Source organism: Trichoplax adhaerens, genomic scaffold (assembly GCF_000150275.1).
Source record: "Trichoplax adhaerens TRIADscaffold_2 genomic scaffold, whole genome shotgun sequence".
NCBI classification, from domain to species: domain Eukaryota; kingdom Metazoa; phylum Placozoa; class Uniplacotomia; order Trichoplacea; family Trichoplacidae; genus Trichoplax; species Trichoplax adhaerens.
The window spans coordinates 3663464-3735552 of NW_002060944.1; the positions used below are offsets into that span (position 1 = coordinate 3663464).

The window sequence follows — 72089 nt, forward strand, 5'->3', positions numbered from 1 at the left end:
AGGACAACTTGCAGATCATGAGTCTGAAGGTGAAGTCAATAGAAAAACTGAAGATGAACCTAGTCAAGAGCAAGAAGAAACAAATAATGACGAGCACAACGTTGATGGTGCGAAAGCAACCGAGGAAGGCCAACTACCAGGTCATGAATCTGAAGGCGAAGCTGATCAAAAGACAGAAGATGAATCTCATCAACATCAAGAAGAAATTAATCCTGATGACGATGGTAATACAGCTACGGAAGAAGGGCAACCCATAGATCATGAATCTGAAGGCGAGGCTGATCAAAAGGCAGAAGATGAATCCAATCAAGAGCAAGAAGAAACAAATAATGATGATCACAACATTGATGGTGAGAAAGCAACTGAAGAAGGCCAACGTTCAGGTCATGAATCTGAAAGCGAAGCCAATCAAAAGATAGGAGATGAATCTCATCAAGATCAAGAAGAAATTAACCATGATGACAATGGTAAGGCAACGATCGAAGAAGGGCAACCCATAGATTATGCATCGGAAGGCGAGGCTGACCGAAAGGCAGAAGATGAATCTAATGAAGAGGAAGAAGAAATTAAAGATGATCAAAATGTCGATGGCGAAAAAGCAACGGAAGAAGGTCAAGTTTCAGGTCATGAATCCGAAGGTGAAATCGATCAAAAGACAGGAGATGAACCTGAAAATGATAAAGATGACAAAGGTGAACAAGAAATCGATGATAGCAAACACTTGGATGAAGAGCAAGAGAAAATAAATACTGAAGAAGACCATGGCATCAACGGAGAGAAAGTGATCGAAGAAGGGCAACTTTCAGGTCGTGAATCTGAACATGAAGAGGATCAAAAGACAGAGGATGAGCCTACCAACATTCACGATGATGACGAGAACAGACAAGAAACTGAGGGTAGCCAACATGCAGATCAAGAGCAAGACATAAATAATGACGATCAGATCGATAACGAAGCAGAAAGTAATGTTGTCATCTCTGAACAAGATCGTATTCGTGATGATGAGCAGCAAGAAATAATCCATGATGAGCCCGATGATGCCAATGACAACAGGACAAATGAGGAAATTGCTGATGATGAACATGATCAGCAGCCACAGATGGTCGCTCATGATGAGCATGGCAACGCTTACTTAGTAGACCATGATCAAGACGATCAATTAATAGCAAATGATGAACATGGTGGTATTGAAAATTCTGATCCATCAAACAGAGGACTTGTTTCTGATGAACACGGCAATGCGTATGCAATAAATCAAGAGGGAGATGGCCACGATGTCGTTTATGATGAACATGGCAATCCATACGCCGCAGAGTCGAACCAAGATACTCAACATGTTGCCTATGACGAGCACAATAACGCATACGTAGTAGATCCTCAGAGTGAACAAGTTGCTTACGATGAACATGGAAATGCATATAACGTAGATCCCTATCAAGATGGCCAGCAGATCAATTACGACGAGCATGGAAATGCTTATGCCGTCGATCCTCATCAAGATGGTCAGCAGATCGCTTACGACGAGCATGGAAACGCCTATACCGTAGATACGAATCAAGATGGCCAACAGATCACTTATGACGAGCATGGGAACGCTTATACCGTAGATCCCCATCAAGAGGCTCAACAGATTCATTACGACGAGCATGGAAACGCTTATACCGTAGATCCTCATCAAAATGGTCAACAGGTTACTTATGATGAGCATGGAAACGCTTATGCCGTAGATCCCCATCAAAATGATCAGCAAATTACTTACGATGAACATGGAAACGCTTATGCCGTAGATCCCCATCAAAATGGTCAACAGGTTACTTATGATGAGCATGGAAACGCTTATGCCGTAGATCCCCATCAAAATGATCAGCAGATTACTTATGATGAGCATGGAAACGCTTATGCCGTAAATCCCCATCAAAATGATCAGCAGATTACTTATGATGAGCATGGAAACGCTTATGCCGTAGATCCCCAACAAAATGATCAGCAGATTACTTATGACGAGCATGGAAACGCTTTTAGTACAGATCCAGGTCACAACGGTCAGCAAATTACTTATGATGAGCATGGAAACGCTTATACGGCGGCAAATCCCTACCAAGATGGTCAGCAGATCACTTATGACGAGCATGGGAACGCTTATACCGTAAATCCCTACCAAGACAGTCAGCAGATTACCTATGACGAGCATGGAAATGCTTATACGACCATAGATCCTCATCAAGAAGATCAACAGATCACTCATGATGAACACGGAAATGCTTTTACTGCAGATGCTCATCAAGATGATAGTCAGGTTATCTACGATGAGCATGGTAATGCTTATGCAACATCTGACGCACAAGGTAATGGATTTGGACAACCATCGAATGAAGAAAATCAACACATAACTTATGATGAGCACGGCAATGCTTATGCTATCAATCCTAATCAAGCTATTGAACCTGCAGGTTACGATGAGCATGGCAATCCATATGTTGTCGATAATAATAGTCAAGATTATCAGCAACAAATAATGCATGATGGAAACAGTAACGTATCTGAATTAGGTGGCAATCAAGATACTCAGCAGGTAACTTATGATCAACATGGCAATACCAATGCTATCGATCCTAATCAAGTAAATCAGCAATTAGATTATGGTAAGCATGGTAACGCCTATGCGACAAACCCTAATCAAGTTAATCAAGAAATAAGATATGATGAACCTAATCATAATAGTCAAAATATTCTTTACGATCAGAACGGAAATGGTTTTACCACTAGTCATAATTCAGCTTATAATACCCAAAATATCGCCAATCAGCAACGCCAATAGCCTAGATTCAGCCATCAAGCTATGTTACTAACGTCAATTCTCAGTAATAGTTTGGAAAAATTAAGCGACCACATTATTGATCACTAATCATTATCCAATCTAATTTGCAAACTGCCAGCAATAATGGAAATACATACTCCTATACGAGCACTAGCCATGATCATCAGCTTCTACTAAACAGTCCTAATGCTAAAGTTAATTCCTGATCCATCTGCTATTTTCAACCAATCTAGAACGCTATACTTTAATTAGACTCCCAACCTATTGTAAATAAACAGTTTCTAGCAATCTACGAATTTTATAAGACGGACATAATAGATCAAGATGCAGTTGTTTAGAATTCTCTGCCAAAGTAAATAATTCAATGGGATAGCTAAAAAGCTGGCACCGAGTTGGACTTTAGCAAATGGATGATATAGAATTTGATGCACACGAAGAATGTTTGACTAAGATCACAAGACAAAAGGAAACTGTCAGGCATATTGAATTTTGTAGATAATTTGGCTGATATTCCAAGATAACATTAACATTTTTAATGGCTTCTAATAATTAATCACAAATTTAGCAGTATAGATTAGACTATAATATGATGTATTACATCTCTATCAAGCCATTTAAATAATTAATAAGGCAAACATCTACTCCACAGTCCCCAAGTGGCGCTAGATGGAAGATGTAAAAACTAAATTGCATGAAGCATAAAATATACATGTCTAGCGAAACAAAGGTTGTTTTTTGTATTCCTATTGAATATCTCAATTACATACCGTAAATGATCATTCTGATTCTAAGCGTTGTTTATAATTATTAGATTAATGTCACTACTGCAGCTACAGTTATAGTCTTTTATGCTAACAATTTTGTTCATATATATTATATATGATCATGACATGCAAGGTTTTCTACATGAATATAGTTTATCTTTCAATGTATTTTCTTTTTTTTTTATACTTCTATCCATATGGATAACACACGGTCTCGTGTGGCTAATTCTCCAAATTCTATGTTTATCTAATATTTAGACCTAAACTAATATACTTTGGAAAGACGTACCTACAATTTACAGAAAAATTTTAAAACATATTTTTTGATACGTTCTAATACAAGCTGTTACGAGAACTTTATGCAGTAAGTGTAGATATCTGAACACAGTAAATTTGTATTTGCTATCTACTATTGTTTAGCTATTTGAACAGTGCGAATGTAGCCTATATTCGTGGCTAATAGCAATATGTTGCAAAAAAGCATTGCTGTAAAGTATATTCTTTATGACTGATTGAATCGAATAGCAGCTATTTTATCTAAGGCCTTCTAGCTTAGAAAGTCATAATCTTATTAGTAAATTGTATATTATTACGTCATAGGTTAATATTGGCTGAAAGCTAAGCCAAAATCTGCGCAATCATATTTGTAATCTTTGCAATGACGAAATTACTTCTTCGCAATGGAGTGATTTAACATAAAATATGTTTAATCGGTAAAATTTTGGATAGGTTATTAAAATTACTGTATATGATTTTGCTATACAGATTATAAATAAATATACATATGCAAAATTTTTATGTACGGCAATGTTTTATAACTCTTGTAAAGAAATTAACAGAACCAAGTAGTTTTGTTGATTAGCCGCTTCTATGAAATCTAGTCTTTGTAAAGGGTTAACATGTTGCTGTATAAAGATATTTATTGACCACATCACATTAAATTCTCGCACTTTGAAACCTTAGAACTTATCGCCAACGTCATTACTAAACAGGTACTGTACACTATGTTTAGTAAAATTACTTATGCTTAGATCATAATCAGCGACTACTCAACTAAGAATTCTCCCTCAAATGTCATATTAGATTGCATGTTGGAATATCTGACTATACGCGTATACCTTATTAAATTTCTAAATTTTTAGATATCTTGGCTGTTATTGACAATCAGCATACTCCTATTGATAGCCCAATACTGATAGCGTTTTTAGGAATCCAATGAAGGCAACAAGTATAAAATGTTAATAGGCACTTTATTACTCCATTTACTCGCATACCAACTGTTGTAAATTCTAAGTTTACGTTAAAATATCAATCATTTGTTACAGTAACAGCAATAATAGCGATTCCTAGAAATAATTTGAGCTAATTTCGTACTCGGACCTACCAGTAAAATATCTAACAATAAATAAACTTAACAAGCTGCACACCGTAACATTTGTAGCATCTAAAAGCTGCAGAATGCGGCAAGCAGTAAATGTAAATAAAACCTACGAGACTGAAAGTTACTAAAATTTTGAATATTATCTAAAATATCATATGACATGGTATACAATACAATCACATCCTGAAATCTCTCCGTACAAATCTTTTTACCATCATCGTATCAGAACGCAGTATTCTAGACTTAATTTAATACTCGTGCTATTCGCGCATTTATATGAATAGGTAGCATGAAATTTACAATAATTCTAAAAAATGTTACTAAACTTACAATTATTCGTTAGATGTGTCAACAGTACGTTTCTTAAAGTTTATTATCAGTGCTATAGGATTAGCATTTTTGCCTAGTACAAATAATTACATCTACTCTGTATACATGTGCATATCATGTATCACAAAATTAAAGTAAACCAAGTCACTTAACTTACATCAACTAATAAAACAGCTGATACTTCTAGTATAGATAGGTTTGTAGTTTAAAGAATATAAAATATATTACTTATTTAGCTTCTCATGGCATGAAATACCGTAAACTATACGTGATTGTATAATTACTTACAATTGAATACGCCACAAGTATTAAAAGATTGATACATTACTTAATTATATCTCAGCAAAGGATGCAGCATTGTTCTGTCTCATCATTATTATATATTTTATAAAAATTTTGATATCAGAAAACAAATTTCTGCTATCTTCAAGACACATTCTGAGAAATGTATGTATGTTTATAAATTTAAAACAATTCACTACGGCATAAATTCAGATATTCCGTAATACAGGCAGATCGTTTGTAAATTCACTCATATGTTATGATTTCAATGGATCAAATTCTGATATACCTGGAGTAGCTGTGGTATTATTAGCAATTGTAGGTTTTAGTACAGAACTTGCTGGAGTAGTAGCCATACTAGCTCGTTTGTAAATTGCAGCAGGGTTTGCATTAACACCAAACGGAAGCGCACTCATCATATGTAATGGGGCAGGAATATCTGAGGCAGCGGGAAGACTTGTTATTTGACGCCTTTTTACAATCCTAGAGTCAAGATCATCCAGTGCCGTGGTATTTCTCCTGGTATCATCATATGAAATATACTGCTGCCTTGCCGTTGATGCTTTGGGGCGTGGCCTAACCGATATAGAATTTTGGGCGGTCACTGGCGGCTTTTTCGATGGTATTGGTGGTGGATTTCGTAAGGGCAAGGGATGCAGTTCTTTAGACGTCGCAATACTGCCAGGCTCATAAATTTTAACGCTAATCCTTTCTTTATGACTATCGCGCTGTCTCCGTGAATGAGCGGCTTCACTTGCCATTTCAGCAATATTAATGCTGTCAACATCTTGTCTATCTGCAAGGGCGCTACTTCCATACCGAAGTTCCATAAAATTAGGAACCGATCTATTATAATTCTTTTGCAAAGATGATGGACTATCAATTACTACATATTCATCAAATTCAGCTATTAAATTTTCATTATCGGTCGTATTAGGAGGAGGCCTTAAGGCACCGGAAGTAGCAACTTGATCAGCTTGATTATTATCATCGAGGTCTATAAGCTTGTCTACGGAAGTAGTTGATTTCATCGTTTCCCTGGATGCATTAATATCAGTAGTACCCTATAATATATTAGCATTTTATAAAAATGTTACGATAGAAAATCCAATATTTCATTAAATTGCCCAATTAGGGCAGACAATGGTATAATGAACAAACGAAATCAATTAACATACAAATTTATATTCAGGAATAGGGTCTACATCAGAACTTAATAATTCAATTACGGGTCTCGCACCGCGGCTGTCAAGTTTTTTCAGGTTTCGATCCCTAGGGGCAGATGTCTCAATTGGCTGCGGAATAACAGATGAAGTTTTAGATTCAAAAAACTCACATCATCGAGTATTGTATCGAAATCTAAAACTGTAATGGCTATGTCATACTGAAGTTCTGCTAAATTTCTTTATGAAAGCTGTCGAAAATGTTCCCGCTGCTTTGATAACATTTTGCGAGGATGCCTAAAAAGCAAACAATATCTTTAATCCACCATAATACTCTATAATCTAGTCCATCTAATAACAAACGACTACCTTAATCGCTGCCATTGTAAGATTTAACTGTAAGAAAATAAAAATTGAATGATCATTTACGAATATGCTAATTTAGATTACTTTCAAAAATTTTGCCATACCTTAGTGGAGCTTTTAACGTATGTATCAAAGAAGTCATCAATAACCGTTCTTGATTCATTATTATAAATTTCCAATCTTTCCGCTATAAACTGTAGAAGAATAGACTCCTTAAGTACATTGCAGCACAGAGATAGAAGTTACCAATTTGCAAGCCTCATAATATAATCAAATTTAAAGTCGTTAACTTGTTGAAATTGTTGTAACTGTGTCACTTTATCCATGAATGGCTTCAAGCTTTGATTTAATCCATGTAAAAAACTGCGATGTAGGAAAGATATCAGAGTTATGACATTGGCAGCCGGAATCAACTATAGCTATCAAAATCTCTGTCGAACACACAAATAAATTACTTACAATTCGCGATTAAATTCATAAATATTCTTCTCTTCCTACGTAAATAGAAAGGGTAGTCACCAATTTATTGTACTCATATGAATACTCTATAATTTCTCTTCTAAAAGAAAATTTACACACTATTACTAACATCTATCATAATAGCATCTTTATAAGACCCAAGTAGTAATGCGAAGACATCGAGAAATGCTCTAGGAATTGTATCTTCTACCATAGCGTCACTTCGTTTCAAAATACTTTTTAAATGATGTACCTAAAATAGAATAATGACTCAATATATTCATTTAATATTTTATAAAAATGAGTAAGTATGGAGTCGCAATAACTAACCAATTCTTGCGGAAGAGCATTTAAATCTTTGTCCGGTAATTCCAATTTATTTTCATCTACATTTAAGATTACAACTTCGCTCAAAGGCCTCCTTCTTACATCCTAAAACGGATATTAATTCATACCGTCAAGGCTAAGAAAAAGGTTTAAATCTCGCTTCCTTCACTTTAAACTGGAAAGATTTACCTCCATTAATGACGAGTGAACACCAATCAGAAAAGGCATAGGAGCGCTAAAATACAAATTATTTCGGTATTAAAAAGTTTGTATTGTAATTAACATATACATAGATAAATTTAAGTGTTAAACATACATGCATCGCATATGCCGTACATCACTTACCAACAGTAATCAATTAAATGCGGTGGAAGTACAGGAATGAAGATATGTTGCCTAAAAATATCACGAACGATCTTAGTTTAAGGAAAATTTTTCCTTCAATACTATGTGTATACACATTATAAACAAGACCATTTACCAGTACATTGGATAAAGAAGATTTGCAGCACTGTATACACAAGCAGTAAGCTACAGTAAATATAAAATAGTTAATTCGTATACACAGACCGGATGTCACCAAGTGATCAACTAAAATTATCCAACATAGATGTAAATGCTATGAGTTGACTAGCTAACCAATTTTAATCGGGAAGACGTAATAAGAATTCTTCTTTCATGAAGCAAGCTAAAGTATAAATTACCATGGTTAATTTCGTAAGACACCGTATTTTAGAAGAAGCTGATAAAATCGAAAATTATCTAACCACGCAAATAAATGCAGTATGTTCGCAGGTTGTACAGCACAAACGAAATCTGTCAAATTACGCTGTATAAAATATAGCAACATTTAATTATGTGAATAAGAATATTTACTCACTTAAGTTCAATGAATATGCAATAAATTGTTTACATACGTGTCTAGGTATAGAATGTAAGGCATACGGATCAGGGATTTCTAGAGCGAGTTTCTACAATAATATAAGAAAAAGTAATATCTCATTTCATATATAAGAATAAATAGATTAGCTTTTGTTACAGCTTAATTCCGACTGTCACAACTGCACCATTAAACTATTCTACAATCCAAATATGGTGCCGGTACATCCATACGCACTTCTATTACATTTTAATTTTATGTACTTCACATAATTGTATTCTCTATTACAAAGGATTACCATACTTTAAAAATTATGGTTTATTGTTAACAATATTAGACAGGTCATGAAATTGTAGCAATTGCTGAACCATTGTAGTGCTTTTGGGTATGACAATTAGTGCTAGCTGCATTTAAATTAGTAACAGTGAATAGAATAATAACACATCGCCCAAATATATGGTTTATAGTACATAAGATTATGTTTATGTAACGTGAGATTCTACTTGGTGCAGTAAAGGGGTACCACGAGCAAAGTTACAACTGGTATTTTCTTTTACTGTAATGATCACACAGTTATTAGCAATAATAAGACTACTTCAACGAGACGAACAGTAAGGAGATTTCCTAATAATGTACTGGCTAATGCATTTCATTACTGAGATGATTGCGCTAACATGAACAACAATGGATTGCATTATTACCGGAAATAACAATATAAATTTTTTATACGATAAGGACAAATACGCATACTGTACAGTTAAATATTTATTCATACCGGACTGGACCCATCGTTTGGCGCAAATGTGATATTTCTTATCGATGTAGCAGGTACTGGAGTTTCGTATATAATGTTTATAAAATCTAGAGCAAGTTGCACCTGCAAAAAAAATCACATCAAGCTTAGATTGGTAAAATATCACAGATAAATATAAAATACGATTTATTAATTATAACATTATGTCTTTTATCATGTTTATACTTGTCCTTTCCAGTAATAATCGCCAATAAAATTTAATATCTTGTAAAAGTTGTCAAACCATGGCAAGTAGCTAACATACATACAGTAATATAAATGAGGTTATAACGATCGGTGAATTACATGAGATAAATTCTTTATAATTTCTGTTCAGTAAGGGTATACCTAATAATGCATAAGCACACATCAGCATTAGAAGGAAAACGGCAAAAACCGAAACGGTATTTTCCTTCACCATCGGTCAAAGTGAAAGTAAAATGTTGGACATGTCCCGCATTTCTAAAGAGTAATAGCATAAAGTTAATGGCATCCTTGATAATAGTTTATATAGTAAATTTAGATACCGATATGGTTTATCTGATTTCTAAGAACATCACATTACGATATCGTTAATCTGATATATGAATATTATTATGGATAAAAATGACTATCAGAAATTGTACAGTACAGTATGTATTAATTGGTCTTAAGTTGACATATTACACGCACACTCACACAGTATGTAGTACTGCAAACTGAATACTGTAACACCCAATCAAAGTACATGAGATACTGATAAATTGCTGCAAAGCTTCGCAGCTGAAACCGATAATACACTATTTTTCCTGTTTAAGAAATAACAAACCGTTCAGTTTTACATGGGAAGCAAAACGGTGGTACAGAGCGTAATATTTCCTACAATGTAAGTAGAGATTTTAATCAGTTAGAAAATACTACATAATTCACGGTAATTATAGCAATATTACATGGAAACTAGAGTAGAGACTATAAGATTTCATGCCTCACGTATAGCACGTGCAGTGACTGTGTTTATCTCGCTATCGAAAATTATCGCAATTTCTTGGCAGCAGCGCTCGTGATCAATTGGAACCGACTAAACGCTATGTTTGTTTTTCTAGATTTTTAGGTAGTTAAAATTCAAAAGACTAAATAATATAGCTGGACTATTGAGCAAAGGATTGAAACCTGAGAATGGAAATCTAAACCTTAAAATGAAATATATAAAGTATTGGTACAGAGACAAGTAAAATTTAATGACTTTAGATTAACGTAAAGAATTGTTAATGACAGAAATTACAGTACTGTAAACCGCTGGATGTTTTAAGTCTAGTTAATCGCGATCAATTTAGACTTGTCACTTTATTTGGATATAAATTTACCTGATCGTCATAATTTGGTGGATAGGTAAGGACAACTTGATGATTTTTTTCTAAAAATATAATAATATAATTAATTAATGAATGAAATGCATAGCAGGGGGACTATACTAAACGATCACTGTACCGTGTCATAAGACATCGTTTACTGTTATTTTGCAGGTAAACATGGATAAGCTTGATTTATCCATACGTAATGAATAGTTTGTTATTAATAGTATTTGAGGATAACTGTGATAATAGCAATAAAATATTTTCGATTCTTCTTTATTATTGTTGCGTCGTTTTAAATTACTAATTCTATCGATTAAGCTATTTAACGTCTATCATTCGATTGGCATTGCATTGGGATTGCATACCATATGTACTTTTTTAGGTTTACTAATTTATAATTTAAATAAGCAACGCTAGTAGAAATCGATGAAGCATAAATACAACTATTACTATTCCTACGCGATCATTACTAAATGAATAAACTAAAGACATAGATCTCCATTTTTTGTTGTTGATATCGCTGAAGCAATCTCTTTACTTTCGATCATTACTGTAAAAAAATTGTAGTTTTCGATTGAAAGTGCTGTCGTCTCTGACGAACTTTGTCTACGATGAGCTCTTCCAAAAGTTTCTCACCTACCTGAAGTGGGTTTTACTTACACTATATTTGTAATTACGTTTTACTAAGCTATCCTTTACTGTAATTTAGATCTGGCAATTACTCTCTAGTTTGACTGTGTGATCCGTTATTGTATGAAAGAGTTACGTGTCCAGTCGTTACAAGGAGGCAAAGAACTCTACAACAACTCTACAAGGTGTAATGTACTTTGTATACGTTATTTACTACATCTATACCGCATTACACTAGATACTTTTAGCATGACTTACTATCGTCACTTTGATTCCTGGCAACTTCCAAGAAACACTCAAAGATTCGTTTAGGATTCCTCCTAGATAACAATTGCACAATCCAATTGAACCTTATCCAGTCTCTACCTTACCAACACTGAAATTGATTTGAAGAAACCTTACCGAAGCCGACAATCCATTTAGAAGCTATTTTTGATTAGCCTATAATCTACTTTACTGTCAGTAAAGAATTGGATCCAACAAGTGTATCTTGCAGCATCAGATGTTCGAATTGTGATTCTATGACAAATAGCTTCTAAAAAGAAGTCTACAATGTTAGAGGAATCGTTGCCGAAACTCCTTTTCTCGGCGCAGTCAAAATGGAAGCAATGTTAGAGTCGAGTCGACAGCACCCTAGTTAGAAATCTTTGTGTGCTGCAGTACTATCCGATACAGACTACTACGGTGCCAGAGGTCAAAGATTGCTGCTGGAAATATGGACGGAATGCTAGACACTCCCTTAACACAATATTAGCATAGTACACCTACAGTCCATGGCAGTACACACTGTACTGTAGACACTACACAGTACTGTACAGTACTGTACAGTATGAAATGACAGCACAGTGTACAGTATATGGACTCCTGTACTGTACATACGGTGCTACGCCTGCGCTATAGAAATGGCTTCTTCTAATGGAGTAGTGCCAGATAGTTTGGAAGTGATTAGCAACATAACTTGCAGTATAACTTTCACGACACAGTAACAAATAACTGCAAAATGAGTTAAGAATAGACGAGAATAGACAAAAACCAAAGAGTGACTTTAAGAATACGACTTTTATGAGGCGAAGATATTTAAGAGATACACGTGTACTGTTTACTCACCAATTATAGGGGTGCTGTCGTAACCTACTTTGGATGAAAATGATTAGAATAAGTTCTATTTGTAGTCGCAGTTGTAGTTAGAACTTTTACTACATAGTAAAAAATAACTGGAAATGATAGTTAAGAATACACCAACATTTACAAAACCAACAGTTGCTGCCACTTTAAAAATACGATTGTATTCAGATTAAAATATTTAATAGTCCATTTGCAGCTAGGCGGATTTGTTATGGAGATGAATTACCTCGATACCTCGCCAATCTACTTTCCTTTAAATTGGCAGTAAGTGATCGCAGGTGATGACTTATCCTTGTCTTTTATGCCTGAATGTAATCCTAATTTATATTCGATGAACCAAGAGTCATCATGATATTGAGTAGGTATATGCCTTTAGCGCACTATAAAAATCATGATTTTGATCTTCATTGACACCTACATTTATCCCTTTGCTATTATAGTAAATACCAAGCCATGAATGCACGCTTGTTTAAAAGGGACGGCATAGCAGTAGCTCCCTGCCTCTTTCGAACAAAGTTTTGCATTTTTTTTTTTAAATCAAACTAGCTAGCCAAATTCAGAATTTTCAATTATCTAATTGATATTGTAGAGTACGTTATACTGTATATTCGATCTACCGTGCAATCGATAGTAACAGATACAGAATTCACATTATAGGAAGAGCCAAAGCAGACGATTAAAAGTAATGATATACAGTACACCGTACTTTTTGCAGTGCTTAGTGATTATGACTAATCCACTTTTGCATTCAAATTATTGTAGAAACACTGACAGCAATACTGTAACAGAGTGATCAGTAGTACACTGACCTAGCATTTCAAAGCTAATTTTCACTAATAAATGGAAGTTAGAAAGAATATCTCAAGGTTAAGCCAAAGTCATTTATAACATTCCTACAGTATACAGCCATCTATACGCGTATTACTGTACTACGAAACCAAGCAAGTCTCGATTGCTGTTACTGTTAAAGGCAAACATTTTAAATTTTAATAACTAACAAAGATTCTTATTATACAATCAGAAAACACATGAGTAATGTAACTATTTTATAAGACTTGCAATAGTGAAATATCTGCAAGGAAACGAGAATAACATTACAGTATAAAATACTACAATTGTCGAATATGACAGTGCCTAGCATTATGGCTGGTATACACTGGAATACGGTATTCAGATTACAACATGCATACAAATCTATCGATTCTTAAAGATATATTGAACAAAATAGAATAAACGGATCAGCTGATCCCAAAATATAACATAACATTTGTATTAATTACATGGAGAAATTGTTTCATTGTCACTCATACTAACTATAGTCTTAAAGAAATGTATGAGTCTCGGAGTAGGAATAAATAAATACATGCTGAGTGTGCACGATAATGGATATTGCATTTCATTATAAAGAATATACTATAAAATATACTGCACTTAGTGCACTATTATATCGAAGCAAAATTGAACGAATTACGTCAATTTTTAAAGCTCGAAAGTATATTATAAATTTTGTAAGATCTATTTAATCGAACATATTTAATAGATTCACTTCACTAACTTCAGTAACATCAGATGTATCAATATAACAATGAATAAATATCTATTAATCTACAGTATTAAATTATGTAGTCATCTATTGGACTTTGGCAGTAACATGATATCTATTTTTTGATCGCAGCCTAAAACTTGTCTAGGTAACAATCCTTAGTATTCGTATATGGTAAACAGTTACGAAATTTTCAATCAGTTTAAGGCGCAATTGCCCACAATGTGATGGGCTTTGACAGGAAATGTAGCTGCTTACGAATAAGTAAATCGATTAAAAAACGCCATCAAGAATGAACCGGTGCTCTCGTTAGTATTACCGCGATCTTTATGTAATTTATAGTTTCGATTGGCCAACTGTTCTATTCGGCCAATGTCAGCATCTATTAAACTACTATTATCGTCGTTTGATACTTTATTCTCTTCTGTAGCCTCATCACAAGCCAAAGCTGTAGTAACGATGTTTCTGTTACTACCAGTATTGTTATCCTCATCGCCAACCGTGCTGCTGCTGCTGCAGCTATCATCTGCGGATTGCCGAATGGCTGTATCACATATTTTTTCATTGCTTATTGTAGCATTCTCCACCTGTACATTATCGGCTTCTAGTGCACCTGGGAGTTGATCTTTCTTACCACGGTCACAATCGGCTTTCTTTGATTTTTTTGCTGTGCTACCACTTGAACTGTTATGCCCAACATAGTTACTTTCAAGGCTTAGATGCTTTCTTTTTGATCTGGTGTTATTACTGCGTAAATTTTTATTTTTAGCAATAGATTGCAGCTGCTCCTGGTGGACTGGGTCATTTGAAATATTCTGTAGAAATAAGACAAATTCGAATTTGCTCACATTCAATCGATTATTATCGCGAAAGTATGATAAATCTTGGCCTTTATGCCATAATTTCTTATAAGGATAGGCGATAAATGTATCGCTGCGTATAGGGAATAAGCGTGATTCATGCTGTAAGATAAAAGTTATCATTCGTTTCATGTCATGGCGAACATCTCTTCTAGCCCAAAATTTCTTTTCCTCCTCAACGGTAGAGTTCTTATCTCGCTTGGCGAATAGTTTAATTTTATAAAGGACATTGCCGATCGTTATCAAGTGCATTTCCGACTGAGGTAATGTACTTTCTTCCATGATTGATATACGTTGCTATTTTACTGGATCAATTTTGGATTTTGCTGTTTGACTTTTACATGACCACCTCAGAAATAGGCTAAATACAAAGAAGAGAAATCGTTCTTATACAGTCTATTAATATCAATATCCTGCTTTAAGCTAATTATCAAGAACGTAAACTGTTGTCCATTGTCAAGTCTGCACACAGCACAACATTGTCAACCAAGAGTCTCCACGTCAATACAAGTGCAAAATAACAAAATATTTCCAATTTTACTGCAGTGTGCATACCTCCATAGAACTGTCCATTAACTCTTTGCTACAGCTAGCGATACTCAATAAGGACTGCCGCTACTTTTAATACCGCCAAAGCACCAAAATTGCTGTTTACTAGCTTTGATTCAATTTCGAATTAGGCGCAGTTTCCATAAATAGCCAGCACTAGAGGTAAAGTAAGGAGGGAGAGACGTTTAAATATGCACACAATAACTTGGCTACAGTACGGTGACAGTAAAGTTTTTAAGCTACTAGCCTGTACTGTACTGTACAGTACAAGTTAGTATAATTGAATGAATACTGTGTACTATAATGTACTGTACTGTATTGAGTGTGATTATTTTCGATGGCACCCTGAAAACATATAATTGTATAAGCTAAATCAGGCCCAAACTGGATAATTTCTATATTTGGTTGTAGCCTAATTTCTACGGGTATATGTAAATACTGTACAGGAATTTTAACGGAATACAACTTTAATTTTGGAACGAAGGGGAGACATCGAAAATAATCACATTGGTACATGCTGAGACTACAGTTAGAGGCTGATATACAGTACAGTACTGTACAGTATTCTACGTAGTCTGTTCCAGTACTGGAAGAGACAGCGTCTACAGTATATTTTTTGGAAATTTAGGTACTGTAATGTACAGTACAGTGTACTGTACTGCAGAAGAAGCCTACAATGTTATCATCATGTACTGTACAGTACTGTACAGTACTGTACGGAACTTTCCAAAGTCCCCATATGGAACTCACACTCTACCATACTGTCCTGTGGACTGTACCATAAACGCCGTTTTAGGCTACGGTACTGTACTTGACGGTCTATACAGTGCCTATATAATTGGACAATTTGCTTACTTCTCAGGGATTCAAGATTTACGTGCACGGTTCATCTACTTTTTTTAATGTTTTCCAGGCTGTGTCCAAAAAAAAGAAAGTAAAACGCGTCAGAAAAAAAAAGCACGCGTTGATTGATTGCCTGCTATTCCAACGGCGAAAAATTACAAATTGACTAACATTTCAAGGTAATAGTGCTGTACAGTTCATATTTGAAGTTGAGTTTTTTAGTCTATCGCAACTCCCAATGGAGAACCTGTCATTTTTTCCTCCAAACGATTGTCATGATGTGCGTTAAGAACTTCTTGCTCTTTTCTTCCATTTAGAAGTTGGCGTTTATCATTCATTCGGTCTATTTTAGGCACAACAACAACAGGACTTTCCGACGCTGCTGTACCTCTTCCTCCATTAATACAATACTAAATCCTGAGAATCATCGCCAATAGTTAAAAAGTACTATCAATTTACGCTACGAATAGCTTAAAAATGATCGCTTTCATAGACGATATTACGCGATATGCTATATTAACCATACGTATTTTTCTACTGTATCACCACGGTAAAACACGCACGCATCACTAATTTACCTATTTCTTACTATTTCCATGAATATTTCCAACTTCACGTAATGGCGGTTGAACAGATCATCTACCGCTATGAACGATTGATGTTAGTTATCCCTATCTATAGCAGAGTAATAAGAGAGGCAAGCATAGGCCGCCTGTAAACGATTAACGCTAAAACGGGCATTGGAAGATACCATTCCATAGTGATACAGTAAACGGCAGTGACCTTCTTGTTATACAGTACCACTATACGGTAGATAGCAACTATTGATTACCATGCCGTAGTATTATTACACTACTGATTCAATAACACTAATTCCATCCATATACAGTACACTACTCCATTGTGATGATAGAAACTGCACCTCGTGTTGAAGTTTTAGCTGACAATTAATTAATTATATCAAAGGCGTATGTATAAGCCAAGTAGGAAGCAGGGAGTGCGTCACTACGGATTGGGACAACTATCATGAAAATGCTTTTTAAGATAAATGATCATTAAATTGCAAGTTTGCTACGTTGGTGTAGAATACTTGCGGTAGTTGTACTGGACATTTATACCGTAAAAGTATATAGTCATTCGGTCAATAGGGCTTTAGCACTTTCTAAAGGAAAAAGTTGTGCAGGGAGTAATTCTGCACTTTACTGGTCAGAATACGAGAAATGAAGACTGAGAGGTGCCGTTCGAGTTATTGACTACTGCGCAACCGGAAAAGGCCATTTCAGTGAATGATTCAAGGTTTAGAATGTCTTAATTACACTGCTCAATGTCGATTGAAATACAGTCAAGACTGAGGAGGCACGGTATCTTCCTCCTCAGTTCGTTATAGAATACAGTATTGAGCGTTATGACAGATGAGTACGCGTGGCAAGGATTTCTTAGCCAGTACGGTAATAACCCGCGTACATCTGAAATAACATGTAATTCAAATATCTTTTAGCTATTTAAGTAATTTTACATTGCCAAAAGTTGTTTCTGTAGGCTGTAATATAGGCCGCAAGACGTATAGAAAATATATATATATATATATACTGTACATGATTCAGCCATTGATTAGTTTTGCCTACCTATACAATTTGCTAAAGATGCAGTGCAACTACAACACTACAGTACAGAGTATATGGCACATATGTAGTATTTCCAGATACTGTTCTATTATTACATCATAACTTCGCTAGACTTTGTAGTACAAACGGGATTTTCTTATTTCAGCCGTTTTATTTATTTATTGAAAGTCAGTATCAGTAATTACTACGATCAAGGGCTACTAAGAAACGATCTTTTTCTAGTATACCAGGTATTATATCATTTCATAGGCGGCGCAATTTGCTATTCTCTACTCCACTAAATTGTTTTGTTTCTAGTCCATTTTTTTGTGCCCTTCAGCAATGTGTTGCACTGACGGACAGACATCCTTTTTATGTTGCTACTGCATCACAGTATGCAATACTCGACTATACAGTGTACAGTACTTTATGTACAGATGGGAGTACTGTACAGTAGATGACCTTGTAACAGTATCACTCCTACTCCGTCATTTGCAGCAGAGACCACAGGGGTCGGTAGGAATTGACTGTAGAATTGTATAGTGCGATATAGTATGTTGACAACTTTGAACATACAAACAGTATCATCGTTTTCTTTCAATCCAGCATCCCTGCTGTTTCTGTAGTACTCGATTAATTTCTGCTGTGTGCAGTTGGCAGTATGGCTCTTGTTGATAATACTACATGTTGAACTTTTTGCCACTCTCTTCTGTTTCTACCACCACGGACTATTGTATCAGTGACTGTATTCCATTAACTGCGCTTTATAAAATACACCATTCGACCTAAACGCTTAGTTGACCTCGAAACCCATCAACCGGACAATGACACTACCATTTGCATTGAAGATAAGCGTGCCGTGCTCAGTCAGTAAATTATTAACTTTGAGATGAAATGATAAAATGCGATATCTCCGATGGATAATTGAAGACGTATCACTTTCATGCTTATAACACATACAATAATAATGTACTGTAATCGTGTGTAGTAAGCGCAATAATGATGGAAAACGCGATACGTCGCAAATCGTCTTTTCGACATGAACACCAATTACTCTACAGTACAGTATGGGAAATTAAAAAAACGTTCGTGCAGTAGGTTATAAGAAACGATCCCCTAGTAATGCTGTGACTTGATAAGTAAATCAACCCTTCGATACAGCGTGTACAATTATTGTGTAGTAATTGTATGTTATATGTTAGTAGTAGAGAATAGTTGGCAGACCTCATTGCGTAGTAGTGACTATACCGAATCATTTTTTTGCAAAGTATGCGACATGCAAATTTCAACCTTGAAAAGCTGCGCATATCAACCGCGTGAAAATGCAGTACTTTCCTATATGAACGCATTACATCTTTAATAATGATTTAGATTTAATCGTTATGTATGCATTTGAGTGAACTTTACTAGTACTAGCTCCGTTATTAGCGTTTCGAGTCATAATTCAATCTTATACGGTCTAAATTGCACAGTACCTATAAAAATAATAATTATAGTTTAATTGGTAATATTTATCTAGTTGATTTTTCTTTTCCGCTTAGATAAAAACTAACTATAATAATTGTTGAAGCTGCCGTGATTATAACATATGGTGCACATGGTTAGTACAACCGACTTATTTACAATCATTTAGACTTTAACTTTCTCTTTCAAAGAGTGCATGAAACATAGATCAAATGAAAATTGCTTACCCTAACTTTGGTTTTCTTTTATGACTTCACGTTAGGCCTCTGGGGGAGATCCGAGAGCGTTGTTAAACGCCTTAAGTTCAATGTTAGGAACTTCCGGATGTATAAAGAGTGCTCAAGAAGTTGTCAGAATAATAAGGTAATCTCAATTGCTTCGATTTAATAACAATAATTCAGAAATGCAATCCAAGAAGTAAATCAGTTAATTGGATTAGTTCACTAAATCTACCACTAGATATACGTTTCCAGTAAGACTGTATAACGGTAATTATAATTATCGACGTAAGCAGTGTTAAATTGATCCACACTTTGACTTGGAAAGTATATACTAACTTGGAGATAACTATTCTAGTTTAATGAAAGATGCTACACAGACGATGAGTCAATGTGTATACTTGGATATTCTTAGAGCGACGTCAGACCATCGGAAAACATTAGAAAAGTCGGTATCGTAGCAATTAATATCCATTTGATACTGAATTTGTAATCAAATAATGTGTTCCAAGGTTTAAACGAGCCTAATACTTAATACATACTAATGTCAATGTATTTTATGTATAGATTTGTTACAGCAGGTGGATGGGAAGTTTTAAATAAGTGGTTAAATGAGGCTAAAGAATCCAACGATACGTGTTTACTTTCGAAAATTTTATCAGTAAGAGAGTATACCACGTTATATTACTTTATAGTCGAATGTAATGACTACAGAGTATGCACAGTGTAATCTCTGTAAAATTTCTATTATCCCTCCTTTAGGTTCTAAAATATTTACCTGTATCTGTAAATATTCTAAAGCAGGTAAAATATACTAAAACTGTTATTATTTATTATCTGAATCATAGACATTTTATGCTTTACTACGAAGCAATATTTACTGTGTTGATATTTCTTTCAGGGTAATGCTGGGAAGACTGTAAAAAGCTTAATTAAACATACTCCAGGTATATAACACTGCCAGTATAAGAAATTGTTACTGTAAGAATATTATTATGTAACAACCTATCTCAATATTATATGTATATGTACAATTATGATAATTTAAATAGAGGTAAAAGATGTAGCAACTGATATTTTGGAACAATGGAAAGAAGTAGTCCGCAAAGAGACAGGTGGTAAGTCGGCGATATTGTATCTCTGAAAATATAATACACAAGTCATAGTTTGCGGTAAGATGATAAACTTCTAATGTTTAAATCTAGTTCAAGATACCGTTTCATCTATGAAAAGAAAAAAAGAGAAATTAGAAGATGATAATGAACTTGCTAAGAAAGCCCGTAATGTTACGAAAGTACCCAATAGCAATAGTGTAAAACTAGAATCACCCAACGACTCTACGATAAATAACAATCAAATTAGAAAGCAACCGTGAGTGCTACAACACTAGCAGTTTCATTGACTTAGATGTAATTATTTACCAAAATTTCGTTATCTACAGTGTTAAAGTACCAATATCAAATAAAGCGAAGATAATGACAGCCAACATTCCTCCTACTAAGCCAAAGTCTACTGCCGCAACTCTTGCAACCACGATTACTGATAGTAGTTCCTTCATGGACGCTTTATCTGTCTCCGTTAGTAAAAAGCGTGCAAAGAAAGCTCAGTTATCTACTATCAAAAGCGGCCAACTACCTTCACAAACTGCTACATCCCCTGTAGACAAAACGTAAGTAATCAAGTCAACTTAATCTTCAGTAATACAACTATAATTTTAAGTATATTATCATTTTTTCTTGCTCTCAGATTTCCTTCCCAGTCAGTTTCACCCGATCATGAAGTTAATTTTCCAACTATTAGCGAACCGACCATTCAGCCTATTCAATCAGAAGCCACAGTAGAGAAAACTGTTGATCCAGTGGATCAACTTTCTAACAATATGAAACCGGTTAAAATTGGAAAGAAAAAAAAAAGGGTTACTTGGGCTTCTGAGCCAAATTTAACGAGGTTTCGTTATTTCGAACTAGATGAAAGTGAACGAGTCAATGTTCGTTCTCATAGCTTTCACGATGCGCAATACATGGAGATGATGAGAGAAAGACAAACACTTCAGAATGCGAAATTTCAAGTGGTAGATAACATGAAGGAAACAATTGCTTGGAGTAAGCCAGCTTTAATTGAATTTGCCTCAGGTAGAGGGGGACAAATAACCGACCGACGTGTTCACAGTGATGAATGCGTAGCGCAGGTATACATGCATTGCACGCTATTGTGAGCCTTTTAAATAACTAATAGTTGGAATAAAACATTTGTTTATCTAGGAAAAGAGAGAACAGACAGTATTAGCGGAGATTTTTTTCTCTAAGGATAGAGTATCTGATAATCCTGCAGAACCGGATTTGGAAGATCTACCTTCTACTACTTCATCGAAAGATCCAACAGTAATTCCTTTAATTCCTGTTCCTGATCCTGATCTGGATCTGTCTGAAGCTGGTTCGTCACTTGCATCAACAGATGCTGGTAGGTATTCACTCCCTCCTGAAATAGCAGACCTTATTACCTCAGCTGCGTCATCGCTAAGGACACATGGAAGCTCAGATACCGGTGCTGCAAAAGCCGTGCAACTAGCCGCTAAAATGATGCATACCGGAGGTTATCAGGATGAACAATATGCGCCTGAATTAGGTGATCGTGTAACTCCACAATATGAGGATGAAGAGTTAAATCATGAGTTTGAAGAGGACCCACACTACTATAATTATCCGCACGATCACCCAGATCAACCTCCGGATCGATTTGTCGGCCATGGTCCACCAATGCGAGGTAAACGATTCCCTGGTGCAAGAGGTGGCCCAAGAATGCACCATTGGCGTGGAGGCCCTCCAGGTCCTGAAGGTCCCCCAGTGAGAGGGATGAATCCTCCCCGAGGGCCTCGTATGCCAGCAGATCACTTAGATAGGCCTCCATTTGAAGATGAATATGGTTCTTATCCAAACGAGGAATTTGCATCCATTGGGCCGGCTCCAGTACCAAGCCATCGAGGTAGAGGTGGACACCACCCACGGGGTCGAGGGCGCCGAGGAGGACGAGGAGGCCGAGGCGGAGGAGATGCAGGAGGTACGAAAACTGCTCCGTATTACTTACGTTAGCGTGCAGTAACATTCCAACTATAGTTTTTAGCGAGTTCGATAATGATTTTAATTCTTCTAACAGAAAATAGGGTTTGTCGCCATTTTATAAAGAAAGGCCACTGCCGTTATGGGAATGAATGCTCCTTCCTTCATCCTGGTGTCAATAGTCCATATTTATAGCACAAGCGGAGAGTCGTTTGACAAATATTTAGTCTATTATTAGAAAATAATTTATTTGAAAGTACTGTTTTGTAGGTAACTCCTGAAATTCGTAATGAGGTCAATGATATTTACTTGTCATCTTCACGGTAAATGTATAATTTATTATGTGAATACTATTGGTTAGAAAACGTCATAGACATTGGTTGCTGAATGTTTTGTGGTTATTTGTAATAGATTGAGCGTGACTTTTTAAAATGATTCTTTAAGTGAAACGATAAACAATCTAAGAGAAGAATTATATTTTCGAATTGTACTGTACATATCACATACAACAAAATAACTATTATTTTGATTATGAAATGATGTACTGGTCTCCTGGTACTATATGGTGTCTGTTTGATAAAATAAGAGAATGACTACCAAAGAATGTAACAAATGCAATGACTTATTGTTTCCTTTGAAAGATAAATCATGGAAACTAATTTATAATGATAAAAATGTTTTATCGCCTTTCTTGCGAATGAATTTGTGCTTAAGAACCGGCCTAAGAGCTAACTAATATGAACGATGGCGCCAACAATGAGCTATAACTTGAACGTCTACCGCATTTTTTTTATGGATTACGTAACGAGATAATACCGCTTGTGTAACTATAATAAAAGTAACAGCAGCATTTTGCCGCAGCACTCACTTACGTCCATGCTTTAATTACGAAGAACACTATAAAAGTAAGTAAATATGCATACGAATATGCATATTCACGTAGAAGTCACACATTAATCGTGCAGTCTATGTTTTTGATCGCAGTAAAATTCATAACTTCCAACTACAAGCATTGCTGTCATAGTTCATTAACGCATGTTGTACTCACGATCAAAAGCGATCAACGTTAACAAGACTCAATACACAAGTACTGTATATAGCGCATACAGCAATGTACAACATAATTAAAACTGTAGCATTTTTTCGTTAAATAGCCAATTAATCACGGTAACTTCTAATACGTTTCTCGGTGGGATATCAAACATAGCTTGTATTCAATCACAGCAGTTATGATAAAGTTTACTTTTCAGTCTTTACTTCATAAAGAGCACATGATTTGCAATTACGTATGATAATAATATGTAATATTGATACAATAATTTACGAATGACAATTAAATCTTCCATTATTCTCATAAACTATCACGTTTAGTAAAAATCTAATTTTAAGATAAATTTTAATATGGTTAAGGCCATATCAGTTGTGCGTGCAAATTTATTTTTATATACGAACTTGATAGATACATCAATACAAAATTGCATTGTCATTATCTTTATTAGCTAATATCTCACTCTTTGTAGCAATTACATGATGTAAACTACATCTATCCATAGAATAAAGATATTTTGTACAATATACTACAAGATTCCTCTTAAAAAATCTCCCTACATGTTACAAAGTGTTAGATACACTAACACCTAACATTGTCAGCTATTACTAGCTAAGCTATTTTATTCCTTAGTTACAGAAATGCACACTGGACCCTCTATGTATAAAATAATAACACGAAGCGCCAATGCTAGCGCTAAAGAAAACATAAGAAGCTTAATACTAATAAATCATCTAAACGTGAATTATATCCCTCCTCATATTCTGCTTAGAATTTCATCTGTAGTGTAAAATTCGTATTGAACAGATAAATAATTCATAATATAATATTAATATTTTAATCCAAGACGTTAGTTATACATCATCCTTTAGTGAATGCATAATTAACGCAAAATATCACGCTACTTAATCCTTTGGCTATAATCGGGCCAGTATTTTATTATTTTCACCTATACGGACTATGCCACTAATGGCCCGCTATAGCTAGAAATTATCACAACGGCTAGCTATTCTATGTGTCAGCTTGACCTAGTAATTTCAAGAATGTACATTTATACATCCTAAAAGGTAGCATTTTCTTACACTCTAGAGCTGCGTGACCTATCTTACTGCCGTTTTACGCTGTGACAGCGTTTATACCCACAACACTTTTAAATTTTATTCCTCAGCAGACAGAATTGAAATTAGTTCTTTTAATATCTCAATTTGAACACGATTGGCCATGCATTGTTATCTGTTATATACAGTAGCTTGGCCGTAACAACCATACTAGGCTGTTAAGCAGCGCCATCTATGCTAAATTACTGATGTAAAAAGACTTAAATAAAATTATATAAAATAAAATTTCAATAAGCATATCGAGATTCCATTCACGAATCTATTTAATGCATAAGTAATAATATATAGGACAAGGTATTTCAATTAAAATAAGCCAAAATCGAGCTAATCCATCTTTTCTGCATAAGCGTACTTCAGCAACGATAACTAGTTGGGTTAAAATAAAATACAGAAATAATTACTTAATGGTACCTCTCTAATTTCTAACGATTCTACTAATTCATCAGTGAATAATCTTACAACGTAACGAATATCAACTAATGGCCTTCATTTATGGTTTACTTTTCAGAACAAGCAACCATAGCCAAGTTATAATAAGGTGTAGAAGGTGGCGATCGATGTTAACCGTAGTGTCACCGTTAGCGACAATTAAAAAATTGTAAACTTGCCCAAATAAAGACAGCATAGATTTATTATCGGTACAGTATAAGAGACAAGAAAAACAAGTCAATTACAACGAAAAAACAACAACAATAATAACAATAACAACTCAATCTGGATAACTAGCTTAGCGCAAAGAAAGCGCTCATTTTCAATTTCTAATTTCTATCAAAACAAAAATTAGACACTAGACAGAAAAGATTTACAGTATTAGCCAAAATATGGAGCTAGAAGTTGCTCTTGGAACTAAAACTCATTTCAGTAAATGTCTCGCAAGTGTAATCGGAAATTTTGGGTGTAATACGTACTGCAAAAATTAAACATTTTACAGTATATCGCCATCAATAATTGATTATTATAGCACAACCTCAAGTTGAAGGTAGTTTAGTACTAATTAAAAATTTTTCTTGCAGTGACGATAATCACTGTTGCTGAAGAAAAATGTTTTACACAAGTGAATACCTTAAAAGTATGATGTCCCATGCATAAAATCCGGAACTAAACTTATCCGTTTGCTGCAAAAAATTACTATTGCGTGCATTGTAATTGTAAATTTTAAAAGCAATGATGGCACCGATGCTGGAGTTAAAGCTATATTTAGTCATCGTAAGAATCTTTGTATCTTAGCTTGATCAGAAACTCACTAATATAGCATTTAAACCTTAAGAAAGATTACTAGACAATGTTTCCATTAAGCAAAAAGTAGAAGCTGTGTAACAGCTTTGATGACCAAACGTATTATTATAGCGAGACATGCTAACATGTACACTCTTGTTTACTCCGTAACACCTACCAAAAGGAAAACGTTAAGCCCTTTTCGAGCTGCAAGTTGATAGAAATGCAATTGTCTTATTGCCGTAGCATAAAGTAACTAAATGCATCGTAATTGGTCCAACTACCCAATATTACTTCCACCAACTGTTGTTTGTGAAATTTGCCTCGGAACAGAATCAGTATCGGACACAAAAGTTTCCTAAATACTGTACAAATCAAGATTGATTATCGACAGTTATTGATCGAAATAATTGCAACCCCAACAACACGTGCTAGATATTAGTAGTGCGGTCAAAAGTGATAATTTTATCTTATGACAGCCATTGGATGTTGCTGTAGGAGCGCCGCCTACCCTATATAATAATTGTTATCCATTACAATTGATTTTCATTCAGTAGCCTATACATATCTATTATAGACAATGAATAGATCAAAATCAACAAACATCCAATAATAAAAGTTCATACAGCGTATAATATTGCTTTTCTTTTATTACATTTGATATCTGCATGAGATATAGGGCATTGCAAAGCAGGCAATGTAGACTGATTGTTGGCCAAGAAGTTATCATAAAACATGTATCTCATTAACCTACTGGACATCGAGCCATAGATATATTTATATTATTGCCGTAATTGAGCTCAGGAAAACTAATTACTTTCATTCTATGCTGTACACCAAGTAAAGATGAAGCTTTAATCCTAATATAAATTTTTCATCCTTAAAATCAAAGAATGGATAAAAGGTAAGGAAAGTATAATTAATCACAGAATTGCACATTCCACATTTTCATTCTTGTGATTTCTAATTTAGTAACTAAGTAGCTACAATATTCAGGGAATATGCTTATCTGTTGTATGAGCTCTTATTAAGCATCGCTATTTCTCTAAATTGTTCCCATTTTATCTTAAAGTTAATAGAATGATATCTTATACGGTACACTATATAGTCCGTTAAGTGTTAAAATGGCACAGATATATCGTAAATTCTTTGGACAATAATTCTTTTGTCACTGTAAGGAAAAACACTTCTATAAGTTATATAGTAAATTGGCCATGCAGATCCTACACGAGTAGAAATAAATCTACAATATGTTTAGAATAATGAAAATATTTAATATACTGAAAGACGCATATAAAAACTAGACGATGAAGTGAAGCATATTAGCGATCTTTTAAAATCAAATTTTTTTGACTTTTGCGCTACGGTACTATAATTGTTCATATTTTGACCTCAAATAATCAGCTATTATCGGATCTTTTAAGATTACCAAATAATCGTAAATAAAGTAGAAGATAATTTACCATCTATCGATTTACGCTAGAAAGCACTTGCGCTGTATCTGTTATCACTTAATTTTGAACAGTTCTGTTGATACTATCGCTAGTAAATGCGCTAACTGCATAGTCTACAGTAATAGCCCATACAAAAGATTATAACTCCAGCTTGCCATATCAATTACACGTCCTGCTATCAAGTACAGAGGTTTGATAGCAAAGTAATTAATTATTTTACTATATGCCGTATCTAAGGCATAGAAATAAAATAATCGTAAATTAACAATAGTCCAAGTTAAGATTGATCTTGTTCACAAATACTTCAGTTTACTACGCGTGTACGGGTTATGACTAGCTAAAGAGATTAATACAGTATATCCGTAAAACAGAGCCGCAATATAGAGCAAAAGATATTAGCGTAGGTTTATGTAATGGAGATTCAAACAATATTCATAAAAGAAACCTCACTACAAAATCATTATTCAATAATTATATCATCAGACCACTCAGAGAAGACTCCATCATTGCAGTAACCTAAATTAACATTAATTTAACTGTTATATATTATTATGACAGCATAGATTACAGTTCAGTACGTAAGAGAAATAGATACTTTCTTTACTGTTCACCATTATGGCCTTCAGGGTAATCATTTTTATGCTATTTGATTTAAAAGCAGTGCATAAAAGCGATATGGTTAATTATTATTTTTTAAATTTCAATTCTCTGATTAAAATCCTGCATGCTAAAGGGTATAATTCTAAATTTGTGCCGACCTGTGAGCATTTAAACTATATATATATATCTCGTATGAGCATGTTGAAACATCCTGGGTAGCTTACTGAACTACTGCAATTTTAGACTATTTCCAATCATTGCTGGCGTCGAGCTTATAATACCCTCGTGGGCAATATGTATGAATAAATTTATTAAGTGGTAAGAAAATACACAAGAATAAGCAATGGGAAAGTAAAATTAAACTGAAATGCATTCAGAATCGGTCGATTACGAGTAATAAACGAAAATTATCGATATCAATAATTACAATTCTAGGATCATGAGTATTGCACATTGCAATATACTGCCATAATCAGATTAATTGGGCACAGTAAGGCGATTGCACTCTATAAAAAATTAGGATATACTGTATATGTATTTTACGAGAATTCATTGTAAAGTTATGACACGGTAGTATGTACGCTATATACAGTATTAATTGTTCGTGTGAATATACACACAGGAGCAATGTAACTAAATAGTTACATCTGTTAGACACAAGCTCAACCATAGGTATCATTTGGGGGCATCATATCCATAGAGTGTCAGTAATATATGAACTAAAAAAACAGCAGAGTAACGACTATTGGTAATAACTAATGTTATCCTCTCATATAAGACTAAAATTATTAAAATCACATTTACTGTATAACACAAGTTAACTGCAGCATACTGTAAGGCAGAAATTATGAGTTAGATTGCACTTCTTCAAGACATTATACTGTACAATTTTACATCCGATATATGGATGAAATGTCAAATTTACCAAAGAAGGCCCAAATTAATGGACGTTATATGCAGTCGAATAATGAATTCAAGAAAATACTATATATGCTATTCAGGTATCAATAGCTACCCACGTATTTAATGTCTACAGTACATAATAATCATCTAAGATTAATCGCTAACTTCAGCCCGACTAATAAAGATTGCCATTAAATTTTATTTTTTCCTGGAGAAATCAGTCTACTATAATATTTATGATTTACGACGATTTTAATAGTTTTATATATAGCGATATCGATTAATAAACCTTCATGGACACATTGTACTAACTCAAATGGTATCTATTCCTCCAACGCAAAATGATCTATCTATCAACTGAATGCAATAATACATAATTTTACCTTTTACTGTATTAGCTATAGAAACTATTATAATACAGCATTATAGTGGACGACCCCATTTTGTATGGAATATTGCCAAGTACAGTAGGCTTGCAATTGTCTTCTAGTAGTCAGCTATTCTTCTCTCCTTCTCTCTATGCATTGATGCTCATCATCTTTATTCTATCATCTCCATTGACGACTATTATTCTTATATATTAACAGTATTAATTATTAGTACGCATTCAAAGTCATGATGAATCACCTTTACCCCTCCCTCCAACCTACCTTTCATTTCCACCGACAAAACCCTATATCAATCTATTGTCAAAATTTTACTCTATTCTATTTTTAAGTTGAAGAATTGGATCATCATCACTTCCTTCTATGCTGACATGATCGTTGGACTGTATATTTTTTTATTTTTTTTTAAATAGTCAATCGAAGTAATATATTGATATCGATGACAAGTATTATTTTTTGACATCATCAAAATTATATTTATCTACTGTATAATACATACTTAACTGTAAATACAATAAGTGTTCAATTCATCGTCGTTTTTTTTTTTCTATTCCATTACTATAATTTGGAAAGTTTTATTCTCATTGCAGCCGTATGCATGATTGTATCATCCTGTCTATGGGCCATTACACAATCTATTGAATGTACATATATGTGTATTTTGCTGTCCACACATTATCGAGATTTGTCTCCTTTTTCTTTACCATCCTATTTTCCGTGGCGGCTGTTTCTTTTGTATTCATCAATCTATCGACAACCATACTATATTTTCTTATTTAATCTAGTTGCTAAACTAAGTAACTGTGTTACCATCAGCTACAGTGCTGGTGTAGTTGAGAAGTAATCAGCATTAAAGAAAGCTACCCGATTGATATCATAAAAATTAGCCAACAGCCAACTTTACGAACAGTTAGATTGCTATGCTTCCATCGCCATCATCTAATCTTATAATTCTGTTGTAATATTAAAAAAGTTCTTATGAATGATTTAAAATCTCAACTATACAACCTAGACAGAGATCACAGATTACCGGTCTCCTTTCATAGGTTTTGGTAAAAACGAGCAGAAATTGCAGAAGAACCCATCTAAAAGAGATCAAGAAGATTATTCACTGCAGATTATTACTTTTTGGACAACGTTAGTTATCCGGTCATAAAGCTTGGCAAACTGGTAAATTATTATTTTATCCATGACTTCTACTATGGCATCAGGTAAGAGCAATATCTTGAAAATGTTGAAAATTATTTTTAGGCTATGTAAAAGAAATAGGACATTGATGAACTAATTAAAAATCATTCGATAAGATCGAAAAGATTTAATCATACATCGCTATCTATTTACCAAATCGATTCAACATTAAAGCATCTATTACATCATTACGATTAGCTCAGTTTGTAGATGAATGGATATTATTGACGTATTGCATCTATGCAGTTAAAAGAATTTAGTTTACAGATGAGCTCAAAAGGCTACATCAACTGTCTGCCTTCTAAGGCGTTTAGTGTTAAATCATAGCTGAGGATTATCCATACATAGATTACATCTAGATCACAGTTTTGACCTCTAATTTTTCACGTCAGGATCTTGCTACTTTCCATTTACATCTCAGAATCAATTGTTGCACCCTTTCTACATGTTATCAATGTATACACAAGCTGTAGACACTATTCTTCTATCAATAATTGCGATTAGTCAAATATACTTACTAGGAATAATGTACTACCAAGTTTTAAAGTTATACTACTGCTCTAGAATTAATTTTAATCCGTCTTTCTCATTTAAAAATCGTAAATAATTACTTGTTCTATCTGACCGGATGATTTTGTTTGGCTATTTCTCAATACTGTATTAAAACTCAGCTATAACTTATTCTATTTCTGTTATAGTTGACAATCGTACTGCTATGCCACACTCTTTATTAGCAATTAAGCAGAAGTGCACTGGCTGCAATCAACTCATTCAAGATAAATTTCTATTAAAAGTAGCCGACGATTTATGGCATGAAGATTGCCTAAGATGTTATAAATGTACTCAGCCGTTGTCTAAAAGTTGTTATATCAAGGATCACAAGTTATACTGTAAAGAAGACTACGATAAGTAAGAAACTTTGCTGTAATGAACAATGCACACAATTTTAGTCAAATAAGGTATTTAATGTAGGTTTGAACGATTTTTATGGTAAGGAATCGTACGATGACCATCATCTATCGTTGTTCAATATTTTTCTAGTCTTATAATAGTATAGTTTAGTAGCTACAGATTTTGAAAGGTTAGGACATTGTACGATTGTCATTACAACATTTTAACATGCTCCTCGAGTGTGGAGCCACTTTTATGCCAGGGTATTCATATTAGTCAGTCCACCATTATATAAAATGGAAAATCTTGATTTCGTCTTCAACTTTTTTGTATTATTGCCTTTTGTTAGGGCTATAATAGTGATTATTGTTATTGGAGTTTTTCCCTCACTTTAAAGATATGCCAACCCCTCTAAGTATCATAAAAACGAAGTTGATTAAAAATTTAGGCATCAATTTTTAATTTCGTGCATTCCAGTGGTGCATTATGGAAAAGTTGAGTTTTTTAATAGTAGTAGTGCAGTCACGTAATCGCCAGTTGAGGCGATTACTTAACGATTGGTTAATGGAATAAATTAAGGTAATGTACTCTTAGTTTAAAGCTAATATCTTACTGCTTGTATTTACAATCTCTGTAGCGCTGCTGTCGTGACATGATCAATTTGGTAAATTGCTAAATGTTCCATTCAGAATATACCTTTACGTAACAACCTCTCTCATCCTTATCTTTATGAACTATATCACATATAATCTATAAATATAGATTCACATAACGCTATCAATAATAAAATAGCTAATGGAAGTACATGCAATTGAGACGATAAATAGGAGTATATCTAAAGCACTTGTTTTGGATTGCGTGGAATTACTGTATATCATGTAAATCAAAAATAAAAATTAATATGACGATTCAGAAGTTTTAAGTATTTAGTTTTAGTTATTAAATAGGCGAATACAGTAAATTTTCCTGATATGAGAATTTTGAAATAATATTTCAACAGCAACGTATAGAAGTATCAGAAAGTGCTCTACATGAGCATTTTTATGTCCAATGATAATGTAATTTATATATATATATATATATACTGCTGCCTAAACAATAAGATATTTTCTGTTTGTGATCAATACTACAGTAATGATTATAAAGTATTGAGAAAGGTAAAATCTCATCAATCATACCACGTCTCTCATATAGATCTTGATAATTAACATTACTGAACCGGCGATAAAAGCATATTTTCTAAGCTAATTTTTCACTATTTATTTTGGTTAACTCAATGATCACTCTAACAACTACATATCAATAATGGTGTAATGTATAGTTTCCTAATAAGTGGATGTCCTGTAGTAATTTTTAGGAAGTCCAATTCTATAATATATTATCTAAGTATTATAAAGAATAACTCACTATTTACTAGGTACATAATGGCTATGTCATGGTAACTAACTCACTTCTAGATGTTGATATGCATACACAGACATCGAATAGACTTCTTATGACGAGGTTGATATTTCCTAAATTATTTTAGTCCATTTTGCTTCCTTTCAATTCGTTTTCATTCATTTTTCAATATACTTCCATCATCGATCATGGTTGCTCTTGTTGGCAAGATAATACAGTTTCACTATTCTAGTTAGATAGAACATTACTATACCAACGTACAGTATGCTTGCTATTAACAATTCTTTTAAATAACTTCTTTTATCCGTTTCATTGGTTGTCTTTTTATTGTTCCATTTACTGGTAAGCCATTGACGACAACTACACTACATTCTACATTGATCAACCTTTTCGAAAGGAGGTGCAAATTTGATCATCTGCATCACTTATACTTTTAAAATTATCAAAACATACAATATCTATATTTCATCAAACACGTAGATATCGATAATAGGATAATTATGCCTACCTACTGAAAGAAAACTATCGATCAGTTTTTATTGTGTACTTAAAACATTAAGAACATAATACTATGGTTCCTAGATCGTTCTTACAATATTCATCGTTATATTAAAACTGGCTGCTTTTACGGGCATTACAATATGTGACAATACTCGCTAGTATGGAATTGCAATATTGATCGCAATTACCTTCTTCGTTATCGTCATCATCATTTACAGCTTATTTATTTTTGCTCACAAATAAAGGTAACTCTTAAAATTTATTTAAGTTTCGAAACTGAATCATTAGCATCGTCAATATGAAATCATGTAAGCCATTAGTGATCCCTTCAAACTATAAAATTGACTATTTCAAATAGCATATGCTAAAACAAATATAAAACCAACTTAGCTTTAGTTTATCTAATATTCTAATAGTGATATCGCTTAAATTTTGTCACGCGATGAAATTAACACCCCTGCTTAAGCCTGAATCTTCATATCATCACTTGCGTCTCCTATCTATTTTTTAATATAAACCAATAACCGATAATTCTAATTAGCCGTAACAAACGGATCATAATAAGACTCCAATATTTTAATTTTGTCGTCTGGGATAATAATGTACTTATTATAATTATTGGACATATAATGTAATAATTTATTAGATCTACTGGAGGAGAATAATACCAGACAAATTAGTAGGGTATAAAAAAATACTGTGGCTAGTGTACATTGAAATATTCAGTCAGTGTTTACTGAAACGATTATAAATCATCTAGCTACCCCATTCACTGTAAACCACAATTAATTGGAGAGGCGATGGTCTACTCCAGGTGATATTTAAATTTAGCCTTTCAATTCATTCTCTTTATCATTTCCATTTCATAATCTACATAAATATATTTACTTTGACAGATTACTGGTCTATTTGGCAACATCTTGTCAAGTAGACTATTTAACAATATCTGTCAATCTTTTAAATTCAATATCGTAGCCATCATTAGTGATTCAGAAACATTCAACCAGAAAATTGAAATAAGACTTAAAGCAATTCAATTAATACTGTCTATTATCGGTATTCAGACAGCTACAGTTATTTCTTCATTGAAACGATAAACATTCTCCATCCTGCAATACCTGTTCTGTATATTGAAAATGGATAGGATGATGGAACAATGATAGCATATTCTAAGAATTTGCATATATTCCTACAGTATTACGTAATAATGAAAGATTTTGTCGATAGAAACGAACCGTAATTGATGAAAGTTAGTAAAATTCTAATCATTTATTTATATAACCACTTTCGAGACCATCCTTAACGTATAATCTTATTGCTATTTTCCTTATTCTATAAGCAACTCAGTCTGGAAACCTTTTTTAGTAATTTACCCACTTAGTCCTCACAGTATCCCCTGATATGTTTCTCTATCAATGAAATTCGTTTTGAATTTACGCCATAAACTACAAAATTACTCACAGACGTTGTTACAAGATTATAGAATAACTTATTCACGTCTAAAATATTAGGTTGAAATTATTGTTTCCATTTCACTGTAGAAGCAAATCATTTAAGCATTACCGTTCATGCCATATAATTGAATTTGTTAATTTTAACATCAGCTAAAAGCTATTCCTTGAAAATGAGCGAGCAATAATACTCTAATTTACTATTTTAAGGTTATTTTTTCCTTGCTTGTAATACACGTTTCAAATTATCGAATATTGCACTGTAGGCTGTTTGGTACTCGATGCGATGGCTGTGGTCGCATTATTGCTTCGAAGCAAGAATTAGTCATGAAAGCTCTCAAGAAAGTTTATCATGTTACATGTTTTTTCTGCCAAATTTGTAAACGACAACTTAAGCGTGGTGATGAATATATATTAAAAGATACAAAGTTGTATTGTAGAGCTGATTATGACAAAATTACCAATCCCTCCTTTGCTAACGTAGCATGGAATGAAGAAGACATAGGTATGTTAAAGAATGGTCAACGTAGCATCGATAGAAAGTCTATAGAATGGGTTGCCATCATTGATTAATATTTTTATATTAGTAAATGCTGATTTATCGCTGGCTATATTAGAAGAAGAAGAAGAAGAAGAAGAGGAAGAAGGTTCTCCATCAATGGATAATAAAAGGAAAACAGATAGTTACGAAGACCAATCCAATAATGCCAAAAGGCAAAGAACTGTATTAAACCCTCAACAGAGAAAATTATTCCATGATTCTTTTGAGAAAAGTTCTAAACCTGGCAAAGAGGTTACTTTACATTAAACGAGCACAGTAACTTAATAATTGGTCCGCCTAGTTTAGTAGTCAAGGTTCAGACCATTTTGCTTGATATGCTTCTTACCTTCGCTCCAATAGGTTAGAGATGAATTATCACGTAAAACAGGACTAAGCGCTCGAGTAGTTCAAGTCTGGTTTCAAAATCAACGAGCAAAAGTAAATAGCCTGTATTGCAATTTCAGAATTTAGTTATCATGACTGTATTATTATAACATTACCTGTCAATTCCTGTAGTTGAAAAAAGAAAATCAGGAAACGAAAGGAACTAGAAGTCATAAAGGATATCGAAAATATTCTTATCGTGATGAAAATTCCAGTCAAAGTAGGTGTCTTAAATTAGAGTATCATAAAGGATCTGAGGCCCCTTAGTAAACTATTGCAGGCATACAGTATGATATTTTTTATCGTTGTTGTAGTAATACTATTGCTGTATTTCTCCTAATACCAATTTACTAGGTGACATGAAAGATTCCGATAGCTCAGACGCTGGAGAATATTCAGGAAATAAACAAGACTAGGTAGACTAGCTTAACACTGATTCAAAATGAGTCGTAAAAATTGTAAATCAATGAGCGTATAATATACTAGATGTCTTTCTTAATTACAGATTTTTCATTTTCATTTCCATCATAAAAATGCTCAAAAGCAGCTTTAGCAATATTTGATAAATGGCTCCTTTTTTTATTTTTACCCATTACTTCTGTAATGTGAATTGAATAAACGCAATTGCTAATTCATGATCAATTCTATTTACAGTCTATCGATTATGGTGAAGAAAGGAATGCTTTGATCTACGCAGCCAAGCGATTGGAAAGAAATATCTTGTTTTTCAACTTAAAACAGACCGTCTACAATTTCTAAATTAACTAGCCCAAATCACCGTGTTATTTCTATTATAACGGAATTAATACAACAGCATTTCAAGACTATTATAAGTGTGAGAATTTATACTAGGACATCGTTTGGCTTTTTTTAAAGGCCTATAATCATACACATTATCGGAAACATTTTTAAATTTTTTAATTTTGAAGTAATAGTACCTATAATTTATGGTGATTCTAAATATAAATATGTATTTCCATAACTGACGAAATTATTTAAAATTAACCAAATCTCTTTGTATAATTATTTTGAACTACATCAATCTCATCTTATGGCGATCAGCAATTATTACCGAGAATGTTTCTAGACATAAGTTAGACAGTAGTGTATTCCAGGATCATTACCGTTTAGCACTTTTAACATAAATCACTTAGATCGTTGCTGCATTGTGCGATAGTGTTCGATTATATTATCAATGGATAGCTTTTACATTGCATTTAATGTAACATAACTTCCAGAATAGTATTATGCTCAATGTACAACAGTTTTAATGCTAGAAAACCGAAGATAACAAACCATGCCCATAACTTTCTGAAGTTGTGATTTGTTATTGATACTTGTGATCCTTTAGCAGGTCATATAACTGATATAAGTAGGCATGCCATAATACATCCTTTTCTGCATAGCTGGTACTATTAGTAGATACATGGAATAATACTCCACTCTAATGTATATTTATAACTTGCACTGTACTTTTTCTTATGATCTTATGACAACACCTGCAATTGTATCACGTGTATTCTAGGGATGCTTAACTCTAACTTTCTACACGCATAAGGATTTGTCAGATTGCTGAATTTTCTCCACTAATGTTGTAAAGTGTGAACTTTAGACGTTATCTTTTCATTTCCAAATTTAAAAGCCCAAGTTAACTTTAACATTCGTGATTCACCTTTCAGTTGGTGATTGTATCTTTAAATGTACAGATTCTGAAGTATTATTACAAATAACAATATCTGTGAATAAGTATAAAATATGTAATTGATTGAATCAGTATATATATACAATCCTAATCATTGATTAAAATATTCTATAAATATTTGAACATCACAGTTTTAACTTTGTCTTCATGAACTTTATCTCCGTGAAATGAATTATAATCGGGAAAACGACGCATTTAAAATGAGTTAAGCTACAGTACATCCAACTAATATGTAGAACTCAGGTAGAAGATCGGAACTGATGATACGATAGTTTCTGTTAGGACTATCTTACCGTACCATTTATAGCAATACGAAATCAATTTTTTCGTTAAGAATAATTTAAGGTATGAAAGCATCGTCAGTAAATTCTAAATGAATGGTTATATTTTCGTAAACTAGTTATCCGGTGTTATTCTTCACACCTTCACGAATTGATTATTACCCTTGCTATTAAGTGTATAATCTTCGAAACTACCAAGAAAATCAGCTGAACGAAATACAACTGATTAATTACTGTGATGTGTCATTAACAGTAATCAGTACGAAGACATGCGGACGACGAGACGTTGTTGTATTACTAACGGTGATTATCGATATATCAATCTTCAAGGAAAAATTTAACATCCAATTTGGCATTCCTGTTTTCAGAATTTCGTTACTAAACTTAGTTAGAAGCAGATCGAATCAATAGTGAACAAGCGACTATTTAAAATAATCAATTTCATAGTGACATATTTTCGATGTCTAAAAATTAATATTTATAGTTAATACATGGTTCGGAACTAGAAACATAAGGCTTTCAAGTCACATAAACTTATTCACGAAAATTTACAGCACCACGAGAAATCCAACTATCAAACACAGTTACTTTGATAGTGCTTACTGATCTTTACTGTACTTTCATACTACGTAAATACTTGAGATTCTAAATGTCATGCAAGCAATCTTTATGCTGATATTTCAGACCGTGGGGGCTAGACAACAATCGGATTAATCCGCCTAGAATGCAACCATGTATGACTAGATACATACTGCACGTATACTTTTATAGGCGTTTTCGAAGCAGAAACATTTTTACACAATGTAAGCGATGTACTAGGAAATATAATCTAAGCTATTTAATGCTAAGGGCTTTTTTCGCTTTCCTGTCTAAGAATGTAGTAATGAATCATCGCTGCGTGGCAAATTAATGGGTATGGGAGCATATCGTAATCTACGACCGTGGGCTTCTTCTGTAAATACTTCCAAGAGAATATTTCTAATTTGATTCCAGTTATATTACAGCAAAGCAAGTCTAGTAGTATTGATTTACAGGCAATTTTACAAATGATTGCCTCTAATTAATGTATACTTTAATATATAGTAACGCCGTTGTTGGTATTTACAGTACAACTTTGTTCTTATTATCTTACACGAGGCGATTCGCTGGCAATGAAACTCAATTTAATAATTGTTTATCGTAGAATACTAATAATTATTATTGAAGTGTCTAGGAGTTAACCTAGCGTTTTCTGTGATTGTTGAAATATCTCCACGAACTTAGTACAGGATCTGCGAGCTTTTCCGGTTAAGGTCTATAAAAATTTAGTATAGAGAATTCGGGAATTTATTGATCCAAGCCCATATGCTTAAACTGTTCTATATCGAACTACACATTTAATGTAGAGGACGAAAGATCACTTTTTACCCAGGTATCTAAATTTTAACTATACTATTAACGCTTACAGCACTATGGTAATGATACAATCTGTTGGAGCTACTGATGATATGTGCAGGACATGAGGGAGCGCCGGTACAGTTCCTAATTTACACTAAAGATCTTTAATTTATTGGATAAACGTCATAAAACGTCAATAACACTCCTCACATCCATCATGGCTAACAAGACAATATACTAGAGCTAGTGAAGACATGTGCTCTATATCAGTTAGCACCGGTATGATTCTTCATTTATACTAGAGATCCTTTATATCAAAGATATAAATGTTAAAATACTATTAATACTATTAACACTATCATGGCTAATAGAGCAATATGCTAGAGCTAGTAAAGACATGTACTCTATATCAGTTAGCACTAGTATAATTTCTAATTTACTCTAGAGATACCTTACCGTATATCAAGTAGGTAAATGTCAAAAACACTAATAGCACCCATTATGGCTAAAGGAGCAATATGCCAGAGCTACTAAAGACATGTACCCTACATCAATTAGCACCAGTAAAATTTCTAATTTACGTTGGCGATTCTACACAAAGATACACAGATAGACAGTATACGTGAATATCTACTGGATATAGGACCTCTAATGTACTAGTATACCACTACTATGCAAACTATAAAGCACGTTAAACCATGACTATGTGCATCTTTTACTTATTAGATGTAGTCCTACTCTCTATTATCCGCTACTTACCTCATACTATGCAAAAACGCCTATTGGTACGGCACCTTCCTGATGATTTTTGTTATTATTCAAGGCACAACACCTATTTGAGATTGTAGTCAAGGAATGTGGAAATACATGATTCTTCAATAGGGGTTAGCTAATCGTAACTGATATGAGCTCATGTAGTGCATAAAGAGATTTCCATACCGCGCATATATCAGATAATCCGTCGTTTTATTGATTGAAAAAACGACAGTGTCAACGAAATGTTATTAACTTGTTTCATTCATAAGTACAACTACATAAATACGAGTATTCAAAAGACTAATGGAGAGGAATAATACTCGTCGATTTTACACTGTATAAAATACTAAAAGTTGAACGTCTTCTAGCATAAAATTACAACATACACGCAGATAAAGAAGCAAATTAGGCAAATAGAGTGGGTAAAATATTGACAATGTGAAATGATATTAATATACAAGCACGAACATATTAAACCATATTTTAATGAGATGAATTGATACCACTTGAAATTATGGAGCCTTGAGATGATATCTTTCAACAACTTTCTGTGATCAATTTTGCTCAATTAATAATAATAAGTTAAGGAATATTATACAGAAAATGAATTAATATTTTAAGATCCTTCAGCAATAACATTAGTAGAAATGGGTAATCAAAGATAAGTTATAGTGGAACTAATAGCGGATAAATGTTGAATGGTATTTGTAACAATTTTATAAAAAAAGTAACTTTGGTTCAAGATTAGATTTGTTATTATCACCAATGCCATCTTCAAATTGCAATATCAAATATCTTGATTAAATTATATTAATTCGTTAATGATTACCTTTAATAATTATTAATAAATCTAAAAGATAAGCAGCTTTTTAATATACGTAACATCTAGCTGCATGCAATCTACACAGTGAGGCATTACCTAATATTTATAGGTAATTACATAATACTTGGCCCAGATGTGTGTATACCTAATGCATGGAATCATGCATAGTTACATTTTAAGAGAATATTTTAATAGCTGTTGTATTTGGACAATATGGTACGCAATTGCAACAAGTCTGCATGTAGCACTAGACAATTAATAATTTATCAATAGCATAACATGTCACAGACTAACAAAAAATTATGACGATGTCATTTGCCACGCTCATAAAATCCAAAGTTGCTAATGCATCGCTCATATGATAATTTAAAATAATATATATTAAAGATGCTATGGTTAGATTCAACGTAAAAAGTACACTTTATTACGAAATATCAACATATTAATTGTCTTAAAAGACAGCCCCCTCTTCGGAGAATAATTATACTCGTATAAGCTGGATACCATGAGAAGCTTATGCTTATGGAACACGCCAATTTTCTTACTTTCTGCGGCACTGTGATTCCATTCGGTTTATGCTATTCAAAAAAAGTACTATGCATTAATTAATGAGAATATTATATTTCAATTTGTGGCTATAATATTCATACCCCTCTTAGGTTAGATCCAAATAAAAATTTGTAATTTGATTTATCAAGATTATAAATTTTATTAAATGACTCATTAAATCAGCTTGATGCTTACCTATATCAGTAGCCGTTGTTCTATTCTAATGGAATACTCTCTTCGCCCGAATTTTCTTGTTCGACATAATGTAATCGACATAACAAACGATTATTTTTCAAAACAAATTCTTCACCAGTTGATAGTTGCCGTTTGCAATCATCGCAAGCGAAGCAAGCCAAATGGTACACATTATCTTTAGCGCGCCTAATCCAATCATCCGATGTTATGTAACGTTTACAGCGAGAGCATTTAACGCCAAACTCCCTATCGATAGCAAATGGACAAGATTTTACAATGTGTTTGCTATAGATTGAAAAGCTACAACACAGCGAGTCTACTGGCATGTTCATCCTCCTTCGTATCTATCTACGAAATGATACTATATACTGACAACATTCCCATCGTCAGAAGGTTAAGGTAAAGTTCTAGATTATCTATGACAAAACTAAACCTAACTTTATTTTGAAAAATCAATCATTTTGTAGTACAGTTGTAATAATTTCAGTCAATAGTACATGGATAATATTATAAAACCAGGCCTTTCTATAAAACTACCTATACGCCATAGATAACGGTATTAACAACAACCATCAAATTATGTTATCTAACGAAAATAAGCTTAGCATCTATCCCCCTGAAAGTCACTAACTAGTAATCGTTTATTCAATGTTATTATCACTGATAAACAGATTGCAAAATTTCTTGCATAATTCTCCAGTAAATTATCGGTAATGTTCAATAGCAGCGCTATGTTAGGTTATAGCTCTAAGATTTTACAATATTATTCCGATCACTGCATTCGCACGACATCAGAGAATGTATCCACTGCAGTATTATCAACAACTAGTGTAGGCGCCATGCTTTTCATGGTAGCCCGACTCATATTATGATACTAAAATACTTTATAGATTTATACATGTGAAAATGATCAAATGTAGAAACAAATAACTTTGTTATTGTAATACAGCACTAGGAAATTAATACCGCAAAACATCTGGAGTAAATTGTGTCACTTAAAAAATGTTACAAGACGTTAACCGTAGTTAATGCACTACGAAAGAGAAAAGTTTCGAGATTTCTTTGATAACTTGTATATAAGCAATTAATAAGGAAATGTACGGTATAACGACAAGTATATCTATTATCAATCGTAAATATAATACGTAATTCTAATATTTTTTATAGATATTTGATAAATTATTTAATGCAGATAATAGATATACGATAATAGTAAATAAGTACTCCTAATTATAAAAGCGCATGTCAATAGTTAAACGAGTAAGTTTGACCAGAAACGGTGATTTTTAATACAAATCTACTGAACGACGGTATTCTACAGAAAAGCATGATGATTAATAATCACTCATTAATAGTCATTATTCCAAATGCCTTATGATGTAGTTGAAGTAGTTTATGTATAAAAATATACCTCATTCACTTAAAGACTCTTCTAGCCTTAAAAATTCAATTGTTAGTGACTATATAAGCACTAGATATTTTCTCTATTGTGATAACTCTCATCTGAAAAAGTAATGCTAGATTATACCCTGTGCAGCCAGTGAAGATTTCCATCTAAATGAACCTGTTAGCACTAGAATTTTTCATATTTTATGACCTAAATTAAGGTTGTCTAATCTTATAAGGATAACTTTTAGTTTTACCATTAAAATCACTGACAGATTAATTTCGAAATTAATAAAATAATGCTATTTGGATTCATAGTAGTTCTATGTATTTCAAATTGCTTCTGCTTTGCATCTTAAATTTTAGTTTTCTATCGGTAAATATCATCGGTAATTTGAATTATGACCATTGAATAAGTCTAACGTTAGTAATCAACATATTTGTACCTCATTTATACGGTAGTAAAACTATATACGTATACTTTAAGATTATTGTAGGATAATATATTTGTATGGTTGGGCGACGTATTATCGTAAAATACTGCAAATTGCGAACTTATTGTGACCGCGTTTACAACGAAATATCATCAATACAATCTCTGTTAATATAAACATGTGCGTGATTGAGATATTCCATTCTATAAAATATTACTCGCATTGTGATATTTATGAGATAATTTTACTTCCCATCATACTATAGTCAGCTACCTAATTTACTAGTAATCTTGCAGTATTAAGAATATTATTGAAGCCTATTTAATGTTCTTGGCGCTAGTGATCGTGACTCATTTCCAGATGAATACATCTCGTATCATCATTATAAAATGACACTAAGTATGCAGCATTGTATGCGTAAATAAAAATTTTCAAAATGCTAAAATTCTTAAATGGATATGGGAATGTCGAAGAATCGTCAACTGAACTTTCGATAGCAATGGTCTATCAAGAGTGCAATGGACAATTGTTTCATATCAACAATATAGGTATTTGCAAGTGTAATATAGATAGCGTTATTAGCCATAGTCCGTCAGCAGCGCAACGGGTTGCAGGACTAGTGATTTGTATAATATACTGTACATCTGTAAATCTACTGCCTATAGAAAGAGCGATAGATAAATCTATGATATAAGTATTAATGTACTAAATGTAGCGACTTTTCACTTACTTAAAATAGTCGGATTTGCAATACAGATGATTGTTTTTGATGAAGCATGAGGTAGATCCTTGAAGTGACATATTACATTTGAAACACTTTAGGCAATTAGGATGCCAAGAACAATTATCTACACGCCAAATATGACGATCATAAATCACTTGATGACAAGCTGAACAAAGAGGGTCAACTGTTATCTAAAATGATTAAAAAGATAATATTATCAGTTTAACTTTAGTAGAATATTTTATAAGTATATATTTTTATCTATTCAAACGGCGAAAAGATGAGTAATCGAAATATAGCATAGTTAGAAACAAGACAGTAAAATATAAATCACAAAATCGTTATCCCTATCGTAGATTAATCCAGAAGTAAAAAGGAAATCACTATTAGTTCGCGATAATAAATTAGCGGAGTGAAGATTTAAAAAAGAGATCGTGAATAATAAATTCAATCAATATATCACTCATTCCCTTATCTAGGATAGTCGCTATTTATCTTTCTCCATGATTCTAATTTTCTTTTATATTCTATTATCCCTTGTCTCCTACACTAATCCCAACTATTTGATAATCAGATAAACAGTATAACCAAAATAAAATAGGATTATTTTTGTCTGCAAATGATTGCCGCACTTTCATCTTAATTCACATACTATATTTTTCAGTATATGTATCTACAATTGTGGGTATTTATTACCACTGATAAGACTTTGCCTTCATGGAGATTGATTTTAACTATTAGTATACTGTAGAGGAAAACAGTCATAGATTTCTCTATTTATCTTTTAAGTATATACAGAATGCAGGATCATGACAAGGCTTCTAAAATGCTGGATAAGTCACTCATTTTTATTAGATTATGCTATATGTGATCAAAAAACTTATTATAAAGTAGCTATGAATATCTTTTTTGAAGTATTTTTTAATTAAATATTCATTATAGTTATGAGGCTAGCAAATTGATGAAATAAATTTATGGTGCTTAGATTAGGCAATTGGCGTTTTTAAATGCACGTGGGCTATAATTATATAATACTATTAAGATTTAATACTTTACTAAGGAATAATTAGGAAGGAAATTTTAGAAATAAAAATGACGAGCATGAAGAGATTTAGTATAACGTAAGCGCTTCTATTTGGAGATGATATGCATTCTAGTGGATGTCAAATACAGTTACTACAAGGGTTGCAATACTTAATTTTAATCACCTTTAAAACTAATGATAACTCTACAATTTACAAACATTGTGATTTTTGATTATCAGTTTATCTTTCCCAGGCTCAATGATACGAGTCAGAAGTTTAGTTAGTTGAACTTGCTGTTGACTGTTGTATATTGATAAAGTAATCTATTGATATTCAATTAAAGTTGTAACTCTCGATGACAGTCACTTCAGTACCATCTTTAGTTCAATTTATAAGAAGATAATACAGTATGGTAGGATATATAGATAAATACTAGATAATATCTAAATATCAGATCATTATAAAATTAGCTTATACATTGGGTCAGTATGATACAATTTGATGAATAGAATGCATTAAGAACTGGATGCCAAATATTTAAGTGATAACGTCGCATTAATCATATTTAGATTGGGACAGAAATAAAATTTGTATAAAACGATATACAAAACAACATGGATCACGTTGAGAAGCATTTTTGAAACTCATTGTTGCAGTAATTGGCACCAACAATATCAATACGATTGACCTATCCATTTTTGTAAAATATTAGCCTAAATAGCATGCAATGTCGTGATATTTACATCTTGTTGACTTGCTGGATTGGGATAATTTCTTTGATCGGAATCCATCTAGCCACTACTTTCCAGACTCTTTTTAATCTTGCCAAGTAAACTGCATTTTATCCAGTTATAGTAAAAAATAATCTTCTTTCATCAATCTCGAGGTAATATCGTCATAAAATTTTGAATAACTGGAGACACTGTCATGAAATATGCAGTGGACAATAGCTAACTTGGTGCTAACTCGATTTGAAAAAAATAAAATAGTTACAGATAGTAGAATAATGGATAAGATGATCAATAAGTATTTTTGCGTGGGTTGGATGGAAGCAAGTATGGATAAGTTGTAATAGCTGATATAGTTGTTATAAAGTATTAGAGTTAAGTAAATGATGAATAGATAAAAATAGACTAGCCTCAATGTATCTACTTTTTTACAAAATGTGGTTAGACATTCAGTGTTACTAGCTTAGAGGTAATTTAAGTTAAAGATATTGACTTTACAATTGGATTGGAGAATATAAAACAAGCCCAAGGATATTGATCGACGGTTACCTTGTCAAGTTATTGAATACAATCTAGTACAATCAATTAATTATTAAAAAAATTCCTCAAGATTATCGTACGTAGTAGTTAGTAGAAAGATAGTAAAAAATGATGATAACCAAGCGTAGTCTTATTGTAGGACAAGAAATTTGCTGATAGTCAATGGTGATGATAATTACGTTGAATAAGAAAACGATGATATCGACCAAGGATAATAATGATGATCACAAGTTGAAGAGTATTCAAATCGATGATAGGGAACTCAATAATAACTAGATCGAGTTGCAGTCAATCGCAATTTTCTCATCAAGATAGCAAGAAAAGTTGAAATATTGCGTGGTCGTCTAGCTCTAACCTCATTTAGCGTGTTTACCGAAAGATAAGTCAATAACGATGCTAAAAATGATTCTATCGTGTATCAATATACAATATATAACAGTGCCAATAGTCAAGGATTAATTAAACTGAAGTTATTCGATGGCAATAGCGTTTTATATCGTACTTGAAAGTAGAAAAAAGTGGAAGGGCGTTTAAGGAATTACAGTTACGATAACTACGATTGCAACGTTATCATTATGTGTACTTTAGCGCTATATTACTGTACTATACAATGATGTTGCGGTCTAGCAATTGATCAGTTGGTATAATCATGGAGCTTAATGTTACATTAATCAGCCCACCAATCAATCCATTAGGCAACAATTTTAGAGGATTAAATGTCAATCAAATCTATTCACATTATGGATCTCTTAGCCATTAACTAACAATGAATAAGGTGTGGCTAAATGGCGCCTTGATGGAATCAACAACTACAGTAAGAAGAAGGAAAGTCTGCAGTAAGCTATTTTTCTTTTGTTTTGCATCGACTGCATACTTTTACAGTTGCAGACTAGTTAGAAGAAAGAGTAACGAATGGATAGAAAAATTAAGCTCAATCCTACCATGAGCCTTTATTCTTGATTTCCCTATTGGTGTTGTACAATCAAAGTTGTCAGCACGTTTATGTTAAATTATAAATATAAGCAATCATTATAATAGATACACAACGATTCGATATGATATGGAGTTGATAACTTCCATACAAATGAAATAAAGTTTATCAATTGTAATCAATTGAAAAAAAAAGGAAAATCTGGCCGTTATAATAAGAGTAATATTTGTATATTGTCTTCTTTCACTAGCTACTGTCCGGCCATCAAAGTTGTGTCGATAGCTCGAAATTGATCGCTAATTTGACCGTTATTGATGGATCTCATTAGTACTTTTTCATGAAATTAATGCAAACAAAAAGCGTACCAAGCTGATATCTATAATAATCCACTTCACAACTGAATGTAAACATAAATCAATTCTTTCTATTGCTTGTTAACATTAAATGCAGCCAAACACCATATGCAGTCTATAGTTTATTCAATACACCACCTTTAACTTTATTTTTCATCCCACGCTTTGCTTGTAACATTGGTGAAACATTAAGTCCATGATAGACTCTACACGAAATCTGACACATGTCAACATTAGGTCGACCGCCAAAAACTACAATTATCGTCACAGTGATCTTTTCTTGATCAAGATTAATCCTAAGCAAAGTTCTGACTTGACAAATTTACTTTCAACGCTTCGATAGAGTAGGGAAACAGTTATCGTGCCAGATTGGGAAGAGATCTACACTTCAACATCATTTTCCATTAAGATTATATTAAACCTTATGCCACACAAGATATAAATTATATACTGCAACATTTTTATAGCTATGAATAGCAAAATCTGAAGCAACTTTACAATATTTTAATGCAAACTTAAGCAAGAAAGCGACAATTCAGGGTAAAATATATCTATTTAGCTACTTTTATCGATGTCTTCATGAACTACAGTATAAAAACCTCTATTTAGATAGAGGTGTTTTGTAATCGCAATCTAGCTTTTTAAGCATTTTTTCATCGATATCAAGAGTCTTGATCGAAGGAACTCTTAGATAGTACGCCATGGTCAATATTATTTTTGACTTTGGATTATTCAATAATCGATTTATGACGGCAAGCTCATCTATTTAGAATGGTCTACGGAAATCCTTACTGATAATTATAGATTTCAATTCCACGTGCTAATACAAGTATATTTAGATAGAGAAAAAATAAGCTAACATAAGGTAGATAATAATTAATGTTGCATATAAATACCATCGGACTAGTGATACTATTTTCAGATGATAAAACTACATGCTTTATAGGTTACAAAACAGAAGACTCTCACAAGTTCTTAAAGTTAAGTTTAAATTTGCAGTACTATCTTGCCGAAAATAACTAGCCATTACTTTAAAGATAAAAGGCTAAATTTTCTATTTATTATTTTAATCGCTGGCAGCTTCAGCAATATTATTTGAAATGAGCCGTAACATCGTCCATTTCAGCTGGTTGCAACTTGCTTCTATTTCCTGTCGTAGAAAATCATTTATGATATACTACTCTACGAGTACTACTCGTTTAATTATACTCAAACTCGTAGTAATCTCTATTCTACTAGCTCTGATGGCGGCATTAGTTAAGCTGGAAGCTACATCTGTTGGTAAAATTACAATTTCAAAGCAGATATCTCCTAATCCATTAGAAATTTAAAAGAAGATTAATATGTACCAATTCTATACTTTTTGGTCTTTATACATAGATATACGAAATAAGTAACTATGTCAATACTGTAGATTAACTTTACTCAACTAATCAAATGATATTTCAGCATTGATATACAACAAGGCTAACTAATATATTTAATTCCTGCTTTTCAATATAGCCAATAATGCAGAGCATGCTAATTTAGAGCATTAGATTCGTCATCCATCATGGTATTGTGATAACTTATTTTGTTTTACACTAGCATAAGTACTCGTATCTCCATAATGTAAGATGCATATGATGTTTAGTCCATAGTCAGGATCCGCTGTGACCAGAAATTATACTTTGTACATCTTCCTAAAAATACTGAAAGAATACAGTCGTTTAGATTGCTATTAGTTTGATTAAAATAGTCAAATACACCATATTTATCCTCCCTGCAAATTTCTATTCACTTACATACTCAAAAGTAATTTTTAAGCTTTCTCCGATTGACGTAGCTTACAATATAATTTGCAACACTAAAAGGGTTTAACCCATAAAATTTATAGTTTTCTGCTATTGAATAGGATGATAATTTATAACTAGATGGATTAAATTAACTAAAAGAGATCCTCAAAATTCTAGAATTGCAAATTGTAGAAGCTATTTGCTATCGTCAGATCTATTTTGCGTTATTGCTAACCTAATTGCCATACTATGATACTACCGTTTCACTAGATACAACCCCAACTGTTCTATTATGGCAGTATGCTAAGTACTATGATAAATTACCTGAAGATAATGCAACAAGAATTCCACTTTCCTTTTTAATGCTAGACTTTATAAATGCATAAAGAAATTGTTTAAATTAACTGTAAGCCTCTTCCATGAATACGTAAAACTAGACTAGATTTTACGAATATAGAATGAACCGTGAGCCTTTTCCATGAAGAACTACTTTTAAAAGCTTCTAATCTAACCTCTAACTCGAGCTATTTGGGGACTGCAATACATACAGTATATATTTCAAGGCAATGGATTTCATTCACTAGATCTTATAAAACTGGTAAGAGATCACGTTTCAAATTTTAGACATTTGCATTTGTGTCAATATATTCCGCTGTAAGCCTCTTCCAAGAATATGCAAAAATAGACCAGACTTATAAATTTCGCTTTTCTTCGCGAAATCAGACTTGGTGAACGTAGAAAATGACTTAATGGATTGTAAGCCTCTTCTATGAATAAGTAAAACTAGATTTTATAAATTTTGCTTTTCTTTGTAATCTAGACTTTATGAATGTAGAAGAATAAGTACTTGTAAAAATTTCTAATCTAACTTAATTCTAACCTTAATTCCATCTTCAAACTTAAGCTATTTGTGATTACAATATGTACAAGTTCAGCATATTTTTTCAAGGTAATGAATTTCACTTGTTAGATCTTATGCCAATAGAACTTAAATCTTGAGAAACTGGAAGGAAGATCATATTTTTAATTTTTGCCATTAGGCTTCTTGCCAATTTATTTTGCATTTTGTAAAGGCAGTAGAAAAATTGCGATATTTTTCATTTGCTTAGCCAGATGCTCGCCTTGATTAATGGCTGCTATCACATCATTGTTGAAACTCTATAATCGAGTCACATGTATTGGTATGCCTTAAAAATTCATAATTTTCAAATGTACAACTTTAGCTCTTAAGACTTGTTGCCTTAGTTCTAAAGCTGTATAAGTATTCCAGAAATGAAATAAGATTGCCTAAGGAAATGCACAACACAAATGCGAAACTCTAATAACTAATAACTAAAATTTGTCTTGAATCGGAGACAAGACAATGAGAGAAGATGACAAGAGCAGATAATAATTTATAAATATACTGGTATTCGTATAGAAAAGCTCATGTTCCTACAAGGATCCTAGATTTCATAACGTTTCCTCATAAGCATCTTGCATGCTGTGTTTATATAGGGTATAATATTCATTTCAAGGCAGTTGATTTTGCTGTATTTTCCATACTATAAGAACAGAATCTACACTAACTTTAATGTGAATGCAATGAGATGAATTATCCATTGATTACGAACTTATTACAATCTTAACGTAGACGAAATGTATTTTTGCATCGCAAAACAATTATCGGATTGAATCAAGGGTATCCCCTACAATGATGGAATAGAACATTGATTGGGCCAGATATTTAATAAGGATGAAGGTGCCGTTTGATATTAGATAACTTTGATATGATTATCTACTCCATATTTAAATAGACGATTTGCTACTAGTAATAAATGATTTGAATAAGCATGATGAGATAGAAAATCGATGAGAGAGCTATAGCTAGATCAAAATGGAACGTGATGAGATAGTAGCATCCCTGCAGTTATTATTGAGCACCTTACACCAGAAATAGACAACAGTGGGGTATTACTCATCTGTCAATATGAATATGTAAATCGTGTGGCATGCCATCCATTGTATCCAATAATATGATTAGGATAACTCAATTTACCGCCAATAACATGCATCAGATTAGAGAATTAGAGCTATCTAGTAGAAAATCTAATAATCTTGTAAACATTGCGACTAGTAGCTAAAGTTTAGTTTTCAGAAAGCTGCGTGCTTCTTCTAGTCCATTAAAGTTTTTTGGACAATTTTGAGAACTAGAATCGATGATTTTTAAATCAGCTGTAATAGCAATAATTTAGTTTTCTGAAAGCTATATGCTTTTTTAAGTCCGTTAGAAATATGATAATTTTGAGAACTAGAATCGAAGACATTGTATTGCAATTATAGTAGCTATTATTTAGTTTTCTGAAAGCTACATATGGTATGTTTATTAATGCTTTAAGTTTTTAGATGGCAAATTATATAAGAATTATTACCACGTGCTTTGATAATTCTTGTATGTTGGTATAAAGTAGAGTATTTATACGTTAGTTTAAGTCATATTTTTCTTTTTCTATATATCTAAAGACAAAATGAGCGTACAGCACTTCCTCTTCTAGGCCTTTAAAAGTTTGATAACTCGATAGTTAAAATCGAAGACTTCAAAGCAATTGCAGAAGCTAACATTTAATTTTCTGAAAGCTACGTACTTCATCTAGTCCATTAAATGTTTGGTAATTTTGATAGCTAGAATCAAAGACTTTTTAATTACAGCTGTGGTAGCGAATACTTGGTTTTATGAAAGCTAAATACTTCTTCTAGTCCATCCATAGTTTGACGCTATTAGAAACTAGGATTGATGACTTTAAAATCAATTGTAGTAGCTAAATTCTACTTTCTGAAAGCTACATACTCCTTCTAGTCCATTAAGAGATTGGTAATTTTGAGAACAGCTACAGAATTGGTGACTTTTAAATCAGTTATAGTAGCTAATATTTAGCTTCCTGAATATTGCTTACATCTTTTTCTAGTCCATCAAAGTTTAGCAATTTTGAAAACTAAGATCAAAGACTTTAAAAACAGTTTTGATACCTAATATTTAGTTTTCTGAAAGCTACATACTCCTCATTTTAGTCTATTAAGAATTTGGGAATTTTTAGAATTCTTAATCTTTTAAAATAGCTGTAGTGGTTAATATTTAATTTTCTGAAAGCTATTTGCTTCTTCTAGTGTATTTAAAGTTTTGGCAACTTTTGTGAACTAGGATCGTAGACTTTAACAGTTAGTCTTACTTAGTTTGGCATATCTTCAACAAAAATAATTTGATTAGACGATTTTATCAACCAGGCGCTATTCATATCACGCAGAAAGTCATATATATTGTTGAAATTTACCCTTTGATCACCAAAGTTAATCAAATTAAGCTTACCATCTGTTACTTGATATTAATCCATTTTCAGCCAATGGCTAGAATATGGCAGCGAGTGCTATTATGTATGTATACGTTCACAAATAATGTAAAATAAACCGGATTTAAACAATCGTCGAGGAAATTACAAATGAACTTATAATCCAAGAGCAACGATATGGCTATTGGTAACATAGATTATAAAGTTCCTGATTTTGTAATTACAGCATTATACACCCTGCTAAGCACTTTTAAATGCTCAATCTTCGGAAATACTGTAAACTGTTCATCTAGGGGTTATTGCATGCAAGCACAGGGAGTAGCAACTAGAATAAGAAATATACTTCAAAGGTAAGCAATCTAATAACCAAAATATTAATCAATTAAAATTCCGAACTCGTTCCTGTTAGTTAAATTAAAATTATATCAGAAATTTCTTGCTCAAGTTACTGGATTAATTTTTCTAATTATTCTGATGCAGCCATTTAGATATTCTTAAAATCTTCAAATCATATCTCATACTGTCTCAACTTATTTTATGATATAAGTATTCATTCTTTGTTTTGCATGGTAGATTTAAGTCTTGCAGAAAAGATTTGAAGCTTTTGGAATTAGATAGTCGCCGAAATGGTAAGATTTCAGTATAGCCATCAGCGTTGAATTTGTGATTTCCATGTTATTTAATTTGTATAAACTAGAGAATTAAATAATAATTATATGCTTATCAGATAGATTACGTATGTTTTATCGTTTTTATTACAGCAGTAATTGAGTTGAGCTTTTAGACTAGGTTTCTTAGTCGTTATTACCTGCATGATGGTTTACATAACGACGAGTAATGAAATTTTATTAATATAAAGGATTCACGTATCGAAATTAGACCCAAGCTACAGCAAAATCTTCAAACAGAAGTCAACGAAGTCAATTATCTTGAAGGTATTCTCATCTAATATGTATAGTAGATTTGATACAGAATTATTGACCATTGCTTTTAAGGAAATGAATCACTTTCGATCTAATCATTCTGGATCAAGTCGCTTCATAGTCCTACTTTACGTCGTTAGTAATTGTTATGAAACCAATTCTCAGGGTTCAAATAAATCCGAATAACGGGATTGTTATAGCCGAATTAATCTTTAGGACAAAAAAATTCAAATTATAATAGTATCTACGATAAACTATCGACAAGAAGAACTCTTGATTTACTCCGTATTCCAGTTATGTACTCTAAGCATGATTTATTAAATCGTGGCAGTAACATTATCACTACGCCTAAAGGATATCGCCACGCTTTTACGCGTTACTATAGCGCATTTGAGTCATTTCGATAATAATAAGGAATTTAATCTCAATGCTAATCTCGTAAAATTCTGGCAATACCGTAAATTTCTAATGACTAACATTGCTATCTTATGTAATTTTTATTTTAGAATTGCTGTGTTTTAAATGCCAAGAAGAAATTCGCGATAGGAACATTTACGAAATGGATAATCAATTATGGCACGGCAAATGCATTTCATGTATAGATTGCGGTAAAAACCTCGAAGGAAAATGTTTTGTAAAGGAAGAGTCAATCTATTGCAGCATGCATTACTACAGGTAACGTAAACTAACCAGTCATTCTCTATAAATAGAGGGATATTGATTCATTTTGAAATAATTGATACTATGATATCCCTACTTAGTAATTTATTTCATGAGAGACTACAACTTTTACCTGTAAACTATCATCCTCTTCCTGATACTGCGTCGATTAGTATAGCATGAATTTTAAATTCCTAGTACCCAATAATGATGTCATGCTAGATTATACTCATACAACTTTAGATGGTTGATTATTTTTAACACTCAAAGCAAGATTAGCTGTATTTCCAAGAAAAATATTTACGTAATTATATGAAGATTTCTTGAAGAATTTAATATATTAAATAATTTTTTAAATACTCCCATTGGAACTATGATGCTATTCGTAACCCTCCCATACTATCTTGGTATCAACTGGTACACGAAATTGCAATAGACGATTTGGACGTAAATGTCAAGGTTGCAATCTTGGTATCTTACCGGATGAGATGGTTTACCGACTTCATGGCTCTTGCTATCATATTAACTGCCTCCTTTGTATAGTATGTAGTAGACAATTTAAAGTAGGCGATAAATATTACATTTCGGATGAAGGTAAACCAATTTGTAAAGAAGATTATGATGTCGCCATAATGTGTAGCGATGGTAAGCTAAGTAGCTGCTAAAATGTTGAAAAAATTGCCTGATCTAAAGATTTTCTACATATTGATTAGATATGGATTACCCAATTTATCACAATTTTTTTTGTAGATTTTCAGCTACATCATCCCAATCTTAAACGACCTCGAACATCTATAACACAACAGCAGTTAAAAATGCTTAATTCGGTCTATCGAATTAAACCGAGACCAAGTAGAATTACCAGAGAAATGATTGCTACCAAGGTTGGTTTAGATTTAAGGGTCGTCCAAGTTTGGTTTCAGAATAAACGTGCTAAAGATAAGAGATCAATTACTTCAGCCCATTCAATCATAACTGAATAATTGATTCTATTGAAATAACTTAATTGTAGACCAAGCATATGCATTAGACGACCGGCTCCCATTATGACAAATATTATCGGATATTGGCAGTAATTTATGCCCGTATTCGCTTTGCGATTAATTAAAAACTTTACTTACCTGTGTTAAGGATGATTAGCCATGATTCTAACATTAATAGTTTCAATTCAACGAGCTAACGAGGGAGCTAATTAAAGCATTTTTTAAAGTAGATACTGCTACCGCAGTATTACAGTACTTGATAATCTATGTTAAATTGGCTACAATACTAGATATTTACTTGTATGTGTAGCAATTTGGATTATTATGGCCAGTTATAGAAATCTTTACGCTATAAATATGTAAGTTCCTATGCGCTTGTTAGTAAGAGAGCTAATTAAGCATTTTTAAGGTAGATATTACCACCGTAATATTACTTGATTATCTATATCGGATTGGATATAATACTAAATGTTTACTTGTTTGTATAATGATCTGAATTATTTCAGCCAGTTATTAAAATTATAATTCATTAATTCAAATTCATATTCTTAATAAAATTGAAGTTAATGGAAGAATTAACCAGACTTAGAATATTGGTTCGATGTGTTGATACTGGATGCAGTCTTTGTACTGAGATCTATACTTTTAATATTGTTACCCCTAATTGCCGTACCGAATTTACTATATGCTCAATTGTTATGTTTACGACTCCCATCACTAATTAGCAAGATTGCGGTTGCGAAAAATGATAAATAAGCGAGTATCAAACATGCATATGCTGTCACAAAATTACATTCTTTTCTAGCATTTATTCTACCATAACAATCTCAATGTAATTAACTCAACCTTATTACAGCAGTATAGATTTTACTAATCTATATTATATAAAAAACTTGTATGTATGGGAACACTAGTAATTAAATAGCATTTTATTACTGGGATTGTGCTATAATTCTCAACTCTAATTCAATCTGGCATTGTAGTTTAGATTATCATCACTAAAATCATATCAAAAGAAACCTTTGCATAATATGTTAGATGCCTGACGTCCGTTGGTGAGGGTACATTGCCCAAAAGCCTTTGAACCTTATCTTACAAAAATTTTGAATTCCTCAGTATTAGTAAACATGAATTAACAATTGTCTCTCATTGCTAAGGTTGGTGATTGTCTGGATATACCCTCCAATTAGAAAACATCAATGTTATGATTGGAATTGATCTTACGTATAGCGTGGCAATATAAATTACGATATACCCTTTAGCGATTTTAAAATTATGTCTAACTAATTCTTACTAGCGCTCACCTGTAGCTACTTGGCAGTAACAAAATAGATATGTAAGTATACTACGTTAATATGAAATACTATCATCAATTAATAATATGCCGCTGATGTTTTAGTAGCTTTCCTACTATATAGAGAGCATATCTGCATTATTTTAGAACTAATTACAGGTCCATTCTAGCTTTATCAAAGCCAGTTCTTGTTCATTTATTGTTATGTAGAAATATTAAATCGTGCATCATACTCATGCGAGTAGGATAATTAAACATTCTATTTTATACCATAATCGTCATCCAGTTTTATCCTGCCTATAAATTTATACTCGTTTCTATACATAGGTGTCTATGGCACGAAATATCTCGTAAATTATTTGATATGGATTGTTGTTTTTCAAAACAGTAGCAAATGTAACTAATTTGAAAGTATCGAAATAAATATTTGATATAAAAATTTATTCTGCAATAGACGACGCATGCATTAATTCGCTTTCAAATGGAATCAACAGTACAGTTAGGCTCGAAAATGAATACTACGAACAGTATAGTGGGCTTGCTATCATCCAGCAATAGCCTATTAAGAAATAGAAATCGTAATAACTTCCTGCATGCAGTACTAATAGCTAGTTAAATTAAAAATTAGAAAGATTGATAGATATTAATCAGTAAAAACGAAATACAGATCCTACGTGTTTAACAATCTTACTGAGCGATGCTATTATGATCTATGCCATAAATATTCTTGCATTTGCCATCTTTGACGACAACTATAAGATTCGTTAACACATGCATGTATAGTATATTTGACTGTCAGTGAAAGATCAGTTCTAATAGTGCTAAACATCTTAGATATGGTTTAAAATAAGTCACAAGAAGAAAATTTGGACACCTAAAATACAAGTAAATTATCCCAATAGCCAAGTCAACTACTTCATAACCTATCTGATAGACACTTCCAACAACTTTATGGCCAGGTGTTGTCGAATGATAATTGACTCCTCTCTCTGCAAATTTCATGAATCCTCCTTCACTAAATTCGTAGTCACCATCCTATAAGCACAGATCACTATGGCAAAAGTCTACATCATTCACCTTAATCACAGCCTCATCATGAGTAGCTTTGAGCAGCCGGATTTCGTGAACTTAGACAGGGGAAGCTGTCTTAGCAACTTGTGTAGCCTTCATTATTTTTGGCAGGCGAAATGAAATCAATGTTGCGGTAAAAATAAAGTAAATACAGTAAATTCTCAGCGACCAAATCCACCGATGCTAGATTACTTCTCCTACTTGCTGTACTTAACCTTGGACTACTAACATGTTTCCTTGGGAACATATTAGTAGTCCATGACTAAACCGGGCTGGATGATACAGTTCACGACAAATTATGATAGCCTGCTATAAACCATACTATCTCTACTTTATGATACGAGTATATCGTAAACAAGTATGCTGGTCTATCTAGCGGTAAGGTATAAAACTATAAGCTTGCTTTTCATAGGGTCTCCAATTTTAGTAGCTAGATATATTGAGTCCTGGACGGTATTTCTAGCTCCAGACTCTTCTCAATTTTCGTAATTGAATGCAAAGTTATACTTCAGTACAGTGCACTAAATTCGCGTGATATCGTTTTCATTGATAACAATTTTGATGTGTTTCTACTCATAGTTAGCGGTTAAAATGGTCATTACACCATATCATCTGTATACGATTTACTCCACACTAAATCGATATGATCGAATTTTTAAAGGGAAGTTTTAAGTAGTCCGTGAAAGCAGCTGATTTCTTCCCTGTTAAATAGAGTTTATAATAAGCTCGATCTTATCATTTTACTATAAATTCTACTATCATAGTTCTGAAAGAAATTGCTGCATATATTTATTTCTTATCTTAAAATTGATGATGCAGAATAGCTAAAAATTACTACTCTAATATCGGATTATGTACTACTATTAAATCTAAACAGTTGAAATCTCATATAATGAGAAGTCTGATGGTTGATATTACCATCAACTCCAAAGTATTTAGTCTAGATTAAGATAATACTCGGGAAGATAACCATACACTCTAATATATTTTGGATGAAAACAGACTTCTATGATTAATAAAGTATGCGATATATCAGTAATAAACGGAATAAAACACACATCTGTAAACGGTTAACAAAATGAATTGGTACAGTATACCTTTATTTCAATTCTTCTCATGAATCGATAGAAGAAGTTGCAGCTTTAATGACTCGGGTACATTAGAACAACCTAGTAGTTGATCATTTGTAGGCTCTCAAATGAATTTATTATTAAGATCAATGGAACTGATATTACGAATATTATATAGTATAATCAATTAACAAAAATCCTATTCAGTAACATTAGGTAATAGTTTAGGCGATTGACTACTGTTAAGTTAGCGCTCTGTTGATTATAGCCGAATATTAGAAGATAGTATAATGCAATAGTAAATCGATATAGCTAACTACTTATAGCAATAATACGGTACCATGCAACATAAACAAACGCAAAATTTTGCATACATTGAGTACGAGCACTATCTACTCTACTCGATCAATATTTACAGTAAAGCTATCCTATTCTTAGTTCTTTACATTAAAGTATTGAAAACATAAAAAAAGTTAATCATCAATTAAAAGTTAAGGTTATACTCTTACAGCAATAAATATCTAAACTACATCTTTAAAAAATGTTTATAAGTTTATCGATCAACTTTATTTTAAAATCTCGTATGGTGTCTTTGAGGTAGATGATTTGAAAAGTAGAATATATGGTTGTAGGCTTTATTGTGTTATTCTATGGAGAATTAAAGTAGAGTATCTAATAATACAAATAATATTACCGATACATCAAACAAACTACGCGTATAATAGTAAGAAACATAATCTGATATGGTAGCTTCTTCCAGTTGGTAGTGCAAATAGGTCATCAAGCTGCATATGATACTGAAGCTATATCGCAAAATTAATTACCGATCACTTCAAGTTGATTGTTTAATCATCATTGAAAACATGTGCAGATGAACTTAATTTTATATTAATTTTACGATTCTGCTGCCAGTCAACAATCTCTTTCCAATTATAAATTATTGTTATTTATTTTGTAAGCGAAAAATAAGCAATCCCTATATCTTTTATTCTAGTAAATAACTTAATATAACGATATACCAACGGAAGAATCCCAGTATCTTAGATACGTCACTGTATATTCTAATAATAAATCTGTTCATGGACTAATTAGAAAAATTGATACGGCCTATCAGGTGATAGTTTAAAAAAAGCTTTAAATCGGTTGCTTTGGCAAATCGACTCTGTAATGATTTCTTTGAACAAATTAGTTAATCGCTTCTTTACTTGCCAAGTATAATAATATATTATTATCTTATTTCCAGTAATTGACTACAATGTTAAGAAGACATAAAGTAAATATACCTATTTGTTTACACAATACTAATTAGTTAATTGATTTCATCATGAATATAAAAGGTCATCCCATGTGTACTGAACGATATAAACTACTAAGGTGCATATATATATATATATAATCATTAAACTGTCAATATAATAAATAAGAATTTGTTGTTCTTTAATTTACAAAATAGGTAAAAGTAAATGGATACCATTAGATTAATTTACCAGATCCCCTTTAGCCTGTCATAATTTATGCATAATTTTATTTATAAGTGATTACAGAAATGCGTTTTGATAATCAAATAATTTAGTATTTGATCTTGGGTTTTTACCGTTTTAAGGTCAAGAAGATAATATTGATAATAGTATATTTCTGATGACATTTTATATGAGATGATTATATTATTTGATTTTATAATTTTATTGCGATATCAAAGCTGTACAGCATCTCGAATATAGTTGCCTATAGCTTTAATGAGATAAAGTTGGAAAGTGCTTGTCAGCCTTCTACTGCATCCTGGACAAATAGTTATCCATGTTACGCTTGCATAAGTACTATACCGTAGATAGAACTTTACGTTCACTACAATATATTCTTGTACCGAAAGAAGCTATTCTAAGCATGAACATACGTGTCTAACGATACGGTATATAATAAAAGTGATAATGATAATATCATTACATATACAGTATTGCAATTATATTAGCACTGTTTTTCATTTTTATATAGAGATACCTACTAGTTCATAATTAGTTGGCATTTTATTACAACTTATTTATTGTATATACGAATATATATGCGTCAATTAGTTCGTCTTTAGATGCTCTCAAGCTTTGATAGTATGGAATAATATACTTTAAATTGAGAATAAAAAGGAAAAGTGCTTTTCTTCGTGATTGAAGTTAAAATTATGAATAGGGAAATTTACATCGCTGTAATAGGACACTACAATTTTATACTACAAAATTACGCCCTATATTTATAAAATAAGTAGCTAAGGGATAAAAGCCAAATTACCTAGACTCTGTATTAAATGCAAATCGAATTTAAAATTTCTATCGATTTTAAGGAAAATCAAGAAATACGTATTATGTAATACTATCATAATCGTTAATAATTTCTTACTCAACAACTTAATTTCCTTCATATTTTAATAATTCAAGATCTTATTACATTTGCAATGTGGGTGATGATAATTTTAAAATCAGAACACTTGTAATGTTAATAAAATTTTTCTCTCCTTCATGTATCTTTTTTGTCGAAATTCAGTTCGACATAAAATGTTATGTAAGACTAAGATTGACTTCAAATTCATATTATTATTAATAGCTAATGATCGGAATTTTTAGCTCCGGCATAAAGAATTATTCATCGTCTTCTTTGTGGCCAACGATGTATTACTGTGATGTTCACATACTATATGGCCGTTAACTAGTCGGAAACGATCACCCGATGTTAATCGACTTGTACATACTACACAGGTAAAGCAATTGGGATGGTAAGCTCTCTGATTTAACTTGAGAACCATCTCGTCGGGTGATATTGCCTGAAGACAACCTGCACAGCTGCCACCACTACCAAAGCGCCTGTAGAATAGTAATAGTGGCATTTAATATTATGACATGTTTTATGATCTATAAAGAAACTTTGAAGATGAAAGAATACAATCATCATTTCATACTGTAGTCAAATAAGAATACTACCATGCTATTATAAATATTAATTATCATAACAACAATAACGAGTAATAAAAATCAATATATGTAATCATCATGATCAATATAATTATCATAATAAGAATGACGAAGTAATAAAGTATAATCAATTTATTGCTAAGATCAGTTTATGATTATACTGTAGAAGTGTAAACCAATGAATCAGAATATTATGTAATCTTGTGATATGAGCTATACTAATTATAAAAGCAATCATTTTTAATGATATCAAAAAAGATAATAGGTGTAATTAAAATTAATTGGAAACAGATCATAATGTTATTAAATCATAAAAAACTTGTCAACTGATGAGTAGCCTCTGCCAACCTAATACTCTTTTCTTTTCTTAGGCAACTCATAGTAAGTCATTGTACAATTTTAAATATCGATTTTTCCTCTTTCTCTCTCTCTCCTTTTGGATTGAAAAGTTAAAACGAATTTAACCTTGGGATAATATTTCATGGTTGAATAGAATAGAAAATGATTGAATTATTCTAATTGATATGTTCTATTAATGACAAGGGGGAAAAAAGAGAATCACACCGTATTCTTCTTGCTTATTGCTTTTCTTCACCTTTAATTCATAATATTGTTTGAAGATATTATTCGTTAAAAAAAGATTGCGATTGATGAGAAAAATTGAGCTAACCTTAAATGCTCAACTACAGTTATCTTGTACACCTGGTGTCTAACAGGGTTGAATATGATGACAATGAGAATCATTTCATTTCATTTTGTTGAACGATTTCAAGTTGAATAAGTGAAGATAATTAGAAAATAGTAGGATATTTAATCCCTATAAAAATATCGGTGTCTATGGAGGATGTAGTTATGTATAGCAAGTTTACATATATTGAAGTAAACGACTTTCACCCAACTGAAAACAATTACTTGATTTATTCAAACCACGCAATTCAATTAGCAATTCTAACATGCTTTACTATGATAAATTAGTTTCCCTACCATGAGAATTAAAAAATTAATAGACAATAGTGTTATGGCCTTCACAACTATTATTGAATAACATTGAACAATCGTTTGGTTACCGATGACGAAAACAATCATGCCTCATTTCCCCTTAAGTATTCCCCTACAGCATGTAATGGTTTAATTAAATCGGAATTTAAATCAATGGATTGCAAAGAAAAGAATAAACAAGTTTAAGAAGAAATTGACTGAAAGGAAATCAATTAACGTGGCTGTATATAATGAAAAGAAAAGTGTCAATAAAAGAGATCAAAATAAATGGAATTTATTAGTGATGACATGATAGTCAGCAGTCATGGCGAAAAAATGATAACTGGTCTTAAACGACATCAAAATAGTATTATTGATATTAATGATCGGTGTTAAAATAAGAGATAGATTGATTAAATATATATACATCACCAAAATTAATGCGAACTGTAATGCTAGCATAAATAGAAATTTCAAGATTCTACTGCTGAACTACTGCCTTAATGTTGAATCTGTATGATATCTTCGTTGAAGGCAGCTGTCTTGAAGAAGATTTTTAATTTTTTACGATCAAATAAGTTTGTCTTACGCAAAATCAGGTCCATTGCGATAAAAATATGTCGATTGAGCACGTCTTAGTAGCGAAAAAGAACTTATTAGATCATCTAAGATCTGATGGTAATTTACTGTAACATAGTCTAATCATATAAGTACATAAACCTTAATATAACTAAAAAAAGTGCTATCGATGTCATGATAAATTCTATCTGATATTGCTAAACTGAATCCTTTCAACCATTTCGTGTCAAAATGATACCTTGTAATATATATTCAAGAAGAAAATAGAAGCCAATCATTTACTTAGATGACGCTGTAGTCAATCAGAGCGACTAAGTTGGCTATAACCTCTTTTTTTCAACAATTGCTAATAAAATGGATCAAGGTCAAAAAAATTATAACTGACGGAGAACTGCTTTAAAAATTGGGTTAATATTCTAGTAATAGCTAATTTGTAAAAGTAAATGGCTTACTATCCATGATATTAAAACATAACATCAAATAGAAGGTAGGTTTAATTTGATAACGAAAAAAGAAAAAAAGTACCGGTAAGCACTTACAAAAAATATTACGCAATTAAACTAATTCATAAAAAGAGATTAATTTAAAAAATATTATTCGATCATGCCCTGGTTTAACAAATAGTAACTATAGAAACTACGGATTTATTTTAGTGTCTGAGTTTGTGATCTGAGTTGGGTAAATTAAATCTCATCATCAAAGAAATAGATACATAAGTTTAAAAGAATAACAATTAATATGGAAGTAATAACACACCTGATATAATCTCGTTGACATAAAATCAAGCCAGATTTGTAATAGCATTTTGTTGCTACGTCATCTAATCTTATGCCACAGCAAGAACATTTTAAACAGTTAACATGCCAATGCCTATCCATCGACAAGAGAAGATGTTTATCGCGAATTTCAGTTCCACAACCAGCACATGTATACATAGTGATGTTCGTCAATAGTAATTAAAATGATTAATTTAAAAGAGCCACCAAGAAAGAGATAAATCGGATAAAATAGTTTTTTTTATGGATATACTCATATATATATGAGTATATATATATATAGATAGATTGAAGTTGAAAGTAGAGGAGGAAGTAATCAATGTCGAATAGTGATTAAGAAGAAAAAAACTGCCTTAGGTTGATTAATGACAGCGGTCAGTCTAGGCAAGAAATGGATCGACCTAAAATAATAGAGTTGGAACATAAGAAAAATTAATAGAGGAAGGATAAAATTTCGTTACGATAATAGTACAAGTTGGAAAGCTCCAATTCTATATCCAATTTGCAATTGTTTATCCATTGCAATTAATGGAAAACCCGTAAAACAGAAAACACTTAAAATCAATTTCTTCCAAATCTAATTCCATCATTTAAAGTATATCCATTACTCGATATGAGTAATTTATCGTTACCATCGATGACTGGTGATGGAAGAAAGAAAGAATGATGCTTATTCTACATCATGGGCAATCCGAAAACTTTAATCTTCAATTATAGCTTACCGAATGAATAGGCAATCGATTTTTTTACCATGGAAAGAATAAGATTCTGAGAGAATAATCGATGTAATAGTCAATTTGCCATTAAATGGAAGAAAGCAAGCATTGGCATGACAAGTCAAAGGTGATAGAGAGTTGGATGAGTATCAGTCAAGCTAATTATTGGATAAAATTCTGATGGTAATAACATGGATTGCATTCCACAAGGGGACTGACTGTATTGAATTATGTGTGTTAATAATTTAGCTCTTGTTTTTCATTATCAATATTAGAAGGTTTGCGTTTACTACGGGCTTATATATAGAATAGCTTAATGAGATTTTCTTTTGAAATCAAATCATCAGCTCGTGCTAAAACCTATCCAATCATGATAATGGCGGCAATCATGTGATTTTACAAGACACAACTTAATACATTTCCCACCATATTGATTGGTTCAAATTATTTTATAACATGAATAATCTAATTTATAGTATAAATTAATTATATTATAATGACCATGCTGTCAGAAGTTTACAATTAATTAATTAATTAATTGATTGAAATTCTTGCTATGACATGGAGTTATGGGCAGGTGGAGGAGAGATGGGTTTATGTTTCATGGCTTGGATAATACATGGTATAAGTGATAGAAGACGGATTGGGGATAGTGAGACCTATCCTGCTGGAATAGCAAGATTCAAAATTATTCTAGGACAATTCATTATAAATTGATAATTAATATCATTCATCTTTTTTCTATTCTAAAGATAGTTTACTCTGATCGTAAATGGTAAGAGGATAAGTAATGGTTGAAAATGAATTCAATTTAATTTAGCAAACAATAACGCCTTGTGCATAGAAATGAGTGTGCAAGCTGCTGTATATAAAATTGATATTAGAAAAAAAGAATGAGACACTACGAAGCCTAATATTTTCATTGATTAGGTCGACAAACTGAAATGGATCATTATTAACGAAGAGCTTATAGTAGAACAGATAGGGCAGCTTTTCAATAAGACAGTTGTTATTTATACACTTAAATCTATTATGAAGTACAGCAATTTCTAGTTTTCCAGGAATAGGGACTATCCTCACGGATAATTGGATTGTTCACCATGCCTTTTCATTAAAATTAACTGTTCATCGCCATTTGCAATTCATTTTAAGATTTTAATTGGTCATAAATTATAATTTATGATTTCTTATTGAGTTATGCATTAGTCAATAGTGACTCATTACTGTTTACTAGTTATTAGTCAATAGTTTTTCATCGTTATCCTTTAACCGTTATCCATCTTATTTGTTAAGGTAACTTCATTCAAGTAATTCTCATGACTTGCACTCGCTAAATTGTTCGAATTGGATCTACAATTCTTCATTGTCACTATGTGAATTACTATTTTTTTTATGAAGGTAAGGTTTAATCCTGGAATTCGAAGCTGAAAGTCGGCCGGCTAGGTGCATTATTATTGTCCTCCTTCACGCTAATTTTCTTACTTTTGATCCTCTTTTTTGATATTTTGGATAATTAATCATCCACGAGTTTATTGCATATGAGATTTTATACTTTATAAATAGCAGCAGCGATCATATCATCATTAGTAATGCAAAGTAGGATTATTAAAGTGATCATAATTGCTAGTCCTAACTGATAGGAATTGACCAGAATTCCATGGATCAGTTTTCGTTGATGGAGTCAGAATTGACTCAATTCTGACTAAGCGTTTGCTAACAAATAATGAAAGCAATAAATTAATCAGCATTGGCTAGATATTACAAGTTAGTATTTGCTACTTTCCTGTCTTGATTCCATCATTTAACAATGTCGAACTTAAAGGATGGCTATTAAATGCTCTACTTGAGATTATCCTTGAACGATTGCATGGTTGAACTTTGAACCCCGCTGCGATTATTTTCTGCACTAACTGGAGGGGGATAGCTTCCATTTAACTTGTTTAACAAGATTCTGCTTTCCACTTATAGTCTATGAGTAAGTTAATATAGATGGACTAGTTTAAACTGTTGCATCCTTTTCCAGGAACTATTAATTAACTGTACTTATATTTTTTAAACTTGCCCTCCCGAAAAGCCAGTTTCCAACTTATTAGTGCATTAAGCAACATGATGGAATGCTCAATCATGATTTCGTTTACAGCTAGTAAGTACCACAAACTGATAGAACACGGTGAACTATTCTCTAAGTCAGTAAACAAGTAGGCCAAATAGCATGAGCTGGGTGGTCGATTAATTCTCTATCTATAATTTAATTAATGATATAATCGCTCTTTGATCATGCTCAAATCTATACTAGGCCTAAGTGGGTTATTTCATCAAAGTCAAATACTGCAGGACTCATTGATGATGACAATTAAACTGTTTGTGTTATCAGATTAAATAGATTTAATAAGTTAAACAATCCCCCATTCTTTATTCAACCTACATGAAAACTTCCCTTCTCGCTAGTCTACGATAGCAATTCTAAATCAGAGATTAAATGTAGCGCTATTAGCCTAGTTTGTATTATTAGATTAAATAGATTTAAGCTAAATCATCCTCCATTCATATCTATTCTAGATACCAATATCCATTCTCTATAGTTTAGGATAGCAATCTCAAGTTAGCGATGAAACGTAGCGATATTAACCTAATTTGTAATATAAGATTAAATAGATTTAAGCTAAACTATCCTCCATACTATATCCATTTTTCGTGATAACGTCCTTTCTCAATAGCTTGGTTTTACGATAGCAATTTCAAATCAGTGATGAATTGTAGCGTTATTAGCCCAATTTAGAAGACTCTAGCATATTGTCAGAGCAATCCAAACTATAGAGTTTATTTCAGGGATTCTTTATACAGTGAAATATAAAGTGACATTAACCGTCCCTTGCCATATTCTTGCGCCCAAAATTGTTTTCTTCTTATTGCTAGTTTACTAGACATCTTAGAGAGCTTTCTTAATTCCCTACAGCACTAGGTCTGTGTTTACCTTTGGCAGCTCATAAATCCTTCCACCTCCCCACACTTCTACTTGCACACTAAATAGTTTTCTTCTTATTGCCATACAGCTAAAAATGCTTTCCTGATCGAGCATAGCACTAGGCCAGTGTTTATCTGAATTGCTCTCCACTCCCTTGCGTTAATTTTAGCACTCATAGGCCGTTACTCCACTTCAGAGAATTTCAAGGATTTTCTCTTAAAAGTTCCTGCTCCAAGTCTACTTATACACACTAAATACTTTACTTCTATTACTATACAGCTAAGAAAGCTTTCTTGATTAATCACAGCACTAGCATAGTACTACTAGGTTTATGTTTATCTGAGTTACTTTCCATTCCTCTGCGTTACCTTTAGCGCCCATTAATCGTTGCTACACCTCTACTTGCATATTGAATACTTTTCTTTCTTTTAGTAATAGGCATATAGACCCATAAATATATACAGGCTATTAAGAAAGCTTTCTTGACCAAGTACTAGGTCTGTGTTTTATCGATGTTACTCTCCTCGCCTCCAGCACCCTCAACCTTCTTTCATGGATATTTATACACTAATGGTTTTCTTTCTGCTACTATACTCTGTAATATGAAACTACTAGCAAAAAATCTGTTTGCACTTTTCTAGTAGTCTCTGCTCTTCTATATTACATTTATCATCAATAGCACTTTACCATCATCTCTGAACTGAAATATCTCTCTCCAACATACTGTAGCAGTATTTCAGTATCTTTTCTAACCATTTTGAGCATTGTACTCTGAACTTTGAATAGAAAATGATCTCAAAACTGGAATTTTCCTCGTTGGTATTCAGTATAGCATTATCAGATAATATATAACGAGGTAGTGTGCTATGCAGAGTAGCGCACCATTCAGTCCTATTACTCAATTCCTACTCCATAGGTATAACGGAACACTTCATTGTGCTTCTAATCGGGAATAAAACGAAAGCAAACAAAAATGGAGCTATTAGTATTCGGATCTAGCGCTCGATATTTGATTCATCTGGCTTACAAAAGATGATGTTCTTCATTGTAGTTCTTCAAGCTACAAGCAACATAGCTATCATATTAATGAGCTAGTGATGCCAGCGGCCTTTATAGGAATCCCAAGTCAATTATACTACTGTGTTATCGTACCGATTCATTGATTTACATTTAATGAAGTAAAAGTATGATATAGAAATTGAATTCAATCGGATTGGAAAGCGAAAAGGAAAAGTTAGACCATTCAAGAAGAAAACAGGATGGTTAAGACAATCAATGATATTGAATAAAAGTTGATTAATGAATGATACAATCAATGGATCATCTGGATCAATATTACTGGCATTAGGGTCTTTTATTAGCGGCGTTTATGCTTATTCGAAAGTCTGTAGCAGGAATCAATCTTCTCTATTCCACATTTGAAACATTATGGCATTGAGCTTTCAGCAATGCCTATTCATCAATATTTAGGCTTAGTAGGGCAGTACTCTATTTGTTATTATGTCTGCAGCCTACTGTAATTAGTTATGAAGTAGAGTAGAAGATCTCTTTCGTCATCAACTAACTACTCTTATTATGCTATGGTTAAAATATGAAGTAGAGTGGAAGATTACCGTTGCCATCAAATTAATCTCACTCAATGTAATCTAAATTACCAATCTACGTATGTGTAGATTCAAGGATATTAGTAAACATCGATATTATGCCAACATTAAAATATAAAATAGAGTGAAAGATCGCTGTCGCCCTAAACTTAATCTTCCTATCCACAATCGAAAATACTGATCTATGAACTTATAGGTTTACGGTGATTAATCTCACTCTAGTTCCCTTCCAATGAATATCGATATTATGATAGCGTGGAGTAGATGATCACTATATCGACATAAATTTAAAATCTAGAATGTAAAACACGAGTCTACGAACGTATAGGTTTACGTGTATTCATCTCATTCTACTTCCGCTATAATTAACATCAATATTATGCCATAGTCTACAGTTCAACCTGAATCAATTATAAATAACACAACTACAACAATAATACGACAGCTAGAATTAAGTTTAGAGGTATACTATTCTATTATTACGGTATAATAGTCCTCTTGGATATTTATAAATGGTTTGCAAATTGGACGATAGTGATTCATTAATAATTCAAAAGCAATATCTAAATATGTTGATCGCATCAAAATAGCTCGTACGTAGCTTTGCCATGGTGATCTTTTTGTAGTCTTTGATTACAATTCAGTTAGGCCCATATTAAATATACATGTATGCTTGTATCGTTACCTTGTTTGTATTTGGCAAATTATTATTCTGTTAATTACAACTGCTTATTAATATACATCTCATGACAACTTTCATCGATACTAATTACTGTAAATGATCATTATCCAATCTTGATTCATATAGACTAAGATGACTATAATCGCTACAGAGTGCAGTCAATTCGTCGAATTGGTATCCATTAAATGGAGCTTACCGGTATTATAAGCAGGGAAAATTGAATAAAATGTGGATATAAAACAGTCATATCAGCCAAGAATAGTTATTGTACCACAATTAGAGGAAATAATGAAGACCAAGAGTAAAATAAAAAATCTTATTACTCTAAACTATAGTACATTATCATTACATGCAATCAAACAAAACAAGAAAAAAGGAAGAAAAAAAGCAAATAATACGTAGAATACAATCAAAACAGGATACATCATAAATGTGGTCTTAAATTCTTTTAGATAACAATAGTTGAATGTTTGATAATTGAGGCAAGTGAAAAATAGGTTGCTATGTCTAGTTTGTTAAATATATTCACCTCTAACTTTGCTAAGACAAGAACAATTAATGAATTGCATGTTACAACTACAACTATAATGGTTAGGCTCCCGATCAAATATCGACATTATGCTTTAAGGAACATTTCAACTAAAGACTAGCCGCAGAACATCACTGATTGCCGGTAAAAAAAAAGTAAGAAAAGATTATTGATTGGCAAGAGAATACTAATAAAATCAACCCTATCGAAGGCAAAAATTAATTTTTGTTGCTAGCAATAAGTTTTGTACAACTTATGATCTGATAATTCTAGGAAAATATCCATTCAGCTTTAGTCTCACAACAAAAAGTGTATCTACAAGGGAATTTACCATGCAGAGCTATATATCAAAATTTTAAAGTAAAAAGGTAGAAATACCAAACAACCATATCCGAATAAGTGTACTAGAGGGACCATTTCGTCAAGAAAAAGGACTCCGATTTGGTCAATATTGATATCATGACTACAACATTTTCAAACAGAATTTTATGACAAGATTATTTATTTATTTCTTCAACTTACCTTCAAATGATTGGATGTAGACGTGAAGAAATAACAGATTTTAATTCAAATCCAACTTATGATTGAAATTATTCAGCTAGTCCGTTATGGCTTGAGCAAAGCATCAAAATTTATTCAATTGCTCAATTAAACTAGTATTTTTATCCAACGATTGTGCTGATGATTTAAAATCGTATTAGTTCGATACCCTTCGACTACAGAAGCTTAGACGTCGTATATCTACATGTAGATTAAATAGATAATGAATTCTGCATCACTATTGCTATCGATATATCAAGTTAAGCGAATGAATGGAAAAACCTACATAATAGTTTAATTGCAATGTTGAATTGACGTAAGAGATTGGATTGTCAATCTTTACAAGTAGAATATCATCAACTAAAATACGTGGAAGTATAAAAAGTGAGAATCAATAGGTATAATATCATGTTTCAAGCGTTGAATAATTATCGAAATTAATTAAAGTAAAATTTCAATAGATTCCATCGACATTAACGGTAATTAAACTATTGTTTCAATATCAACAACAATATCTGCCGAATGGATATTAATCATTTCTCAATTCCTAATGTTAATAAATATGTGAATTAGATTTTAACCTTGTATTATACTCAAGATGAAAGACTAAAAAAAATAATTTCATTCATTCATTATGTAATTAAAATAAAAAAAATGTTTTCTATTAATCACTTTAATTAGATAACAACATTTGCATAGAACGTTAAAATAACATCTTGATAGATATTAATTAAAAATATATTAATAATAAATGAAAATAAAAACTTGAATTTATTAATAAATACATTCGAGATAGATATCAACCTTTGTTAGTTATATATTATTAATAGGGGAAGAAAACGAATATAATAATAAAGAAAGTCGTCATAATTAAATAAATTGAATTTTATGGTCAGCATTTGCAGTAGATAATTTCAGCTTTCATAAAAGAATTGAATTTGAAAGAAAACTATCAATAATTTTTCCCAGTTGAGATATTCAATTATTGAT

At 32.4% G+C, this 72089-nt stretch overlaps 5 protein-coding genes across 5 annotated transcripts; 2 read left to right on the forward strand and 3 right to left on the reverse strand.

Moving 5' to 3' along the window:
- Positions 1-5441: 5441 nt before the first annotated feature.
- TRIADDRAFT_53305 (uncharacterized protein) lies at positions 5442-11946 on the reverse strand (the record flags this gene model as incomplete). Its single annotated transcript, XM_002109877.1, has 18 exons — positions 5442-5476; positions 5865-6639; positions 6754-6870; positions 7108-7134; positions 7209-7298; positions 7694-7816; positions 7894-7995; positions 8080-8125; positions 8236-8286; positions 8658-8719; positions 8808-8861; positions 9546-9647; positions 9750-9819; positions 9912-10025; positions 10372-10421; positions 10907-10956; positions 11786-11847; positions 11930-11946. The coding sequence occupies 18 exons, from the start codon at positions 11944-11946 to the stop codon at positions 5442-5444; spliced, it is 1947 nt and encodes a 648-aa protein (XP_002109913.1).
- A 2503-nt stretch (positions 11947-14449) lies between these two features.
- On the reverse strand, positions 14450-15337 carry TRIADDRAFT_53306 (uncharacterized protein; the record flags this gene model as incomplete). The annotated part of the gene is made up of 1 exon (XM_002109878.1): positions 14450-15337. The coding sequence occupies one exon, from the start codon at positions 15335-15337 to the stop codon at positions 14450-14452; it is 888 nt and encodes a 295-aa protein (XP_002109914.1).
- Positions 15338-19639: 4302 nt separating this feature from the next.
- TRIADDRAFT_53307 (uncharacterized protein) lies at positions 19640-22822 on the forward strand (the record flags this gene model as incomplete). Its single annotated transcript, XM_002109327.1, has 10 exons — positions 19640-19651; positions 19778-19878; positions 20301-20394; positions 20496-20537; positions 20635-20680; positions 20786-20851; positions 20939-21104; positions 21175-21402; positions 21480-21921; positions 21995-22822. The coding sequence occupies 10 exons, from the start codon at positions 19640-19642 to the stop codon at positions 22820-22822; spliced, it is 2025 nt and encodes a 674-aa protein (XP_002109363.1).
- An 8594-nt stretch (positions 22823-31416) lies between these two features.
- On the forward strand, positions 31417-55338 carry TRIADDRAFT_20649 (uncharacterized protein; the record flags this gene model as incomplete). The annotated part of the gene is made up of 3 exons (XM_002109328.1): positions 31417-31610; positions 54792-54991; positions 55106-55338. The coding sequence occupies 3 exons, from the start codon at positions 31417-31419 to the stop codon at positions 55336-55338; spliced, it is 627 nt and encodes a 208-aa protein (XP_002109364.1).
- A 6100-nt stretch (positions 55339-61438) lies between these two features.
- TRIADDRAFT_16471 (expressed hypothetical protein) lies at positions 61439-64216 on the reverse strand (the record flags this gene model as incomplete). The annotated part of the gene is made up of 2 exons (XM_002109879.1): positions 61439-61622; positions 64044-64216. Coding segments are annotated over 2 exons (357 nt in total), but the record flags the coding sequence as incomplete, so codon positions are not given.
- Between the last annotated feature and the right edge of the window lie 7873 nt (positions 64217-72089).